The sequence below is a fragment of the Miscanthus floridulus genome, chromosome 2 (genome assembly GCF_019320115.1).
Source record: "Miscanthus floridulus cultivar M001 chromosome 2, ASM1932011v1, whole genome shotgun sequence".
In the NCBI taxonomy this organism is placed as follows: Eukaryota; Viridiplantae; Streptophyta; class Magnoliopsida; order Poales; family Poaceae; genus Miscanthus; species Miscanthus floridulus.
The window spans coordinates 144,267,805-144,339,059 of NC_089581.1; the positions used below are offsets into that span (position 1 = coordinate 144,267,805).

The 71,255-nt window shown below is 44.9% G+C and overlaps 4 protein-coding genes across 4 annotated transcripts; 2 read left to right on the forward strand and 2 right to left on the reverse strand.

The window, feature by feature from the left end:
• Positions 1-25,210: 25,210 nt before the first annotated feature.
• On the forward strand, positions 25,211-35,266 carry LOC136531803 (calcium/calmodulin-dependent serine/threonine-protein kinase 1). Its single transcript, XM_066524444.1, has 11 exons — positions 25,211-26,261; positions 30,470-30,600; positions 31,943-31,984; positions 32,067-32,175; positions 32,518-32,596; positions 32,790-33,086; positions 33,179-33,291; positions 34,333-34,440; positions 34,516-34,569; positions 34,647-34,814; positions 34,885-35,266. The coding sequence occupies exons 1-11, from the start codon at positions 25,740-25,742 to the stop codon at positions 35,020-35,022; spliced, it is 1,761 nt and encodes a 586-aa protein (XP_066380541.1). The 5' UTR covers positions 25,211-25,739; the 3' UTR covers positions 35,023-35,266.
• Positions 35,267-38,300: 3,034 nt separating this feature from the next.
• LOC136537205 (agamous-like MADS-box protein AGL29) lies at positions 38,301-39,014 on the reverse strand. The gene has a single exon (XM_066529253.1). It carries the CDS (start codon positions 39,012-39,014, stop codon positions 38,301-38,303), a length of 714 nt encoding a protein of 237 aa, XP_066385350.1.
• Positions 39,015-46,120: 7,106 nt separating this feature from the next.
• On the forward strand, positions 46,121-49,220 carry LOC136539963 (uncharacterized). Its single transcript, XM_066531947.1, has 6 exons — positions 46,121-46,524; positions 46,736-46,822; positions 46,914-47,147; positions 47,280-47,382; positions 48,015-48,244; positions 48,621-49,220. The coding sequence occupies exons 1-6, from the start codon at positions 46,205-46,207 to the stop codon at positions 48,829-48,831; spliced, it is 1,185 nt and encodes a 394-aa protein (XP_066388044.1). The 5' UTR covers positions 46,121-46,204; the 3' UTR covers positions 48,832-49,220.
• Positions 49,221-63,820: 14,600 nt separating this feature from the next.
• On the reverse strand, positions 63,821-66,392 carry LOC136539964 (heat stress transcription factor B-4d-like). Its single transcript, XM_066531948.1, has 3 exons — positions 66,350-66,392; positions 65,926-66,231; positions 63,821-64,603 (listed from the first exon to the last, which is right to left on the reverse strand). The coding sequence occupies exons 2-3, from the start codon at positions 66,226-66,228 to the stop codon at positions 63,959-63,961; spliced, it is 948 nt and encodes a 315-aa protein (XP_066388045.1). The 5' UTR covers positions 66,229-66,231; positions 66,350-66,392; the 3' UTR covers positions 63,821-63,958.
• Between the last annotated feature and the right edge of the window lie 4,863 nt (positions 66,393-71,255).

Below are 71,255 nucleotides of genomic sequence, written 5' to 3' on the forward strand. Positions count from 1 at the left end.
AAATGCATAAATATATCTACCTATGAGTCCTACTAGTATAGGTCGAGTAGATGCTATGCTCAGGATATTATCGGTAGCGTGAGTAACCTGCCGTTACTCATAAATAAGTGATAAATATGATCACTCATGATAAAATGGTGGAAAGAAAAAGTGGTGACCGGGTAGGGATATGGTTTGGGCACTGGTGGGTGTAAGAGGCTGTGTCCTGCGGCCAACAGGGCATAGCTTGGTTACACTTTTTTTCCTGTCTGTGTCGGTTAAGGACCGGTCGTTGCATATGGCTCTAGGTAAGTCACAGACTTATTATCCTGAGCACATACTTGGGTATGGGCACAGGGAAGACTCGTTGCTCTCTTATCGTGGATCCGGCTCTTTCTAAACTGACTGATTGGAGGCGGAGATGATGGAGGTCCTTGCACCGTACTGAGTCCGGGACTCAGGAGTAGGGGCTTGGAGTCCAAGTTTAGACGGGAACCTGGACACCTAGGACAAGAGGGTGATGGGTTAGTCCTGCTTGTGCCTAGGGTATAAGCGAGACGTGTATTTTTGGGGTACCCAGCTAGGGGCATTGATTCACAAATCGCTGGGCGATCTGGTACGGTTTGTCTACGGTTTAGTATCGTAGTAAGAACTAAAAGATAGAAGGTGATGAAATGGAACTAATTGCTCAACTCTTGCTTAAAAGTAGAATAGGTGCTTACATAGACTGGCTAGCTAATGAATTAATACGGCTATTAATAATAACATACATAAGGACTCACTGTTAGTACTGCTTTCTGCAAAAAGGAAACCAGCAAACCGTAAAGCTTCTCATATCCCTTGGAGTCAGGGAATTATTTCCACTAGTCGGATAAGTCTTGCGAGTACATTATGTACTCAGGGTTTATTTATCCTTGTTGTAGGTAATGCATGAGGAGTTCCACTATGTGAAGGATTCTTCTGGTGGACACAGACAGAATCCTTGCTTACTATCGATAGCTGTTTTTCTCGATGTTTGTCTTCATTCCGCTGTTTATTATTCCGCACTCTTACATTTGGTAATGTAATAATGTAATTTTTAAGAACTTTGGATGTATGAAATGGATAAGTATTGTAACTCATTCTTATTATTGGATCCTTGGGGAAAATATGGATCTTTTGGGCTCTCCCTTGTGGTGTGCCCGACGGATACCACCTGTTGTAGCTTGCTTTTGGGGTGCTTAGTGTCTGGTGGAAGACGAGCGCCTCCGTAAGTACGTTATTTCGGGCGGTTCTGCCACAGTTGGTATCGAAGCCAATAATGGGTTACGAGTTCATCACTCTTTTTCAAAACTTAAAAATTTGACCAACAAAAGTTTTGCAAAAAGTAGGATGCGATTAAATTATGTAAATAAGTATAAGCCCTAACAATATGGTCTATCCAGGATAGTGGCACTAGTTTTGTCTAATCAGTTTTCTGTAGGTACACTGACTAACGTTGCGTAAGAAATCGCTTAGTATACGGAAAGTGCGATGTGCCAAAAAATTTACAAATGATGCTATATTCCGGCTTGAGTGAACGTATAGGCCGAAGCATGCATCATGATAATAGCATCTTGCTTAAACTAAACCCCCCCTACATGTATAATTTAGAATAGTAAATTGATAGGATAACTTAAAAGAATGCTTTAATAAATGTCTTGTCATTCCTCTAATCCCTTGCTTCTGATCTAGAGGGTTGTTCTAAATGGATGGTTCCTATCTCTTACAGATGAATCTAAGGTTCAAACATGGGAGCACCAGTGCTGGTGCGGGCCACGGTCTTGGCGAGGGCCAAGGTGAAAGTGGCTGGGCCAATGAGCACGACGGGGAGAGCCATGAGGCTCCACTTCTGGCTCCTCCTCCTTTGCCACCGCCACCTCCAATGACTCACGCAGAGATGATGGCGGAACTGATGGCTGCTCACCGTGAGTCAACCCGGGCCATGGAGCTAATGGCACAAGCTATCGCTGGCTTCGCCCATGGAGGCCATAGGGGCAATGGTGGGAATGGGGGAGGTGCCCGCCATCTTGAGAGACCCTCCTCTTACTAGGATTTCCTCAAGACCCACCCGCCCACTTTTACACTAACAGTTGAGCCCCTGGATGCAGAGCACTGGCTTCGCATTCTAGAGCAGAAGTTTCTATTACTCAACGTGCCTGATGAGCAGATGGTGTGCTTTGTAGCATAGTAGCTATTGGGGTCCACAAGTGCATGGTGGGATACCTTCCATGCCATGCAATATCTAGATCTTTAGGTGACCTGGTAGGAGTTCACCGTAGCATTCCAGGAGTTCTATATTCCTGCTGGTGTCCTCAATAAGAAGCTGACTGAGTTCCTGGAGCTTCGGCAAGGGGGTATGATAGTGATGGACTATGTCAATAAGTTCAATCACTTGTCCCAGTATGCTGGCATCCATGTTGACACCGATGAGAAGAAGAAGGATCGCTTCTATCGCAGCCTCTCTTACATCCTTCAAGAGAAATTGTACACTAGGAACTATCAGACCTTTGGGGCAATGATGATTGTTGCCATCACCATGAAGGGCTTGCAGCGAGATTCCTAGGCAGAGTGGAAGAGAAAGCGGGTGGCCACGGGGTCTTCTAGCCACCCTCATACTTAGAAGGTATAGGTTGTCTGACGGGTGCCCTATCAATCATCAGGCGGGCATTCATTTCGGCAGCCCTAGCATACTTCTTAGACTTCTTCCATATAGTACCATGCACCCACTCAGTAGGTGCAACCCTAGCAGCCTTAGGGACAGCAGGTCCCACCTCACCAAGGATTGGGGAACAAGCCTGGCGCTTGTTTTAAATGTGGCAAGGATGGCCACTATGCCCAAGAGTGTCCCCAGAGCCAGCCAGCCTAGTGTGCTCAACCATCGATGAACTCTAGGCTGGTCAAGCGGATAGTGATCAAGAGGAAAGTGCCAGCCAATTGATCTGGACAGGTGAATTTCATGGATGCTGAGTAGATATTACAGCAGGAGCCGGTGATGGCTGGTATGTTCACCATCGACTCCCATCCAGCCTATGTGTTATTTGATTCTGGTGCATCATATTCGTTCATGAGCATGGGATTTGTAGACCAGCACAATATACCACTTATGGCTATACCATATGCCTATAGAATCCGTACTCTAGGTGCATAGATGTGCATCAATACTTAGACAAACATAGTAAACTTGGTATTAGACACACACACTTACAGCCTACAGTTCATGGTACTGCCTGGGCAAGGCATTGATGCTATTCTTGGAATGAACTGGTTGCGGGTATATGGGGTAGTCTTGGATATAAAGCGAAGAAGTGTGGAGTTACAACTTCCTTCTTTTAAGGATATGATGTCTCTTCTTGTACCCTCATATCTAGTCTTACCTGTTGCTGCCCATGCTGAAGCCTCTCATGATCTTACCTCTATTCCTGTGGTATGCGAGTTCTTGGATGCATTTCCTAAAGATCTACCTGGGTTACCACCGGACAGAGAGGTAGAGTTTTTCATTGAGCTGGAACCTGGTACCGTTCCTATCTCTCGACGCCCGTACCGCATGGCTCCAAAGGAATTGGCTGAGATGAAGAAGCAGCTGGAAGAATTGATGGAAAAAAGCTTCATCCGTCCTAGCTCTTCACCATGGGGTTGTCCAGCCATTTTGTGAAGAAGAAGGATGACACTCTACGGATGTGTGTGGATTATCGCCCTCTTAATGCGGTGACAATTAAGAACAAGTATCCTTTGCCCCGCATAGATACTTTGTTCGATCAGCTAGTTGGTGCCAAGGTGTTCTCAAAGATTGACCTTCGTTCAGGCTATCATCAGATCAAGATCAGACCACATGATATACCAAAGACAACTTTTTCTACTAGATATGGGTTGTATGAGTACCTAGTGATGTCTTTTGGTCTCACCAACGCTCCTGCATTCTTTATGTACCTAATGAATTCAATCTTTATGCCAGAGCTGGACAAGTTTGTTGTGGTATTCATTGATGATATCCTGATATATTCCAAGAAATATGAAGAGCATGTCCAACACCTTCGGATGGTACTAGCTCGATTGAGGGAGCACAAGTTGTATGCTAAATTCAGCAAGTGTGAGTTCTAGTTAGATCAAGTGCAGTTCTTGAGACATGTGTTAACACCGGATAACATTTCTGTAGATCCCAACTGTCGATGTTTTACCACTGATAGCCTGCCACGGGGGTACCCGAGGCAGTATGTTCGGGCTTCAGCGTATGCTGAACTTGATGGTTAACGCAAGAGACAGTCGATTTATCCTAGTTCAGGCCCTCGATCGCAGATCGAGTAACAACCCTACGTCCAGTCGATGTTAGCCTTTGCGTTGGATTGATTATGAAGTGTTGTGTTGTACAATTACCCTATTGAACTCCCAATCCAAGGTGCCCTGCCCTCCTTTATATAGTCAGGAGGCTAGAATCCTAGTTGGTTTATAATGAGAGTTCCTAGTAGGATTATAGAGTAATACTACTATTAAGATTACAGGAGGAGAATCCTAATTGGACTAGGTCTTCTTCCTTCCTTGCGGGGTATCCTGTGGGTCCCGTACCGACAAGCCCCCAAGCACTTCATGGTTGAGTTCTGGAAGCCTCGTCTTGTTCCTGCAGGTCTTGTCGAGTAGGAACAAGCGTCATCCGAGTGCTTTCTTGAGTGAAACCATGTAGCGCTTCTTGAGATCTTCAAGTGGTGTGTGCTTTTTGAAGAAAAAGTACATCCATCTGGGTGTAGCCCCTGAGCCTCTTGCTATTTGGAACAAGGAGCTAGAGGGTCTTGTCTTGAAGAAGTCTTCTTGGTGATGTGCGCTTTTTCGAAAAAAAATGCACTCACTAAGTGTAGCCCCCGAGCCTCTTGCTATTTAGAACAAGGAGCTGGAGGGTCTTGAATCTGAGTTGTTTGATAGAACCGTATACCTCTCCTTTTGTAGCCCCCAAGCATATATCCAAGTTGTTTTGTTCAGGAAGAACTCGGAAGCAGGGTTTTGGCATATTCTCTAGAAGTCTGCTGTTGTCAGATGTAGTTGTATGGTGGTGATTGAGTTTGAATGCCTTTTGTTCATGGGTTGTACTGTGTTGGTATATTCTTCCAAATATGCTTGTCTTCGAGTATTGTTCCCTCTCGTCTGAGTCTTCTATTATTGAGTCCTGTTTTTTCACTGTGTCCTTTGTTAGTCTTATTTTGTTGGTACTCCTAGTCCATGTGCACCGCTCCTTTGGTCTATAAATACCCTCCCGAAGTGCTTGCTTTCATCCATTGAACATTCTGTTGAAACCTTTGTGATCACTAACATGGTAGTTTGTGAAGTAGAGCAGCCCCCGGGCAGGTTCCGTAGTTCTTGTGTGCCTTGTTGTAGTTGGAGGAGGTCTTGTGATAGGGATTAGAGGTAGGCTAATCCCACGGCAGTAATGTACTAGGATGTATGTGGCGGTAGTTAGAGGAAGTCTTGTGATGTGGACTTTGCTCCTTCATCTGGCACTTCTAGGTTGATCCTCGTCGCATGTCTTGAGACTGTTCGGTGCAGATCAACACCATATCCAGCATCACATCGGTCTTGGGTAGACAGATGCCTGCCGGCCTTGTCTGCTCCATGTTGTCCTACCATGCTGCTGATTTCTGCCTTGGATGCACTGCGTCCGTCCTTTGAAGAAAACAGTGTAGCCAATGGCGGTTTGTCCTTCCGAGTAGCAATTTGGGGCACGTAGTCATTCTAGAGCCCAGCCGTGTCCGTGTTCTTCTTTGCTACTTTGCTTTTCATTGTACCGAGTACGTTGGGTCTTATAAAATTTGTAATCTTCTATTTTTGAAGTCGCTTGTAATGGAAAGAATCTTTGTCTTCTGAGTTGTTATTTACTTTTCCGCTGTAGTTTCAGTTGCTCATGATATTCCCGAGTTCTTTTCATAAGAACCGAGTTCTTATGTTCCTTGTGAAGTTGCCTTTCTTTTCTTCTTTGTTGACGGGTTGTTCTTGCAGTTATCTGATAACTCCGCAGTATCACTGGATGGATAAGTCTAAAATCTGCCAGTTGAATTGTACCGTTGTGTGGATTTGTGCCCTCTGTCATTTTAGCTGTGTCTGTAAATGGACCGTTGCGTTCTCACACGGTGCTTTAACGGGCCTGGTGGGCCATTTTTAACGCTGTAAAATCTATTTAAAGACCCTTCGTCTTCTTTTTCTTTACTGCCTTCAAACCCTAGCTCTCAGTCATCTGTCGTCGCCATTACCGCCGCCGTCTTTAGCGCTGCTGTCAAGGCTTTCTCTTCCCCTAGTCGCTTTTTTCCTTCGTTAGTATATGGGTAAGAAGAAAACTGCAAGCAAGTCCCAATCTTCCTTCGTGGACGAGGAATCTTCACTCCCCGTGATTGAAAATCAAGAGTTTGTTGCCATGAGGGCCGCCTAGAAGTCTTGGCCGACTCCGACGACCACCGAGGAGCAGCTCCGTGAGCTTGTCAACGATGGTTTGATCTAGAGCAAGGCCATTGCTGAATGGAGAGTTTCAGGTGAGCATCGGGTCCCTGCCCCAGGTCCTGGTGAGATTGTCCTTTTTGTCTCTTTCATTCGTGCTGGACTCTGCCTTCCTGCCTTTGCTTTTCTTCATCAGTGTCTCAGCTATTTTGGGATTTGCTTGAACCATCTTGCTCCTAATGCAGTCCTTTACCTTTCTGTCTTTGTTCATCTTTGCGAAGCTTTCCTTAGAATTCCCCCTTCTCTTTCTTTGTTTCGTTACTTCTTTCGTCTGAAACCCCAACCCCGCCGTGAAGAAACCAGCGTTCTTGGTGATTGTGGGATTCAATTTCACCAGGGTCTTAAGAGCAAGTTCTTTGACTATGACCTGGTTGATTTTGTAAGAGATTGGCGTGCCGACTGGTTTTATGCCACCAATCTGATCCCTTCTCTTGCTGTCCACTCTGGATCTGGTCCCGTGGTTAATGACCGCTAGGATAAGAATCTTGTTTCATCTACTGAGGTTTAGGCAATCCAACCATTCCTTGATAGGATTAGTATGCTGAAACAGCAGGGTTTAACCGGCTTCGGTATTGTTTCGAGTTTTCTTCATCGCCGAGTTTAGCCTTTGAAGGAGCGAGAGCACCTTGGCTTCGAGTACTCAGGGGCTGAGGATCCTTCACGCATGGTCCCAGCTCTTGAGTTGACCGATGAGGAGGTACTCGAGCGTCTCCAGAAGATGCTGAAAGGAGCAAGCGTTGTCCCGCCTATCATCCCCGAGTTCTCTACCAACAACCCGCCTCCGGCTATAAGTTGTTTTCTCCTCGTTTGGGTACTTTATGTATTCTTGTTGTATCTTTCTCTATTTAACTTTTCCTTGTCTTGTTGTCTTATTCTTTTTCGTAGGAATTTGGGCGCAACTTTGTTGACCTGATCCCTTCTCTTGCTGCTCCCCTTGTCGTGGCGAAAACTGGGAAAGAACTCGCCGTAGCTTCTGCAACCAGTAAGTCCCCAATCTCCACAGCGTTTCTTGGAGTTTTTTCTGGATTTGTTGATGTATATGAAGAATATGTTCCTCATCTAGTCCCCCGTGGTCCTTGTAGTGTCTCGAAGAGGGGGCAAATGGATGGGTCTTCATCTAGCTTGCCTGTTTCCAAGAAGTCTCGTAAGCCAAGTACTCCTCCAGGTACTCCAGTTGTAGCTAGCATGCTCTTAGGTGAGCATATTTATACTCTTTGTCCCTTTGTTTTCTTGTTTTTGTCTTGAACTGAGTGCTTTTATTCTTTTTTCAGCGGGTGCCTTGGTGGCCTTGGTCGAGACTGAGGGGGAAGAGGATGATGAAGTACCCCTTATCATGCGGCGGTGAGTTGTTTTCATATTCTCCTTCTATTGAATTTGTCCTCTTTGTCTTGACTTTTAGTCTTGATCTTTTTGAAGTAACCGGACGTCGGGTACGAGTTCTTCTGAGGCTCCTGTGCTGGCTTCTTCTGAAGCTTCGGTGTTGAGTTCTTTGGTAGCCTCGGTACCGAGCTCTTCTGCCCCTCTGCTGCCGAGTTCTTTCGTGGCTCCAGCCCCGGCTTCTTCTGGGGCTCCGGTATCGGCTATACCGCTCCTGTCGCCAAGTGGCGGGGACGTTTTTGCCGCCGTGGTCCCCCCTGCGAGGTCTTCTTTTGGCTTCGCGAGGAAGAAGGTGGCTGGGTGAGTAGATTCTGGCTTCATCCTTTTGCTTCTGTTCTCCTTTTTCCTGGTTCTCATCAGCGATTTCTTTTATCAATTTTCAGTCCTTCGTCTTCTCTCGCTTCTTCGTTGACTTCTTCTCAGCCCTCCGCCGTGCCACCAAGTACCGAGCCTCAGGACTCGCAGTGTACTATTGGTGAAGTGGCTGCGGGGGCTACAAAGCTCTCTGGCGATGGCGCCACTGTAGACTTGGCCGCCCCGGAGGTGACTGTGGCCATTACGTCGGGTCCTTCTGAGGGATTGGCCTCAGCTTCCCGAGAGATCGCTCTGGTCGTTCCTTCTTCACCTTGGCCGGGCTCTCCTTCTCCTTCTCTTGCTTCTGGCAGTCCTCCTTTTGCCGATGATGTGGTGCAGCAGTTCGATGCCACTCATCGGCTTTCGAAATTAACTGCTGCCTGAAGAGACTTGTCATCCATTGTGACTTCTTTTGGAGAAAAGCTCTAGGTAAGCTTTTTCATTGTTCCTTCTTTGGATGTTTCCTTTTCTTTGGTCCTCATTCTTTGTTTTTCCTTGTATCTTTTTGCTCAGTCCTTCTCTCATGATCACACCGCCTTCTTTTTCTCATCTAAAAACGAGAAAAAGTTGTCTTCAGAAGTGAGCACCCTAAAAGCTGATCTTGATCTCCTCCGGGCTGAGCTGGAGGCTGAGCGTCAAACGCATCAGGATGAAGAAAAATCTCTTCATGCCTGGGCTGTTGAAATCAAGAAGCAGAGGGATGCTGCTCTTTGGGAGGCTCGAAAGAACTCGGAGGCCATGAAGGACTTGGAGGCCGTGAAGAAAGAGTGCAACAGTATTGAGGGTTATTTTTATTTCTTTTTGTATTCAAACTTTTCCTTTCTGCTGACTTGTTGTCTGCTGCTTTGTCCAGCTCTCTGGGTTGAAAAATAGAAGCTCTCGGAGGGCATTGAAGAAATAAAGACTCTTGTTCGTACAAGTCATAACAAGGCTGAGGAGGTAATTACTCATGCTGAAGAGGAACTTGCAGTTGCTAAGTTGATTAGGCGTGGAGCTAATAGAGATCTTGTGCATGCCCAAAAAACCATTGAAGACTTGTCTGGTTGGTTGGCGATGGCTACTAAAAACTAGAAGGCTTTGTGGAAATCCTTTCGTTCAGTAGCCGACGTTCTTCGAACTCCAGCGGATGATGGGCAATCTTGGGCTCAGTTGATTCCTCGAATCCCAACTTGTTTCCAAGAGTTTGTGAAGAGGTGTGCTCAACTGTGTACCAAGAATGTTCTTGCCCAAGTCCAGGTTCTTGCTCCAGCGGTTCCTTTGTCCAAGATAGCAGAGGAATCTGATAGTCAAGAATACATCGATGTTGTTGAGAGGATGGAGCCTGAAGTTGAAGATTTAGCTAGTAGGATAGTAGATAATCTTAATATCGTCCTCCCTTCTCCTGATGATGAGGCTTGATGTATTTAACTTTTATGCCCGTGCCTTGTAATATGACATTATACTTCTTTTTTGAATGAAAGTCCTTTTTGTTGATGTCTTCTTTGCCTAAATGACCTGCTTATTCCTCGGACGATTTGTCGAGTACTTTTCTGTTTAAGTAAACAACTTGTGTTGATGACCTCTCTTGATCTATCGAGTGCTTGTCTGGCCTTCTCTTGTGCCCTGTAAACAACTCGTTCTATGTAGATCTTTTGTGTTGACGACCTTTCTTGATCCGTTGAGTTGTAAACAACTCGTTATATGTAGATCTTTGCATTCTTGGTTATCTCCAGTGTAGCCCCCGAGCCTCTTAGTATTTGGTACAAGTAGCCAGAGGGTCTTGCTTTTGATATTGCTCTGGTCTATGCCTAGGCTTAGTTTCGGTCGTTTTGATTTTATTTCGGGTTCTAGCTTGTTAGCTACCCTCATCGGCGGGCTCAAGTGTCTTTTCAACTATTTTGCTCTCAGCCGGGATGCTCAGGCGTATTTTCAGCCATTTTCATTTTATTTCGGGTGTTAGCTTGTTAGCTACCCTCATCGGTGGGCTCAAGTGTCTTTTCAACTATTTTGCTCTCGGCCGGGATGCTCAGGCGTCTTTCAGCCATTTTGCATATTATTTTGGGTGTTAGCTTGTTTAGCTACCCTCATCGGCGGGCTCAAGTGTCTTTTCAGCTATTTTGCTCTCGGCCGGGATGCACAGGCGTCTTCTCAGCCATTTTGCATTTTATTTCGGGTGTTAGCTTGTTAGCTACCCTCATCGGCGGGCTCAAGCGCCTTTTCAGCTATTTTGCTCTCGGCCGGGATACTCAGGCGTCTTTTCAGCCATTTTGCATTTTATTTTAGGTGTCAGCTTGTTAGCTACCCTCATCGGTGGGCTCAAGCGTTTTTTAGCTATTTTGCTCTCGGCCAGGATGCTCAGGCGTATTTTCAGCCATTTTGCTTTTAAGAGACAACTCGGATAGAGCCATGAGATATATGTTTGTCGAGAAATAATCATCTTTATTGATCATGAATATTGATGTGTTACAATGGTACACTGCGGTATCTTTATTGATCATGAACGTTGATCTCTTGTGTCTTGTATACATATTCTCCCTTGAGTTGTTTTTATGCGTAGAATCTTCGTAGCTGACTGATGTGCCATGTATTGTTGACTTCTTTTACATCTTCAGTTTTGAGCTTGTATGTGCCTGGTCCGATGACTTTTGCGATGATAAAAGGACCTTCCCATGGACTGAGTAGTTTGTGGCGTCCGTTGGTTTTTTGTATTCTTCTTAGTGCTAAGTCTCCGACTTGTAATGATCGAGACTAAGTACTCTTGTTGTAGTGGCGCCTTAGTCCTTGGAGGTATTTTGCTGATTACAGGGTAGCATTTACTCTGACTTCTTCTGTGCTGTCGAGTTCTAATCTTCGGGTGTGTTCTGCTTCTCCTTCGTCGTATTGTTCTATCCTTGGTGACGTCCAGATCAGGTCTGCGGGTAGTAGGCTTCTGATCTGTATACCAGGAAGAAAGGTGAGTATCCGGTGGCTCTGCTTATTTGAGTCCTTAGCCCCCATACAACTTTGGGTAATTCTTCGATCTATTTTGACCCATAGTCTACTAGTTCTTCATATAATCTTGGTTTTAATCCGGCTAGTATGAGTCCATTGGCCCTTTCTACCTGTCCGTTGGCTTCTGGATGTGCGCCTGATGCGTAATCTATACTGAAGCCACAATCCTGTGCCCAACTTTTGAATTCTGTAGCTATGAAGGGAGAACCCAAATCTATGATGATTCGATTTGGCATGCCGAAGCGGTGCATAATATCTTGGATGAACTCGACCGCTTTGGCTGCGCTGTATTTTGCGAGTGGTTTGTATTCGATCCACTTGGTGAACTTGTCGATTGCTACAAAGATGTACTCAAAACCGCCCTTTGCTTTCTTGAGAGGTCCCACTTGATCTAGCCCCTAGCAGGAGAAAGGCCAAGCAGGTGGAATGCAGATGAGGTTGTGGGCTGGCACATGTGCTTGTCTTGTGAATATCTGACAACTTTTGCATCTTCTAATGAGTTCTTCTGTGTCTTTCAAAGCGGTTGGCTAGTAGAAACCCGTGCGGAATGCTTTGCCGACTAGTGTTCTTGAAGCCACGTGATTTCCACAGCAGCCTGAGTGTATTTCGTCTAGGATTTGTTTGCCTTCTTCAAATGAGACGCATTTTAGGAGTACTCCTGACGATGCGGCTCTTCTGTATAACTTGTCTCCTACTAGGACGTAATTCTTGCTTCTGCGGATGACTTGTGTGGCTTCCTATTTTTCCGCTGGCAACTTATTCTCTTTGATGTAATCAATAAAAACCTGTGTCCATGATGTGTTGATCACCAGAATCTGGTTGCCTTTGGCTGTGAGTTCTGTTGTTGTCTCATCGGGTTGTTTGATAGAAGAAACTGATAACTCCTCTATGAATATGCCGGGTGGGACCTCTGCCCTGTCGGATCCAAGCTTGGCAAGAACATCTGCTGCAATGTTGGAATCCCACAGGACATGTAGAATTTCTAGTCCTTGGAAGTGTTTTTCGAGTTTTTGGATTTTAGCACAGTAGGCACCCATGTTTTCTTTGGTGCAATCCTAATCTTTGTTGACTTGGTTGATGACTACTGCCGAATCGCCGTATACGAGTAGTCGCTTGATTCCAAGTGTAATAGCCACTCTTAGCCCGTGTATGAGAGCTTCATATTCTGCTTCGTTGTTGGTGGCTTGCCATAATATCTGAAGGACATACTTTAGTTATCTTCTGTCTGGTGAAATTAGGAGGACGCCTGCGCCCGCTCCTCCTAGCTTAAGTGATCCATCAAAGTACATCTTCCAATGATCAAGGATAGCACTTGATACGGGTTGTTGGATTTCTGTCCATTCAGCAACAAAATCAGCAAGGGCTTGAGATTTAATTGCTTTCCGTGGGGTGAAACTGATGTGGAGAGCACCGAGTTCAACTGCCCACTTGGATATGCGTCCTATTGCGTCTTTGTTGCATAAGATGTCTCCTAGTGGGAAATCTATCACCACGGTAATCTTGTGGCTCTCAAAGTAGTGACGAAGCTTGCGTGAAGTAATCAGTAGGGCGTAGAGTAGTTTTTGCACATGCGGATACCAAATTTTTGATTCTGATAGCACTTCGCTAATATAGTATACTAGGTGTTGTACTTTATATACGTGCCCTTCTTCTTCTCTTTCCACTACTATTGCCGTGCTGACTATAGTAGTGGTTGCTGCAATGTATAGCATCATGTCTTCGTCTTTCTTTGGAGGCGTGAGGACTGGTGAGGAGGTGAGGTATGCCTTAAGTTTCTTGAAAGCTTCATTGGCTTCTTCTGTCCACTCGAACTTGTCTGTCTTCTTTAGTAGTTTAAAGAAAGGCAACCCTTTTTCGCCGAGTCTTGATATGAAACGGTTGAGTGCCGCCATGCAGCCTGTTAGTTTTTGTACTTCTTTGATGTTTCGAGGATGGCCCATCTCTGTTATTGCTCGAATTTGCTTGGTGCTTGCTTCGATTCCGCGATGACTGACTAAGAAACCGAGTAGTTGTCCTAAGGGAACTCCGAATACACACTTGTTTGGGTTCAATTTCCACCTCCACCTCTTTAGGTTCTCGAAGGTTTGTTTTAAGTCTTCAATCAGTGTATCTGGGTTCTTTGTTTTTACGACCACATCGTCCACGTATGCTTCCACGTTTTCGCCGATCTGATCATCGAGGCATGTTTAGATGGCTCTTTGGTAAGTGGCTCCAGCATTCTTGAGTCCAAACGACATTGTCCTATAGCAGTAGGCGCCGAACAGAGTGATGAAAGATGTCTTGCTTTGGTCTTGTTCTTTTAATGCGATCTGGTGATACCCGGAATAGCAATCAAGAAAAGATAATAGGGCAGATCTTGCTGTTGAATCAACTATCTAATCAATGCGTGGTAGCCCGAACGGATCATTTGGGCAGTGTTTGTTGAGATCTGTGTAGTCAACACACATGCGCCACTCGTCTATGTTCTTTTTCTGTACCAGAACTGGATTTGCTAGCCAATCCGGATGGAGAGTTTCCCTGATGAATTCCAGCTGCCATTAGTTTTATAATTTCCTTTTTAATTGCTGCCTTCTTGTCGGGAGAGAATCATCGTAGTCATTGCTTTATAGGCTTGGAGCCTTCATTGATATCAATTCCATGCTCAGCCAACTCTCTTGGGACCCCTGGCATGTCGTCCGACTTCCAAGCGAAGATATCCTTGTTGTCCCGAAGAAAGTTGGTGAGCGCGAGTTCCTATTTTGCCGATAGGTGGGCACTGATGGTTGCTGTTTTTGTAGGATCACCGGTGCCTAGGTCGATTTGCTTCACGTTGGCTTCTTTTGGTGGTGCTAGGATGCTCGGTCTCTTAGCTGGTATCTCTAGTTCCTCTTGGCTTGTTTCTGCGGCGATAGTGGCTATTTCTTTTCTCCCATCGTTTGCCTGTGCCTTTGCTGCAATTTGGATCGCCTATATGTCACAGTCAAATGCACGCTTTAAATCGCTCCGAAGAGAAAGAACTCCGTTAGGCCCTGGCATTTTAAGCAACAGGTACGGATAATGCGGTATGGCCATGAATTTTGCTAGTGCTGGGCGCCCAAGAATTGCATGATATGAGGAATCGAAATCTACGACTTCAAATTTGATGAACTCTGTGTGGTAATTTGAGGCGGTCCCAAAGGTAACCGGTAGAGTGATTTGTCCAAGTGGCATTGCTGCCTTGCTGGGTACTATGCCATAAAAAGGTGTGCTTGTTGGTGTGATCATCCCGGTGAGTTGTAGTCCCATCTTCCTTAGAGTTTCTAAAAAGATGATGTTGAGTCCTGCTCCTCCGTCAATTAGTACCTTTGTGACAGTCATGCCTGCAATGGTTGGATCTAGAACTAATGGATAATGGCCTGCGTTTCCTATGCTGGTCCACTAGTCTTCTCTTGAGAATTGGATTGGGTACTCTGACCAGTTGAGATATCTTGGTGTAGCGGGTTCTGCGGCCATAATTGTTCGTAGCGCTAACCTTTCTTGATGTTTGCTTCTGGAGTGTGGAATTCCGGCAAAGATTACTGCTACTGTCCCTTTGGATTTTTGGAATCCCTTGTCATCATGGTTATCTCCTTCTTTTTTCTGATTGTCTTCTTTATTATTTCTCTTGCTATCTTTTCTAGTGTACCTTTCGTTGAAGGTGTAGCAATTTCCGATGGTGTGCCTCCCGTTGGGGTGCAAGGGGCAACGCATGTTCTCAATGTCGTCATATCTTCTGGGCTTGGTGAATTTCTTTGATTTGTCAGCCATTGCTACCGTGTTGTCTGGACCTCACTTTCTCTCCTAATGTCTATTGTTTCGAGGATTTTGCCTGTCCGGGTTGTCTCTGTTGTTCCTTTCCAGGAATCTTTCTTTCGTTTTTTCTTCCGCAGTAATCATCTTTTCTACTGTTCTTCTGAATTCTTCGTTATTTCTTGGGTTTTCTTTGCAGAAGTCTTGGAATTACCACCTAGCCACGATTCCGTGAGAGAAAGCTTTGATTACTTCTCGTTGTGTGATGTCATGTACTTGAGCTCGTAGTTCACCAAATCGTCGATAGTAATTTCTGAGACTTTCACCTCCTTTCTGCTTGAGTCCTTTTAATTCTACGTGGGTGATTGGATGTGTAATAATTCCTGCAAAATTTTCACAGAAAGCACTTTGTAAGTCTTCCCAATTTCTGATTGATCCGGGGTTTAATTTGTCAAACCATTGAAGCGGCATGGTTTCTAAGGCCATGGGAAAGAACAAGGTTTTGATGTCATCGTCTCCTCCGGCTAGTTTAATCGATTGTGAGTAAATCCTGAGCCATTGCTTTGGTTCGGTCTTGCCGTCGTATTTGGAGTGGTTGGACGGCTTGAATTTGTGAGGTAGTCGAATCAATGCAAGTTTGTTTGCAAAACAGGGAAATCTATCATGTGTTCTGGCTTCTGTTATTCTGATTCTGCGCCCCCTTCTTGCCAACTGTCGTCTTGGTGAGAGTAGTTTTGTATGGCTATCTGAGTAGGTGCTCTGCTTCTATCCTTTCTTGGTTGCTCTACTCGGTTGTTTTGACTGTGATTTCTTCGGCTCCCTCCGTTGTGACTTCCACTTGGTCCTAGTCTATCAAAAGCAGACTTCCTTTGATTTTGATCTTTCTATTCATGAGATGTTGCCTTTCCATCGTTTGTCTTAAAGACTGTTGATCGGAGGAAATCTCGGAGCTGTTCTTGTTTCTCATTGGGATGTGAGGTCGCCCTGAGTTCTTCTAGTGCTTCTCGGATCTTATCGTAGGGAGTATTCACTGCTCGTCCTTCTTTGATTTCTCGTTCTGATTTTCTTCTATTGTACTCTGCCAGGTCTAATTCATATTTGATCCATGTGTCTTTCCGCTGTTTCGCACAGTGTTGTCGTCCTTGTTTTAATTTGTTCTTTCTTTCTCTTGCTTGCCTTTGGCTCTCAGTCTCATCATCGTATCCCTAGATAAATGGTGATATATTGGACTCTGATTCGTCTGAAGATCTTACGTCGGGTGCTTCTAGGGGGATCAATGGTGATCGAGGATGGCGAATCATGAGGACTTCTCTAGCGTGAGTTTTTCTATCATCGTCGTTGATTTCCATGCTGGCAGAGCTGTTGATGACCTCAGTACAGGTCTCAAAGTCGTAGATGGAATCTCCTTCTTGGTAGGGTAGAATTGCTGTTGTCGTGTCATCGACTAGTTGGTCATCGTCATTCTCAGGAACAGTATCTGGCCAGTGAATGATATAGTCTTGAGATGTTATGGTTAAAATGAGACCCTCCTAGGCTCCCTTCAGTGGCATTCTAAGCATGGGATAGGTGGATCCTTCATGCCATGTCTAATAGGATGTTGCCATGTTGTGGAGTCCGAACGGAAAAAGATCCAACTTCTTTGAAGTATTCTGGGTGTATTCCGAGTAGTATTCCTGACAGGTTGACGTCATGTCCTAGAGCTTTATCAAAAAAGAACTCGGTCTTCCAAAAGAACTCAGAAAAGACTTCGTTTTGGAAGCAGAACTTGAGTTTGAATCGGGTTCGTGATCTTGCGAGAACTGAGTCGGATTGAGCTGTGCGAATCTTCCGGCAAGCTGATCTGTCGTTATCGCCGAAATAGGATGATCCTGGCGATGATCTAATTCTTCAAGGGGATGGCCTTGGAGCTTGCCGTCGTCGCCTGCCTTGCAGATCCATGAACCGAAGATGAAGATCGATTCCTTTGAGAAGATCATGTTGTCGAGGTCCATCAAGCTCTCGGATGCAAAGTCGTCGAAAGCCCCTACCTGGCACGCCAGCTGTCGATGTTTTACCACCGATAGCCTGCCATGAGGGTACCCGGGGCAGTATGTTCGGGCTTCGGCGTATGCTGAACTTGATGGTTAACGCAAGAGATAGTCGATTTATCCTGGTTCAGGCCCTCGATCGCAGATCGAGTAACAACCCTACGTCCAGTCGGCGTTAGCCTTTGCGTTGGATTGATTATGAAGTGCTGTGTCGTACAATTACCCTATTAAACTCCCGATCCAAGGTGCCCTGCCCTCCTTTATATAGTTAGGAGGCCAGAATCCTAGTCGGTTTACAATGAGAGTTCCTAGTAGAATTACAGAGTAATACTACTATTAAGATTATAGGAGGAGAATCCTAATTGGACTAGGTCTTTTTCCTTCCTTGTGGGGTATCCTGTGGGTCTCGTACCGACACCAGCAATGTGCAAGATGTGCTGAATTGGAAGTCTCTCAAGTCTGTGCATTAGATTAATTAGTTCCTTGGTCTAGCTAGGTACTATTAGTGTTTCATTCTAGAATTTTCCAAGATAGCCCAGCCAATGACCAAGCTGCTCCAAAAAGAAGCCAAGTTTGATTGGAGCCCAGCCTATGAAGAAGCCTTTCAAGCCTTGAAGACATTTCTGACCACTTCTCCTGTATTGGCCCAACTAGATATTGACAGACCCTTTGATGTATACTGTGATGTCTCGAAGACAGAGTTGGGATGTGTGCTGATGTAGGATGGGCGTGTGATAGCTTATGCTTCACGCCAACTAAAAAAGCACGAAGTAAATTACCTCACTCATGACTTAGAGCTGGCTGCTATGGTCCACGCTTTAAAGATTTAGAGGCACTATCTGTTGGGCAACAAAGTGCATATCTTTACAGATCACAAGAGCCTCAAGTATATTTTCACCCAGTCTAAGTTGAATATGAGGCAAAGAAGGTGGTTGGAATTGATTAAGGATTATAACTTGGAGATATATTACCACCCAGGAAAGCCCAATGTTGTAGCTGATGCTTTGAGCCAAAAGTCACATCAGGTTGAGGACACACCTTTATCTCTCAACCATGCAGAGGTGTTGGCTCATATTGCATTGACCTCAAAATTGCTAGAGCTGATTATTCTGGAGCAGAGGCAAGACCTTGAAGAAATTCCTCACATCAGAAATTGATTGCTGAAGGGCATGACCCTCACTTTAGTGTTGATGAGCTTGGAGTAGTGAGATACAATGATAGACTAGTGGTTCCATCCAATGAGGAGCTGAGAAGGAAGATTTTGAGTGAAGCCCATCATTCAAAGCTATCTATTCATCCTGGCAGCAATAAGATGTACCATGATCTGCGCCACTTGTATTGGTGGTCTAACATAAAGCAGGACATCACCCAGTACGTCGTGGAGTGCGACGCCTATGGGCGAGTTAAGGTAGATCATATGCGTACTCCGGGATATTTGCAGCCCTTGCCCATTCCTGTTTGGAAGTGGGAAGATATCTCCATAGACTTTGTGGTGGGTTTGCCCCACACATCCAAGGGCTATGATTCTATTTGGGTCATTGTGGACCGTCTAACTAAGTCTACTCATTTTATCCTGGTGGACACTAGATATACAGCTAGAAAGTATGTCGAGATATATTTTGATCGGATTGTGACCCTACACGGAGTTCCCCTTACTATTATCTCTGACAGAGGGTCAATTTTTTTCTCTTGTTTTTGGGAGCAACTCCAGGAATGTCTTGGTACTCGTCTTCTTAGGAGCTCAACATATCATCCATAGACTGATAGTCAAACTGAAAGGGTGAACTAGGTGCTCGAAGACATGTTGAGAGCTTGTGCCATTTCTTTTCCCGAGAAGTGGGATAGATGCCTAAAGTTTGCTGAATTTTCTTACAATAATAGCTACCAAGAGAGCATTCGCATGGCACCATTTGAAGCTCTATATGGAAAGAAATGCCGGACACCACTTAACTAGGTTGAAGTGGGAGACCGTGGGTATTTTGGGCCTGAGTTCATAAAGGAGGATCAAGAGCAAGTAAGCATTATTCGAAGTCACTTGAAGGCAGCTCAGAGCCGATAGAAAGCTTATATGAACAAAAGAAGGCCCTTAGAGTTTGTAGCTAGAGATTATGTGTATCTCAAGGTGTCTCCTATGAGAGGGGTGCATTGGTTTGGTATCCATGGCAAGCTAGCCCCTCGATATGTGGGTCCTTATCACGTGTTGGAGCAGTGTGGCCCAGTTGCTTATCATCTCTAGCTTCCCGATATTTTATCTGTGGTACACAATGTGTTTCATGTATCTCAATTAAAGAAATATTTGCGGGTTCCTGATGAAGCTATGGAAATTGAAGGACTTCCCCTCCAGCCAGATTTGACTTATGTTGAGCACCCGGTCACAATCCTAGATGAAAAAGAAAGAGTGACAAGGAATAGTGTGGTAAAGTTCTACAAGGTGCAGTGGCAAAACCATTCAGAGGATGAAGCCACGCGGGAACAAGAGAGAGAGATATTGAAGCATTATCCTCACCTTATCTCTAGTTCTGATGAGTAGTTGTTACATTGAAATGAACTTCCTATCTCCTTCTCACACTAGGCACATGAAATCTTGGGTCGAGATTTTATTTTAGGGGGGTAGATTTGTAACACCCTCGGTGTTACACTGTATAACTTTTTGCTTAAACACTGCATGAGCATCATACGTATGTGTAAATATATGAGTTATAGAGTGTAAAGCAATATACGGAACCTAAAACGTTCATCGGAAACATGAAACAAATGTTATATTTCATGTCGCATTGTATCACTTAGGGTTCTAAGTGAATTTTTATTGAACAAAAATGCTATTGGATGCCTATACGAAACTTTAATAAAGTTGGTAGTACGAACGTCGTAGGTGGCAATGAAATACGTGTGGTCGAGAATGGGATTCGCTAGCTAGTGTATCGCATAGCCTGGAAATCAAATTCGACGCGAATCCGATCGTGTTTTGGTTGAAATTTCTAAGTCGGGAAACGGTTCGACGAAGCTCAGTTTAGGAATTTTTATAAGAAAATTGGGTTAAGTAGTGGCAAGATGTTTTGGCTTAGTTTGGTAGTCCTATGTACCCTCTTGAGTATAGAAAAACTAGTATGGCATTTGAATCATCGGGATGGATTCTAGGAACGCTTTAAAAGTCATGCGCGTGATGATTCTGGTCTATTTCCGTGTCTGGCTGCGGTCACCACTGTCCTATGCCGTGTCGGTGCGCCGGCCATGCACGTGCATGCCTAGCCGCGTTCGGTTGGCCGCGGTGGCCGGCTGCCCGAGTAGTGCGGCTACGCCTCCCACTGCTGCGGTGTGCACCGTGTCAACATCGCTACAGTGCCCTTAGGCCACTCGCATCGTGTTGTTGCTGGCCCTGCTCCACCGGTCGCCATCGCGTCCGCCTAGCCGCTCTACCGCCTCACGCTCGCCTGACATTACCATGCACGTATGGCCATGCTTGGCTCTGCCCCGCACGTCACCTTGCCGCGCGTGGCATTGCTGCCTGCTCTTGCCATCACTTCGGCTCATCAATGTTGCGTTGTTGCCTCCCCTGGCCTGCGTCGTCCACTGTGGTGCAGTATCGAGCTGCCGTCGGCTTGCGGGTTATGGCATTGCGGCCAAGCGTCTTGTGCACGTCTCGCTGTTCCCTATCGCCCATGCGTGCTTGCGCTTTGAGATGACGGCCACGTCCCGTCGCGACAGCGCCAAGCCTAACTTGCCTACCTTCCCTGTTCCTCTGTCACCGGGCCACGCCTAGGCAAGCTCACAGCGCCGGCCAAATTCATGAAATTACGTGTGCCCGAGGATGGAGTAGAGACCTAGCTACGCGCCGAACACTTCCACTGCTGCTGCCAGCCGGTGTCGAGCCCCAATTTGAAGTTCCTTCGCCATCGATCACTTTAAGACTCCACGACAGCACCTGTCTAATTCCCCTAGCCCCATCCACCTCTGTCTAATTTGTTGGCACTGTACCTTCACCCTGCTCCACTCTATTCCATGTGTACCCGATTTCGCCCTGCTACTGCTTGCTCAGCGCTGCCACCGTAGTCGTGCCATCGCCGCTGTCGCGAGGCTTACCATGCGCGTGTGGCCAGGCTCGCTCGATCAGTCTCCGGTCAAGCCACCATGACCGGTAGGTTCGGGGTGAGTCATTGTTGCCCATCCTTGAGCTTGTTCATGTTGTCTGTGCCTTGGCTCATCAGAACGTGCCCGTCGTCGTAGGGAGGAGTCCACCGCCGTGGAGGGAGCTCGGGACAGCGTCTCCATTCATCGTCTTGCCTCCCATCGCTTTGAGTTGACGTCGAGGTGAGCATAGGCTCCTTAGATAGGGCTATGAGGGTCTGGTGTAGCCGGCGTCGCCGCGCCGATGCGCGCGCGGGTGCTGGGGGACTTGGCTGTGGTAAAGAAGGAAAAGGGGAGGGTTATATTCGTAAGATAACTGTCTGTAGAAATAGTACCATGGACCTTAGCGTGGTTCATCGGTAGGTTAGGGGCGTTCTCACAAAACGGCCATCGCGCGCAGGCCTTCCCATCATGGGCCGTCGTCGCTTGGCTGGGCCGCGCCTCTGTGTGGGCCACACCGGTGGTGCGCGAGCGCTGCGCGGTTGTGGGCCACGTCGCAAGTTTGGGCCACGCAGTAGAATACGTTTTTCTAGTTTCCAGTAAAGTATAAATGTTTATTCAATTAAGTTTTGAGCTGAACTTTGATAAATTGTGGTAAATCTTATAGATGTCCAAAAATAGTGAAACAAAATTTGTTAGGTTCATAAAAATGTTATCTATCTGTTGGTGTAGTTAGTTTACAGTTAGCTGTGAGAATGATAGATTCAAAAATTCAAATTGGAAAGCTTGGTATTATTTAGCTTGATATTTGTAGGAATTCTTGTGGCAAATTGGTGATAGCTTTAGCTATAAATTTTTTATAGTAGGCTCATTAGATTATTATGTACTTGCTGTAAATTTTATAGCCCTATAGTAATTTGATAAATAGAGTAGCTATTACTCTTGTTTTATCATATATAGAGTAAATCGGTATTAGGAGTAAGAATACCTTCAGTTGCTATGATAAAATATGTCATGCTTCATACTTGTTAGTGGTAACAGTAGGTAACTTAGCACCTTAGCTGGTAGAGCTCACTTAGTAGCTTGATAGATGGTTTTCTATTTAAGAGTTGTTGTTACCGTATTACTAAGTGTTGTATTATTATTTCATGCATGTAGATCACGAGTTGGTAGAGTTCATGCCCGTGGACGAACATGATTACGAAGAGGTCATTGAGGAGTACGAGGAGATCCTTGTGCAGGAGGGAGCTTCGGAGCCTTTTGATGCTGACTTTGCTGACCCACCGCCTGCCCAAGGCAAGTCCTAGTGCATAACCCCTATTTTTAATGATCACTGAATATATATATGATTTGCATTTACGTTACAGATATTTTATGGAAACTACATGCATAAATATATCTATCTATGAGTCCTATTAGTATAGGTCAAGTAGCTGCTATGCTCAGGATATTATCGGTAGCGTGAGTAACCTGTCATTACTCATAAATAGGTGATAAATATGATCACTCATGATAAAATGGTGGAAAGGAAAAGTGGTGACCAGACAGGGATATGGTTTGGGTACTGATGGGTGTAAGAGGCTATGTCCTATGACCAACATGGCATAGCTTGGTTATACTTTTTCCATGTCTGTGTCGGTTAAGGACCGGTCGTTGTATATGGCTCTAGGCAAGTCACAGACTTATTATCCCGAGCACATACTTGAGTATGAGCGTAGGGAAGACTCGTTGCTCTCTTGTCGTGGATCCGGCTCTTTCTGAACTGAGTGATTGGAGGCAGAGATGGTGGAGGTCCTTACACCGCACTAAGTCCGGGACTCAGGAGTGAGGGCTTGGAGTCCAAGTTTGGACGGGGACCTGGACACCCAGGACAGGAGGGTGATGGGTTAGTCCTGCTTGTGCTTGAGGTACAAGCGGGGCATGTGTTTTTGGGTACCTAGCTAGGGGCATTGATTCGCGAATCGCCGGGCGATCCGGTATGACTTGTCTACGGTTTAGCATCGTAGTAAGAACTAAAAGATGAAAGGTGATGAAATAGAACTGATTGCTCAACTCTTGCTTGAAAGTATAATATGTGCTTACATAGACTGGCTAACTAATGAATTAATACGGATATTAATAATAACATCATAAGGACTCACTATTAGTACTGCTTTCTGCAAAACGGAAACCAGCAAACCGTAAAGCTTCTCATATCCCTTGGAGTCAGAGAATTATTCCCACTAGTCGGATAAGTCTTGCGAGTATATTATGTACTCAAGGCTTATTTATCCCTGTTGTAGGTAATGCATGAGGAGTACCATTGTGTGAAGGATTCTTCTAGTGGACACAAACAGAATCCTTGCTTACTATCGATAGTAGTTTTTCTCGATGTTTATCTTCATTTCGCTGTTTATTATTTCGCACTCTTACATTTGGTAATGTAATAATGTAATTTTTAAGAATTTCGGATGTATGAAATGGATAAGTATTGTAACTCATTCTCATTATTGGATCCTTGGGAAAAAATATGGATCTTTCGGGCTCTCTTTTGTGGTGTGCTCAACGGATACCGTCCGCTGTAGCTTGCTTTCGGGGTGCTTAGTGTCTGGTGGAAGATGAGCGCCTCCGTAAGTACGTTATTTCGGACGGTTCTGCCACACCTAGATCCTTATTAGAAGTTCTCCATTATTTTTTTTGAAGGAGTTTCCAAAGAAACTTAGTCCAAGAAGTCTTTACAGCAAATTTGGTTGAAGAAAATTTCTAGGAAATTTGTTTGAAGATAAAAGGTTAAATTTTCCAACCCGACTTATTTAAAGAAATTGAAGGAGTTCTACGGAAAACATGTCTTTGAAAAGTTCCCCTAAAAGCTCTCGTGGAAAAGTTTTCTTGTTGAGAAGTTTTGCTAAATTAACCAAATAAGTTATAAGTTATAAAAAGTGTGAAAAGTTAGAGATGAAGGCCCTTTTTGGGGCACATTTTTTTGTTAGACCTTCTTCAATGGTTTAATTAAAAGATTTGTCAAACGAGCACATACTAGAATGACTTATGAAGCAAAATCGTTTGAACTTACTAGCCCGGCTTATCAGCCATGGTACAATATTTTTCTCTCACAACAAAACAGTATCAGTTGGCTTATCAGCCACAAAAACCATCAGCCGAACAACTCAAGTTAAAAAGTGTGAAGATGAAACTATTTTAGGCAGAAGTCAAAACCACAAAATATGGTGTTTTTTTTGCTCCTTTGTTTTTTTATTAAGAAACCCAAGCTTTGTTAAAAAGGTCCGAAGTTTATGTTTTTTGGCTTCCTGGTACTTGTACGCTAACCCTATAATTAAAGATATTTAACAAAGACGATACATTGGTGTCCGTATACATTGAGGAAGTACTCCTAGCTGTGGTTCTCATGGCCACCTACGCGACAGTCTGCCAAGTGCCGGCACAAAATATATAACCCCTACAAAATCTCGACAAATCTAATGAAAACCACGATGAGATATTTTATTCCATTTTTTAATTAACCTTTGGAGAACGCGCTGTGGCAACAGAAACTGTCAAATTCCACGACCTGTCAGAGGCCAGTCTCCCTCCTCAACTCCCTCGCTACTGCTGACTCCGTACAACCGGCCGGCGTCTTTCACACCAAATGCTTTACGCTATAAAAAAAACACATAAAATACAAGACTCATTCTTACTTTAGGTAATGTTATAAGCAAAAAATTCAATACATATTTGGCATCTTATCCAACAATAAAACTCAAAAGAGAATCATTTCTGTAAATGAGTTTCTAGGAGAAAGGATATCCATATTTGGGTTGTGTCTCTCAAGTAACCTAAAATAGGTCTCTCGTGTAAGTACTCTGTTAGAGATTGATTTTAGTCTCTCACTGTCTATTTTGGGTTTAGGTCTACTTAGCCTGTGCTTAGTTTCCAAAAAGTGCTACAGTAGCCATCACATCGAATCTTGCGATACGTGCATGAAGCATTAAATGTAGATGAAAAAAACTAATTATACAGTTTAGTTGAAAATCGCGAGACGAATATTTTAAGCCTAATTAATTCATAATTGAACACTAATTACTAAATAAAAACGAAAGTGCTACCGTAACCAAATCCCCGGATTTCGCGAACTAAACACACCATTACTCATCGGAGACAGTCTTAACGAAGAGGAAAAAAGATACGGAGCGAGAAGGAGAGCGCAACGGAAAGCAACCCAAAGCCTCTCCTTTTCCGCCAGTGCCCCCCATTCCACACAGGACTCACGCGCTCTTCCATCCCTCGCCCCCGTTTCTTCCTCCCCTCGCCTTCCTTCCTTTTCCTTCGATGTTCGATCCAGCGCTGTCTGTCGTCTTCGCCCGCCCCCAAAGCTCACTTTTTCCCCACTTTCCCTTGGCGTCTACGGCCTTGTCCGGTGTAGAAAACAACGGATTTCGTTGTGTTGCTTTGCTGCGGTTTTTGTCCGCTCCTGGGAGCTCAATCTCTTAAGAGCGCCCCTCCCCTCCTACTAGTCGAGTTTTGTTGTTCGCTTTGGATTCCGCGGCTTTGTTGCGGATTCTTGGTTACGAAGGCTCGGCTCCTGGTTTGGGAAGGGCCCCTTTCGAGGCGACGAATTTGGTGCGGGTTGATGGCGTCCTGCCAGGAGTCCGCGATGCAATGATGGGTTCTTGAATACGAGGTGAATCTTTGACCAGCCGAGTTTCCGAATTCCGAGCTCAAGTCCCACCGCTTCTTGATCCGCCGGGCGCCATGGGCCTCTGCTACGGCAAGTCGGCGGCGGTCCAGGAGCCGGCGGTAGCGGAGGAGAACAACTTAGCCGACGGCGCGGCGGCGGGCCGCGGCGATGACCCGCCGGCGTCGCCGGTGAAGGCGCCTCGGACGCCCAAGCAGGCCAAGTTCTCCTTCTACCTGCCGAGCCCGCTCCCGCCCTCCAGCTACAAGGGCTCGCCGGCCAACTCCAGCGTCGCGTCCACGCCGGCGCGCGGCGGGTTAAAGCGCCCGTTCCCGCCGCCGTCGCCCGCCAAGCACATCCGTGCGCTGCTGGCGCGGCGCCACGGCTCGGTCAAGCCCAACGAGGCGTCCATCCCCGAGGGCGGCGAGCCAGACCTGGGGCTGGACAAGAGCTTCGGCTACTCCAGGCACTTCGCGGCCAAGTACGACCTTGGCCGGGAGGTGGGGCGCGGCCACTTTGGCTTCACCTGCGCTGCCAAGTGCAAGAAGGGCGAGCTCAAGGGCGAGGACGTCGCCGTCAAGGTCATTCCCAAGGCCAAGGTGCGGCATATCCTCTTTCTCCCCCGTGGTGATTTCTTCTGTTCGGTTCCTCACTTGTGTTCACTGCTTAGTTTTGTGCTCGATTGGATCCTCCCGTTTCCATGGCTTCTTGCATTCTTTAATAGATCAGCTCGAGTAGTCCACCTTGTGCTCATTTGGTTATAGACTTTCAGATGATATGCTTGTGACTTCTTCAAACCTTTTAGGTTCATATTGCACTACTAGGAGAAAGATAGGAATCATATAATAGGTGTACACTGCTCTTCCAGGGGACTTCATTTGGGCACCCCATACTAAAATTATCAGATTGTTAGGCGTTAATCTGTTGCTTGACTGGGATTAAAATGGCACCCCATACTAAGAGTATGAATTTGATTTCTTGAGTTATTGGGACGGTTCCTGCCTTCCTGTTTGTTAGTTGGTTTGTTAGTTGGGACAGGGACAATGATGTGGCTAGCAAAGCTTGCTTGCTTATTCAAAACCTTTATTCAAAAGCTCTGTAAGTGCCCCCCCTCTGGTTGGATGTAGAGAACTTGCTCATTAAATTGGTGTCATGTGATCATAATAGTACCATTGGCTATCTGATTCTCCATTCCCACTTGGTGATATGATCTTCTTATTTTAAAAACAATCATCGTTTAGATTTCTGGAGTCAAAGGTAGAAATGTGTATGGTGATATGCCAAGTCCAGTCTGGTCACACGCTAATTTTCATTTCTGTTGAAATATTCACATTTGGCCCATTGTAGGACCTTTCAGTTCTGTTGCTGGAAGTCTTTTTTTTTTAATAAATACTTCTGTAGAGATTTGAGGCTCTTATCCTCTATACATGCATTATCAATTTCAATTCATCATCATAGTAACCCTGCTCATGCAATTGCCACCTCCAATCAGGTAAGTCGATGGCGATTAGGGGCCATTTTAGTGGTATTAGTTTTACTAATTAGGTGCAGTAATGCTGATATGGTGATTATATGGTCATGTTTAAGGTGTTACTTGTATTAATTGCTGGATGAAGACAACGCAAAACAAACAGGAGCATTAGATGCAGTTTATTGGATGGCCAGAATCAAATTGGTTGATATTAGTTAGTTTATTGAAGGCTGGATTGGTCAACAGTTGACGGATACTATTACTTTTCGATACACTTGGTGTTATTCGTCAAGATCTCAGTAATATTGGTTTCCTGAATTTAATATAGGGAAGTAAAATCTCCAAATTTTAGGGTGTTGTTGGGTTCACCCTGCCTCCTTTTACTTTCTCCCCTAAATAGTAAAGGATTAAGTCCACTTTTGACCCCTCAACTATCATGTTGGTCTAATTTTGACCCTCAACTACAAAACCGTCTGGTTCAGGAGCCTCAAGTTTGAAAACCATTCACTCTTGGCATCTAGACACGGTTGTGGCTGTTTCATGCCGACGTGTACCTGGTTTTGACCCGCAACGCTGGCTTTGACCGCCACGTAGGACGCACGCACGGAGGGATAGTCGCTCTCACAGCCGATTTACGCCGCAGAGCGCCGCCTCCGCCGGACTCTTCGCGTGCAGGCCGCACCTCCTCCGCCGGCCACTACGGCCCGCTCCACGAGCGCAGGCTCTCCATCGGCGCGCCACCCGTCGTCATCTTCGTGGGCGCCGCCTCTCGCCATCGCGGACACCCGCGCCCTCCACCCCTCGCCCAGCCTCCCCGACCCCCTCCACCTTTTCGAAGCGCCGCCGGCCGGAGGTGCTCGACGAGGAAGAAACAGAGAGGAGCGATAGAGAGAGAGGGAGAGAGGGAAAGGGAGAGGGAGTGAGTGAGCAGGGCGAGGCGGAGAGAGAGTGCCTGCCGATGGTGCTGGTGGCGGCAGCAGGGCGCGTCCTCGGCTCCTCGCCTGCGCGAACGCAAGCAAAAGGGAGAGAACGGGAGAGAAGGGAAGACAGAGAGAGATGGAGAGCGGAGGGAAGGAGATGACCGGCGGCTACTCGTTGGCGAGGGGGAGGCGCAGGGCGGTGGTGCTGATGGCTTCGGCTCCGGCGGTGCTTGGCGTCGGTGCAAGCTGAACAGGCGAAAAGCGGCTCCGGCGAGTCGAGCGTGTGTCTGGCGGCGGCAATCCTCGGCGGGCAGAGGCGAGCACTGCGGTGCTCCTCGACCCCGGTGCGGAGGGGACTCCGGCAGCGACTCCACTCTAGGTTGTGCGGTCCCGCGACCCGCTCATCCTCCACGATGCGCAGCTCAAGATCCTGGACTACCGCCGCCGCCGCGTCCAGCGCAGTGGGACGGGGCCCGTCCCCACACCGACACCGGCCACCTCCACTGCGCTCCGCTCCCTGTCCTTCCTCACCACCCCCGCTGGATCCGTTGCCGGCGGCGTAGGAGCACCCGAGGAGGAGGAGGACGACGTCGCGGACGCGCTCTCACTCGACGGCTTCTTCAGCCGCTTCACCTCTCCCTCACCCTCCGGGAAGAGCATCCAGCGACGCGGGTGGAAGTGCGGGTCCAGCAGGGGGAGGCGGCGGCGGCGCGCCAGTGGGAGATTGGGCCTCTCCGTCGTCTCCACCTTCTCCTTCGGCTTCCTCCTCGGGATGGGCAGCGCGCTGGAGACGCTGTGCGGACAGGCATACGGCGCGGGGTAGCTGGACCTGCTAGGCGTCTACGCGCAGCGGTCCGCCGTCAAGCACGCGGTGGCGGCGGTGGTGGCGCAGTCGCTGGCCATGGGGCTGGTGCTGGCGTACCGCAACAGCTTCATGGTGCTCTTCACGGGTGACCGGGACTTGCAGGCGGCCGTGGGGAAGGTGGCGCACCTGCTGGCGGCGACCATGGTGCTCAACAGTGTGCAGCCGGTGATCTCCGGGGTGGCCATCGGTGGCGGCTGGCAGGCGCTGGTCGCCTACATCAACCTCGGCTGCTACTACGCCGCTGCAGTTCGGTTGAGTCGTTGACGCGTGGGCCCCACATTGGACAAAACCACTCCACGTTGGACAAAACAGCCTCACCCGCGCCCAGGTGCTAAAAGTGAATGGTTTTGACCGTTGGGGTACTAGCATTAGACGGTTTTGTAGTTGAGGGTCAAAATTAGACCAACATGATAGTTGAGGGGCCAAAAGTGGACTTAATCCAATAGTAAATAATAATAATTGATATATATGTAAAAAAGGTGAACTGAAGAAGACAAAGTATAACTACAGTAGTGCTATATTGTAGATTACTGATATTTTTGGTGCATTTTTCTCGATCGCTAGTTTCTAATTGGTATTGCTAACATGGAGCATCTTATATTCTTATTTTTTGTATACTTGTTTTGTGATTTTCCTTTATTGTGCTCTGACTGCATAGTTTTAACTAGGAAAATTGTTGGTTGTTTAATAAGAATCGTTACTTGTGCTTGGAGGTCACTTGAATTTTCTGTTACTAGCAGTGTTTCAAAAAACATTAGGTGCTAGGCAGGCGGTCGGACTCCGCCTAGCGCCTAGACGTGCGTAGGCGGTGCCTCGGCGGTGCTAGGTGTTTGTACTTTCTATGGACAGTGTATCCCATGCTAAATGAAGGAAATTTTGCATACCATACCAAAAAGAATATGTTATCAACTTATCATGCATCCATGAGTAATATATCGTACTTCATCTTTCTCCATCTCTAATTTGCCCATTTTCATGCATACAACATACATCAAGCCCAAAACACTTCTACCTAGAAAAAAGTCTAGACAAAACACCCAGGTGCTAGGCATGGTGGTACAGCACCGCCCAGCGCCTAGGCAAAGCCAGGAGTCAACTTTTTAAAACAAAGGCTACTAGTGTTCATACTTCTTGGGCAATATGATAAATATAACAATATAAAACATACTCGCATAGTTTTTGTTTGGACCTAATTAATTTGATATATTTTATGCATTGGTCTTGTAACTTTCAGGCACAATTAAGATTTGATCTAAGGAGAGCTTAGAAAGTGTCTGATATTTTCAATAGCTTCCAACATGAACATAGACGCTCCTATATTTTTAATATTCACCATAGTAACTTTTTCTATGTTTGACGCCCTTCTATGTGAAATATTCGTGATCATATGATTATATTGATCTCGCTATAGTAGCTGTATAGTATATATTGCTAGTAAAAAGTTGGATTTCAGTTCGCAGTTCCTTTGATACCTTCTATAAAAATCCACTTAAAATCCTAAGTAAATGCTGTCATGATGTAGTCTCACCCAAGCACACTACTTCTGGACAGATGACTACTGCTATTGCCATTGAAGATGTCAGAAGAGAAGTCAGAATATTGAGTTCTTTGACAGGCCACAGCAACCTAGTGCAGTTTTATGATGCTTTTGAGGATGAAGAAAATGTATATGTTGTTATGGAGTAAGTTCGCAGTTGTTCCATTTGCGAATTCCATTTATTAGTAACCCTATTGATTTACTGAAACTCCTAGAGTTTAATGCAGCATTATGTCAGCAAAATAGAATGGGCCATTCAACCTTTTGTCGTTATGCATTTTCAGAAAAGGCAATACATGATGTACTAATTTTGGTAGAGATTAGAAAGGTTAAACTCTAGTCTCTTGTTGCTGATGAAATTTGGTCCTGGGCAAACCTGACTCACAAGACACTTATTTTGGTTGGCCATGTCTTATCATTCTCTTCCTATTCTTCCTTTTTTTTAAAGAACATTATAATTGTCTAGATATGATTCGGGTATCTAGAAGTCAGCAAGTAAATCAAATGAAGCATGGAAACATGTGGCACTCAGAATTTGAACATTGCTAAATTCAGTCACCTTTCAAAATGCTCTATGTACTTTTGTCAAATCTAGAAAGGAAATAAGCATGGTGGATTTGGCTAACTCAAGTGTTGGAAAAGGCTAGTAATATACACATGATTAACCCAATTAGATTGCTATCAATATTTCTAACCCCATGCACGTTTCTGCAAGTGAAATTAGTATTTTTAAAGAAAAGTTGGCTCTACAAGCAGTTAAATTCATGACCACATATCCTGAGAGCCAACTTTTCTTTCAACAACAACAAGGCTTTGTTGTTGTTGTTGAAAGAAAAGTTGGCTCTCAGGATATGTGGTCATGAATTTAACTGTTTGTAGAGATCCTTTATTACCCTGGTCATGCAAAGCTTACATTCCAAGCATACCAACTGTGGAGGAGAACAGAACTTCCTTTTTGGGAAATGGCTTCTTAATATTGATGGAACCTATATGATCCATATTTGATTAGTTCCACACCCTGAATTGGGACCGGCTCTGATAATATGAGTGTGTCAACGTATACGAATGCGTAGGGAGTGCCATTGAGTAGCACCTACTTATAAGGTCGCTTTATTTGCTTGCATTAGATGCTGATGTCGATTTGCTTTATATTCAGCCTTTTATCGGCTGGTCACATATTTTCATGGGGGTGAGACTAGATAAGAGTTGCCCAATAAGGTAGGATTGTTTTGTTGGAACAGAGACTGGGATCGGTGATGTTTTTCCTTGTATTTGTCATAACTCATAACAATGTTATTGCAAGTGCAGATTTGGCCTTGACTTTTGTTTCTGTAATATTTGTAAACTTTTCTTCCAAAGTAGGTTACCAAGGCTAGCACATTTTGATATACAAATATGATGCACACCTCTAGAAAAGGTCTGCGATACCTGAATATCTGTCATTTGTTTGATCACATTTAACTCACTAGTATATTTTATTGATCCAGGTTATGCAAAGGAGGTGAGCTGCTGGACAGGATTTTGGCTAGGTACTTACATGACATTTCATTTCTAAGACTGAAGTCATTGACTCCACAGGAATACTGATTATATCTGCATACTGTTTTGCAGAGGTGGAAAATATCCTGAGGAAGATGCTAAGGTTGTTATTCACCAAATTCTGAGTGTTGCTTCATTTTGCCATCTTCAGGGTGTTGTTCATCGAGATCTGAAACCAGAGGTAAGTTTTGTCGAACAATTCACAACTACTGTTTAGTACCATGATTCCATGAAGCTTGCGGTTGTTTTAACATGCCCTTGTGTCTGTTGTTTCTGTGGATTCTTAGCCTATGTTTAAGGTTGAGGTCGCGTTTTTGTCTCCCAAAGGCGTGAATGTAACCTGATATCTTGTGGGTGTGTGGGTTCTTATACCCTTATTTCTTCTCTAATATAATGATACACAGCTCTCTTTCGTATTCAAGTTTTTTTTTTGGCTACTTCTATTGTTTGAAGAGATGCTATGACAACCTTGATATTTTATGCTGATGCTAATGCTGGTCTGCCTTTTACTCCCATTTCTCAGAATTTTCTTTTCATGTCAAAGGATGAGAATTCAGCCTTGAAAGTCATAGACTTTGGTTTGTCTGACTTTGTTAAACCAGGTTAGTCTTACAGAATTTTCTTTGGATCATTGCTTATTATTAAAAAGGGCGTACCCAGTGCAGAGAGCTCCCGCTCTCTGCGGGGTCTGGGGAAGGGTGTTAGTGGCAAGCCTTACCCTCGCCTGTGCAATGCGAGGAGATCATTGCTTATTATTGTTTTCCATTAAAATACATGTGCTACTCTATTATGCAGATGAAAGACTTAACGACATTGTTGGAAGTGCATATTATGTTGCTCCTGAAGTTCTCCATCGATCTTACGGTACTGAGGCAGATATGTGGAGCATTGGAGTAATTGTATATATTTTGCTTTGTGGAAGTCGCCCTTTCTGGGCACGAACCGAGTCAGGAATTTTTCGAGCTGTCTTAAAAGCTGAGCCTAGCTTTGATGAAATCCCATGGCCTACCATTTCTGCTGAAGCGAAAGACTTTGTAAGAAGGCTACTCAATAAGGATTACCGTAAGCGGATGACTGCTGCACAAGCCCTCTGTAAGTAACATTCTTGTCTTGAACTTGGTTTACCCAGTTACTCAGCTTGCAGATAAGGTGACCCCTTCTTTCTTATACATTGAAAATTACAGGCCATCCATGGATCCGTGGCACACAGGAAGTTAACACTAATCTAGACATGATAATCTACAGGCTTATGAGGGCTTACATAAGTTCATCTTCTCTAAGGAAGTCTGCTTTGAGGGTAATACTTTTGTGGGTTGCTTGTACTGTTTTGCAAGGAATCACCATCTTCCGTGTTGTTTAATAACTGTTTTGTGGGTTGGATGATTAATAACTGAAGCCTCCATTTTCCAGCGTAATTGATTCTAAAAATATAAAATAGTCTCCATTTTTCGAAGTGTATTTTATTGGTAATGTTTCATCTGCATCGCCTAGCAAATGGTTGCTTTGTTTTTGATTCATGTGATTCTGTCATGCATTTTCCTCGTATAAATATATGCAGTATATGAAGGGCGGGCCTGGTGCAAGCGGTAGAGTCTTACCGCCTGTGACCGGAAGGTCCCGGGTTCGAGTCGCGGTCTCCTCGCATTGCACAGGCGAGGGTAAGGCTTGCCACTAACACCCTTCCCCAGACCCCGCACAGAGCAGGAGCTCTCTGCACTGGGTACGCCCTTTTTTTAAAAATATATGCAGTATATACTACTCTGTAAATAAAAACACTGAATACCTGTGGAGTGTGGACATAATTGTACTCCATGCTTTCTATTTTGCTTAATGCATCATCATGAATTCAAATTGAAGGGTACATCTGGTATACTCCTTTGTTAATAGCCTGCTGACCATTATGCCCTCAGCCTGGGGTACTTGTAGCTGTTGCAACTCTGTTCTAATAAAACTAGACCAACCTAGGAGGAACTAGGTGTCATTTTATTAAGAAGAAAATAGGCACCCGAATTCACCTCAGTCTGGGTATACATCCACACCCTTGACCAACTGAGCTAGCTCAGCTTTCTCAACTCTGTTCTTCTAGACCCTGTGCATATCTGATATCACAAGTGTAACTATTCAGTATGTTCCTTGCTTGCCTTTCACCTTAAAAATTATAATCACAATGATCATAGATACATCTTGTGGGTGTTGTACTTTTTCCATTCTACTGACCCTTATTTCCTGGGACTGCATTTTTGCTGGGATGCCATTGTTTTCTTGATGTTATTGTGAACAAAGGACACTTCAAGAAACTGTTACACGGGACTTGCTAATTAGCTCTTAAGTTTTTCAGGCTCTTGCAAAGACACTGACGACAGATCAACTCTTCTACCTAAGAGAGCAGTTCACATTGTTAGGCCCAAACAAGAGTGGCCATATATCCTTGCAAAATATGAAGGCAGTTAGTATTTTGCTTTATTCAGTTATTAAAATTAATTCGTAACATGCACTTGCTGAATTTTCATGGAACTTCTAGGCCTTGATGAAAAATTCCTCGGGTGATTCTAGGATTCTTGACTTCGTTAACTCAGTAAGCCTTCTTTGTCCTCTTATGTTCTTTTCATATTTCGGTGCATGACATCGTACTAATTCTACCCATTGCGCTAGATATGCAATATCCAATATGGAAAGTTTGATTTTGAAGAGTTCTCTGCTGCGGCCGTTAGTGTATATCAAATGGAAGGCCTGGAGACATGGGAACAACATGCTAAACAAGCATATGAATTGTTTGACAAGGAGGGCAACCGACCAATTGTGATTGAAGAACTTGCATCGGTATAGTTTGATCTCAAAACAAAGTTTCTGCATAGGAAACGGACTGTGACTTATGATGTTCATCTTTCAGGAACTTGGACTTGGCCCTTCGGTTCCACTTCATGTTGTTCTCAAAGACTGGATCAGACATTCAGATGGAAACCTTAGTTTCCTCGGGTTCATAAAACTATTGCATGGAGTTTCTTCACGCACAATCCCTAAAGTCTAAGATAACCATTTGCATCGACCCATCCCTGATCTCTGGCCAGTGCATGCCTTGGCTGGTTGTAGAAGTTGCATGAAACCGGTACAAAGATTAACAGATCATCTTAGCGTAAGAGTTAAAATACTGTCAGTAGGTGTATATTTGCCCTGCCTTTCGCAACATGGATCAACATTGTCCTCGATGTTCAGAGGAATGTACAGATTTGGTTTGGGAAGAATGGAAAGGCTAAAGGATTTGAGGCTGGTTTTGTTTGCTTGTTTGTTCCTGTAATGCAGGTATTGCCTTCATTTGTTCTGTGCTACCTGTGCCGCTTGATGCCCCAGTTACATATGCTATTGTTGTTTTTATTTATAATTCTATAATGAGAGTTAATGTACAGCTTTGTGACTTTGGAATCCTTACCACAAGAAGGATTAGGCAGCCTCTAATGTATAATGATGGGGCTCTGGGAAAAGGCGAAAAGCTAATGTCTGTTGGTGTTGATCTCTAGTGATCCTTGAAATTATCTCCCACTCGAAGCTGGAACATCTGAGGAAGGAGCGCGTCGTTTTTTTCCTGGGCGAACGGGCCAGCAGCCGTGCAGGCTGAAAATTGGGTCGGTGGTTTGGATGGGCTGCCAAAATAGAATGGGCCGGGCAAAAACAGGGTGTTGAGAAATTTTCCCTTTTTAATATTATGTATATAGAGAAAACATGTTTTTTCTTGGTGGTTTAGATATTAAATTTATCTTTATTTCAAAAAATCGTAAATTTTCCATGTGATATATGACGGAGATAAAATTTATATTAAAATCCTAAAGCTCAACGGAATTTATAACTTTGTAGTTCTGTCAACTTTTAGTTTAAAACCATTGTTGTTCCGAAATTGCCTGATATAGTCCTCATAAGAGACTAAGTTTGAGGTCCATTGACTATGTTGGAAAATTGTGGTCATCAAGAGAAAAGGGGTCTGAACTCTTTCTATTCATGGTGCCTATATTTGTAGAGATTTTATAAATTCAAAATTATTATGGTTGTGTTGTCAAAATGACTTAAAAGTGTTCATCACATCCCTAATGAACTTTCTCTATTTGTCAAAATGACTTAAAAGTGTTCATCACATCCCTAATGAACTTTCTCTATTATTTATTGAAGTATAGGAGCCAACCTCGGATAAATTTTGGAGCCTTGCGCAATCTGCACCTAGCTCGCCCGACAATGCTAAAAAGTAACATGTGGGATCTCTCATTCCATTAGGACAGAACATCAAACACCTACCGTGCAACAACTACTCAAGAGCACGTCACAGAAAAGAGGCATGGATAGTTCGTTTTGATGGAGGAGGGCTCTGATAAGTGCCATGTCTATGGTGCCTTAACAATGTACCGATGCCACCTTGCTCGATCGGGCTCTAGTATACAGATGCACACTATAATGCCAATGATGCCCATTCCTCCCCATCTCTGAACCAACCATGGTGGCGGCGTGAAATATAGAGCTCTCACATGGAGCAACTTAGCAGAGGTGGCGAGGAAGGGGTCCTGAGCTTCGTAGGTAGCAAATGGATAAGTCATGATAGGATCCAATTCATCACTAATAGGACAAAGATAGTACTGACGTGTAGGTTCCATATGCATAACAATAAGGGCAATATAACCATTTTAGGCCTCGTTAGGTGTAGTCGGATTCGCATTAATCCACGTGTGTTGGGGTGGATTGGAGTAGAATTTAAACTAAATTTCACTAAACACATGTGGATTGATGTGAATCCGACAAGGCTTCATAGCGTTTCTCTCTCCTCTCTCTATGTGAGAAACCAAAATGAATATTTTTTTAGTCACAAACATGATTTTTTTATCATGTTCTCTAGTTAAGACCACAAAGTAGGTGTCTTGTAGAAAATTTTGCCAATGAAAATGAACCTTTCATCCCTATGATCCTTGTGTTCCTATGGCATGCAAAATTGTTCATGAATTTTAACCATATGTAAGGTGGATTAGATCAAATGGTCAAGGATTCTTTTTTGCAATCCAGAACAGAAGATGGGTTGGTGACATAAAAGGAACTCTCACAATAGAGGTCCTCATTGAGTACCTCCATATTTGGGATACGGTGGACAACTTACTCTTGCGGTCGGATGTGCAGGACTGTTACACTTGGAAATTATCCTAGGATGGGACATATAACAACAAATCTGCGTATGGAGCCTTCTTCGTGGGAACCATCAAGTTTGGACCATGGCGAAGGATTTGGAAAACTTAGACACCCCCGCGCTGTAAATTCTTCATTTGGCTAGTATTTCACAATAGAGTCTGGGCGACTGACAGGTTGGCTAAAAGAGGTCTCCCCCATCCAGATGCTTGTCCCTTTTGTGATTAGGCTAAGGAAACCATACATCACTTGCTGGTTGAATGTGTATTCACTCGCCAAGTGTGGGCCTTGATATTCTAGAAGCTTGGCTTGCTGTTTCTGGCGTCTTATCCAACCGTGAGTCACTTCTTGGGACGGTGGAGGAAAACTAATGCAGCAGCTCCAAAAGAAATCAGAAAGGGTTTGAACACTTTGATAATCTTGGTAGCTTGGGAGGTCTGGAAGCATCAGAATGATTGTGTCTTCCAGAACTTAAGGCCGAATGTTCATGAGGTTATCAGTGTTGTGTGCACGGAGGGGGTCTTTGGTGTATGGCCGGGGCCTCCAAGCTCACAGCTTTTATCTAGGTCGCTCCCCTCTAGGGCTTCAGTCCTAGGAGTTGCTGGTCATCTTTTAGTCAGTTTGTGGCGCGTTGATGTGCTGGTCTCCTTGGAGTGTGTGTGTGTGTCCTGGTGCTCGAGTTGAGTCTCCTAGACCCATGTACTTTTATTCTACCTTAATGAAATGACGCGTAGTCCTCCTGCATGGTTCGAGAAAAAAAATATTCTTTTTCTTATATTAAATGTAGCAAGATACATGGGAGCCATATGATTTCCATATATGGTTTTGAGATCTATCCAAACCATGCATTGCAACACACATGAGCATTTTATATATATCCCAAATTGAAAATGGAGCAATATCATATCATAAGTACATGGCTTGTTGCATGAAAACAACAATATTAATTAACATATAAGATAATCCATGTTTTAGAGACTAGGACCAATGGTAAAATATCTTGGATGTATCTTGACAATATGTCTCGAAAATATGTTGGTGACACACATCCAACATAAATAATAGAAATTATATGGGCTACATATTACCAATGACCAATGCATCGCATATGATTGATCATTATTATTCTTAGTACATATTTAGTTGCATCCATCACCCATCAAGTTGATCAATGGCACAACTCACCGAGGTACCAATGGCATGGATGCCATTAGCTGAGGAGTCATTGACATTGACCCCACCAGTAAGCCCATGGATGGAATTTAGAGACATGGAAGAAATGGGTGTAGTAATCTTCTCATCAAGTTGGTACCTTGAAGCCAAATCCATGAATGTAAGTGGATATGGCCTTGTTGGCAGTTGTTCTTGCAACACCTTCTTGATCTTTTCCTTGATAACATCTTGTATTGTTTGAAGCTTCTTGTGAAATTCCTGTAGCTCATCAAGCACTGACGGATAGGCATTGGTAGTCAGCAAAGGCATCGTACGTGAATCCATATGACACTCAATCATCTCCTTCAACCTCTCCTTTCTCTCCTTCTCAACCTCAATCATTTGTCCTAACTCTGAGCACTCTAAACTCATTTGATGCTTAATGTTTGCCTCCCTACTACTAGCATCACAACTCTCATCACTTGTAGCAGGGCTGATCAAAGTGAGAAAGCTATCTATCACAACCCTAAAGGAGGGACTACCAAAGGAGAAGGGCCTACCAGTAGGGGAGAAGGCAACAATAGCGACCATAGCACCACATAGAATGGAGAGATCGCTAGCCTTCTTGAACAGGCCCTGGTGGCGCTTCGAGAAGCATACCTGACGTGCTTCCTTAGACTCGATTCGCTTCATCTCGATCTTTTGCCTACCCATGGATGGCTTACCCTTCACCATGCCTTGGTTTGGCAGTATGTAGATGGAGTATACAATCGATGGAAGAATACAAGCGATTATATAGAGGCACACACAATGAGATAAAAGAAGAAACTTAGTTTTTATAGATGTGAACGCACACATGTAATTCTATTGTTGCGTTTTCACTAGATGTTGTGTTAACATATTTGAAATGCAATAGTGAATATTTCCCATTTCATACATGAACAAGGATTTAGTCAAATATTAGCATTGTCATTATTTTGATCTTCGTCGATGCCTAGCTGGCTCTATACGCCATTCCATGCATGGTGACAACTCGCAACAGTCACCTATCATGCCTACCCAAAATCAACACGGATTTACCTTGGTAATCTCTTGACACCTAAGGGGGTGTTTGGTTCCACCTCCTTGAAAGGTCCTAATGGCTAGAGGGGGGGTGAATAGCCTAATAAAAATTTCTACAACAACACTTAACCAAATGGTTAGACAATTATGAGGCGAAGCGAGTGTTGCACTAGCCTACTTAAAATGCAAGCCACCTACCACAATTCTAGTTTAGATAGTGTCTATTCACACGATAGCAAAGACACTATCCTATGTTAGTGTGCTCTCAAAGACTAACTAAAGAGCCACACCAACCAAGCAAGCAAGCTCTCACAACTGGCTACACTAAAGAGCTTGTCAACTAGTTTGCGGTAAAGTAAAGAGAGTGGTTAGGATAGTTATACCGCCGTGTAGATGAAGAACCAATCAATCACGAAGATGAATAACAATGATGACCAATCACCTCGGAATCAAATGATGAACACAATGATTTTTACCGAGGTTCACTTGCTTGCCGGCAAGCTAGTCCTCGTTGTGGCGATTCACTCACTTGGAGGTTCACGCGCTGATTGGCATCACTCGCCAAACCCTCAATAGGGTGCCGCACAACCAACACAAGATGAGGATCACACAAGCCACAAGCAATTTACTAGAGTACCTTTTGGCGCTCCGCCGGGGAAAGGTCAAGAACCCCTCACAATCACCACGATCGGAGTCGGAGACAATCACCTCCTCCACTCAACGATCCTTGCTGCTCCAAGCCGTCTAGGTGGCGGCAACCACCAAGAGTAACAAGAGAAATCCACAGCGAAACACAATCACCAAGTGCCTCTAGATGCAATCACTCAAGCAATGCACTTGGATTCACTCCCAATCTCACTATGATGATGAATCAATGATCTAGATGAGTGGGAGGGCTTTGGCTAAGCTCACAAGTATGCTATGTCAATAGAAATGGCCAAGAGTCATAGCTTGAGCCGGCCATGGGGCTATATATAGAGCCCCAATCAAATAGAGCCGTTATACCCCTTCACTGGGCAAAACGCGTTCTGACCGGACGCTCCGGTCAGACTGACCGGACGCTGGCCCTCAGCGTCCGGTCGCTCGATGTCAGCCACGTGTCCAGACTCAACGGTCATCAGCCTCGACCGGACGCTGCTCCTTCGAACTGACCGGACGCTGAAGCCCCTGCGTCCGGTCGTTTACAGTAAGCTCCCGAGCATGACCGGACACGTCCGATAAAACTGACCGGACGCTGAAGCCTCAGCGTCCGGTCATTTCCAGTAAGCTCCCCGAGGCATGTTTTTTCGACCGGACGCGTCCGGTCCACCTTGACCGGACGCAGACCAGCGTCCGGTGCTCAACCCTATCCACTGTGCCATCTGACAGCTCGACCGGACACAGCCTTTCAGCGTCCGGTCGCTGAGTGACCCAGCGTCCGGTCAGTAGACCGACGCCAGCATCATTTCGATCAACTCCATTTCAACTCTTACTTCTTCACCCTTGCTCAAGTGTGCCAATCACCAAGAATTTTGCATCCGGCGCAATAGAAAATAGACATTTCATTTTCCCGAAAGCGCCGAATCCCGCCTCGCAAGCTCGGCGGGAGGGAGAGAGGGACCCAAACCCATCTCAACCCTGCAAACACCTTGTGCACATGTGTTAGCATATCTTCACAAATATTATCAAGGGTGTTAGCACTCCACTAGATCCTAAATGCATATGCAATGAGTTAGAGCATCTAGTGGCACTTTGATAACCGCATTCCGATACGAGTTTCACCCCTCTTAATAGTACGGCTATCAAACCTAAATGTGATCACACTCTCTAAGTGTCTTGATCACCAAAACAAAATAGCTCCTACAAGTTATACCTTTGCCTTGAGCTTTTTGTTTTTCTCTTTCTTCTCTTCAAGTGTAAGCCCTTGATCATCTCCATGCTATTACCATTGTCATGTTATGATCTTCATTTGCTTCTCTACTTGAAGTGTGCTACCTATCTCATGATCACTTGATGAACTAGGTTAGCACTTAGGGTTTCATCAATTCACCAAAACCAAACTAGAGCTTTCACTCCTAAACTTTAGTTGCTGTCCCATTGGATGTTTGACATATGAATGAAGTATTAAATATAAACTATTTACGAAACTAAATGTACAGATTGAGACTATTTTACGAGAAGAATTTTTTAAGCCTAATTAGTCCATGATTTGACAATGTGGTGCTACAGTAAACATGTGCTAATGACGGATTAATTAGGCTTAATAAATTCGTCTCACGGATTACTGACGTATTCTGTAATTTGTTTTTTTATTAGTATCCGAACACCCCATGCGACACCCCCGTGTGACACCTCCTAAACTTTAGTCACTGGATCCAAACACCCCCTAAGATGTATGTATTGAGAAAATGTTGTTCCAAAGTGACCATGATTTGAATTCAGAAATATGAATCTACAATGGTAGAACGCTTAAAGTGGGAATAAAACCACATTTTGGCCCACACAAAAGCCATTTAGAATATTTCTAGAAGATTAAGAAAATTTTATTAATCATATTGAAAGGATCGAGACGTAGGGGGACGAATAAGCATTCCTAAAAATTCAAGAACAAACTTGCAATAGATTAGTTAAAAGCGAATTGTTCGCAAATTTATAGATTATCTGTAAATTTACAGATTACTAAAACAATGTGGATTTTATATAAAATGCCAAAAAACACAAGAAATTTGAATGTACACTACTCCCTCTCTCCCTGAATAATCAATTATCAGAGTTGTCTTAAGTAAAAAAAATTTACATTTGTCCGACTTTATAAAAAAGAGTGTCAAATTTATGACACCAAATTAGTAGAGTCCCAATTATTTATACTTTTTTTATAAATTCAGTCAAACATAAAAAAATTATCTTAAGACAACTCTAGAAATTTATTCATTCAGGGACTGTAGGAGTACACCTAATGATCTCTATATCAAACTAAACTAGGAGATATGCTTCTTGATATTCTAACTAGGACATTCACAGAGCAACTCTCACAAGCACATACAACAAAGTAGATCAAGCAAATATACATAGTTGGACGTAGGAACTCAAATCACAATAAAACAAAGTGAATACCGATGATTTGTTTCCTGAAGTTACTCTCTTCCAAGAAGGATCTATGTCTCTATTAAGGAAGCTCGAAGAGACCCAAGGGGTAAAGACATGTTTCTTTCAGCCACTTTCCTAGATCCACTATCTTTTTTCTTAAAGAGATGAGATCAAGGCCTTCATAGTCTTTCGCGTGGCTCACCACATGCACGGTCGCTCGCTAGCTGACACCTAACCATCAAGGAGGCTTCACCTCGAAGAGTAACAAATGCTTCGTAAATAATTGACAAGGCCAACAAGTAGGGGCGAAGCTAGGCCAAAATGGCGCCAGGGTCAAGTGTAATGCACATCGGGGTCTTTACTTTTAGATAACAGTGCAAAGCTGTAATTCTCACTAAGTTTGCACAATTTCACTAGGGTCAGCTGACCCAACAGCAAAGCGTAGCTTCACCCCTTCGAACAAGTGCTCAAGGATTTGGATCATTCTCTTGCTAACAACCTTCATTCTTTCAACCCAAGTCTTAGGTTTCTCACAAATCACAAACGATCATCACAAGAGGGAGTATGGAGAGCTAGAGAGGTTTTTTGTTGGTGTTTTTATCCAGTGATAATGATTATGGACACAACATGCATAGAAGATCTAGATGGTAGCACATGTGTTTAGGCAGAGGGTGCCCTACGTCCATCCTTGTGACCTAGATGGTAGCACATGAGGCTTATGCACATCCTTGTGCACTAGATGGTAGCACATGAGGCGTCGAGGTTGAAGGTCGTTGATTCAACATCGGCCACACATCCTTGTGGCCTAGCTCTGATGGTCCAACCTAGGTCAAGACACCGATAGTCAAGCTCTAAGGATGACAAAGCGCAGGAGGAGATGGACTTGCGTGAAAGTGGTGGTGAGACCCGGGAAGTAAAGCATGAACCTAGAGGAGATGCTCGTGCACGGTGTTGCACAATGCAAGGTATAAGGTCAAAGTGGTGTTCATATGTGTGTCAGGCTTGGGCTGGCACGGGCTAGCATAATGGCGCGAGCATGGCTAAGATTGTGTGGTGCGTTGCCTGACCTGACTGCATGGCACAACACAATTAGCTAATCGTGCCTCACTATACTGTATAGGGTTGTATTGCCCGTTTGTCCATAGGGACCGGTGTGATACGGTTTTGATGTTTTGTAGTTTTGGTTCTTTTTTTGATGTTTGGATTGGGCGAACGAGAGAGTGTGCAGAGGGCTAACTCCTACACTGTACCCATGCTTGTTCTTTTAAGTATAATTGTAGTAGAGATACATACACGTAGAGAAGATAGAGATTACGACATGTTATAAATATATAAATTCACTCATTTTAGTTGCGTTAACCATTCAAACAAAATATTTAAATACTATTGGTGCTACATGTGGCCCTATAATTTGTTTTTGCTCTTAAAAGCACATTTTGTTGTAACAATCTGATAATTTGGCGTGTAAAATAGAATAATCTCTTCTGCATACAAACTAATGAATTCTTGTCTGGCCCGCACTGTATTATCTAGTGTACGTACAATGGTGGAGAGTCTTTTGCAAGACCAGATGGACCCTCAAGCTTCGTCTCCCACTCTTACCTTACATCCAAAAAAGTAAGGGAGCAATCTTATAATTTTCTAACCTTTTTTTTTTGCGAGTTGAGCAACTTCAGCCGAGATCAAGCAATCACAATATCCTTGAGCATAACAATAGCAGCCTCTAGGAGGAGGATCTAAACAAATGAATGGCGAAGACATAAACATGATGTTTGCCCAAGGCATTTCTATGGACTTTTTTTTTAAAAAAAATTGGCCAACAAGGTTTTTTTTGCACGTCGTAGCAAAGGACCGCCATTTAGCGTGATGCTTATGTATCTCAATGTAGCTCAAAACAATAGTCGTCATGTTCGCTTGAACTTATTTAGAACTACTTTTTAGCTATGGAATAGTGTTTTTCTCTCACGGTGTTTTAAAATAAGCAGCCTGTTCGGCTGGGGCTGAAACGATCGTATACGATCGTGGATTATTACTGCTGGCTGGTTTAGTGTGAGAGAAAAATATTGTTCTGACTGAAAATTTACGATCGTTTATGACCAAGCGAACATGCTGAAGCATTAGCATAAGCTAAATTCCAGCATAAGCGAACAGGGTGAGTGTCTGGTAATCTGAAAACACGATTATTTCTCATATGCTTCTCTTAATGCGTCAAAAGTTTTTTAGCTCCCCGCAACAATGCATGGCCACGACCCTAGCGAGAATCAACGATGAACGAGGTCAAGAATACCGAGGACGCTCTCATTGGCGGCGAGCAAAGCGCCAAAGCCATGGCTTGGTTTGGCCAGTTTTCGGTGGCAACACGTCAGCCAGCGTTTCGGGCAAGCACGGTGCACGCGCGCGTCTATCGCCCCATCGGCACGACAACATCGTTTTCAATTGAAAAGATTAATTTGTGATGCCACTGCTATTTAGGTGATGTGATATCAATTCCTCGCGTGCGGTGCAAGTGATGTGTCGTTTCGTTTGGAGGAAACACCCTTATTAGCATCGAATCAACTCTGTTTGCCATTTCTCGGCTTAGTGATTCTTGCATGCTGCAGACTGCAGTCCTAACATATTACCGGCCCCGGCCTATTACTCTCTCGTGTAGTGTCATCTTTATTTTTTCAAAGACATTGGCTTCTTGATGCATTGTAATTTTTCCTATAGAATTGTTTAATTATGATAATACTAGTGAACTCGTTATATCTTTTTTTCAGAAAAAAACATAACACGCACCAAAGAAAAGCTATTGCTGCTTAACTTCTAACCAAATTCATCTTAACACATGTGGATTAGATTGGATACGAGTACAGACAAATAAGTTCTATTAGAGCATCTTTAAGAGTTTTCAAAACCCACTCTCAAAATTAATTTTTTTTGCAAGATTAAAAAAACTCTCCAACAACTTCTTATCTCAACTCCTAATCTTTTGGCACTTAAGAAAGTCAATTAGTAAGAGCAACTCCAACGGCTTAGCTAAAATTAGTAGTCAAATTCCATTGTTTAGCCATTTTATAAAATAGAAAACTCCACAAAAAGAGGAGGTCCACGACAGTCTTACTATTTTACAAAATCAGATAGCGAGCGCCCGTGGTTGGCTATATATGGCCATCGAAAATTAAGAAATAGCCAGCTTTCTATTTTGTAAAGCCAAATAACAGATCTGTTGGAGCATATTTTTTGCTATATAAATTCTAAAATAGCCTTCACAACAAGAATTGCTAAGTTGTTGGAGTTGCTCTAAGTTTGATTAATTTTGGCACTTGAAAATGGATAGAAAAATCCCTATAGTGGAAGTACAATAATACCCACGGGCCGACTGGTTACAGATGTTCGGTGGTGTTTAAATCCAGAAAGTTTAGGATATCACATCGAGTATCACATTGGATATTGTACGCGAGTGTTTGGAGAGTAATAATAAAATAAATTACAGAAGTCCTATGTAATCTGCGAGACAAAATTATTAAGCATAATTAATCCATCATTAAGGCATGTTTACTGTAGCATCATATTGTTAAATTATAGACTAATTAGGTTTAAAGATCATCTCCTAAATTAGTCGTAGCACGTAGAATTAGTTTTTTTAGTTTATATTTAATATTTCATGTACCTGTCAAACATACGACGTGACGGGAAGCAGGAGGAAAAGTGGCATCCATATTCCACACCAGTGAGTCAGTGACAGACTGACGGCCCTGGACCCTGGTCCCAGCCTTCCCTCGCACTCCTCTCCTATGGCGATCCCTCCCCGGATCACGGCGGCCGGTGGCGGCGGCCGCAAGCCGAGGGTGCCGCCGCTAGCGCTCCCACCGGCGAGAACTCTCCTGACCGCTTTTGCCGCGGCGGCGGCGCTGGCTGTCCTTTGCCTCGTCTCCTCGTCCCCCGCCGCCTCGCTGTCAGGTTCTTGGAGATCCGGGGCTAGGAGCGGCGACAAGTACCTTTACTGGGGCAGCCGCGTGGATTGCCCCGGCAAACACTGCGGCTCCTGCGCGGGGCTCGGGCACCAGGAGTCCAGCCTCCGCTGTGCTCTCGAGGAGGCCCTTTTCCTTGGCAGGTAATAAGAACTACCTTACCGTGCTTATGCTCACTAGATAGGTTTTTATTGGATTAGCTAAATTTTCATCTCGTTGAAATTCGGAATGTGGAGACTAGAAGACTGATGCTAGAAGGAAGATGGGCCATGCTAATGCCTTGAACCGGCTAATGTGCTGCTGGTTTGTGACTACACAAAAAAGCATCACTACTTATTTTTGTTTTCTTTGCAGAACATTTGTGATGCCCTCAAGAATGTGCCTAAGTTCACTGCATAACACAAAGGGAGTTATCCAAAGTGGTGCAACTACAAAACAGAGGTTTTTGCTTCTTAGCCGCATCCATCTCTCTGTTGTTTTACCACAATGAAGTTTGCATATTTTACTATCTAATAAAGCAAGTATTTTGTAGATGGGAAGAAAGTTCTTGTGCAATGGAATCTCTATACGATATAGATCAGATCTCAAGAACAGTACCGGTTATTCTGGACAACTCAAAAAAATGGCATGATATAGTATCAAGAAGCATGAAACTAGAAGTGGGAGGTGTGGCACATGTGCAAGGAATTAGCAGAGGTGAACTCAAACAAAATCCCCTATACTCAACAGCTCTCGTAATAAACCGCACTGCAAGTCCCCTTGCTTGGTAAGCACACAGGTTCTTGTAGTGCCTTTGTTTTTACTTCCTTCATCCGGACTTAATATTTTGTTCAGCAACGCCTATGCTAATTTTAACCAATTATTATATCCAAACATTAAGCTCATATCTGAAATTCAGGTTTATGGAGTGCAAGGATCGCAAGAACCGCAGCTCAGTGATGTTATCCTACAACTTTTTGCCAAGTATGCCAGCACAAAAATTGAGGGATGCAGCAAATAAGGTATCTTTTCCTCGCCTGTCTTGTTTATGCAGTCTCAAGAAATGGACTGGTAGTATGTATCTGTTTCTTTTCCTCAATCTCTTGGTTATGTTCATATTCTTGTTTCTTGTTAGAATGATTTGACCCAGTTGTTTCATACAATCCTTAAGCTGCACTGACCTTAAATTACGATTTGATGATGTACCTAAAGTGTGGAATTACTGCTGCTAACTGAACCCTAACATTGGATAAATGTTTGATGACTTTCATTTATCCATTCAAAACACAGTGTAAGTTCTGCAATTGCTGTTGTTTTGGTGGTGTATCCATAAAGCAAAGTATATTACCAGCACCCTTCAAGTATAGATACCAGTTTGTCTACTTCTATTGCACTTTCTTATGCCAAGTCATTAATATGATATGCCAAGGCTGCAGACTTCTGACTGGACGAAAACAGAATTAGCTCAAGCCTCATGCCCTGAAACATCTTTAGATTTGTAGCTTGTCAAGCATACATCAGATTTGGAAGTATGGTTTTGGGTAATTGTTACCTGTACACGAGTTCTTAAATCAAGATATTCCCTCTATTGTCATGTTCAGTAATATTCATTGCAGGCTATGATGCAACCCCTAAATCAGTTTCTCGGTTTCAGATGAAAGAAACACTTGGTGATTATGATGCTATTCATGTGAGACGCGGCGATCTATTGAAAAATAGGAAAGATAGATTTGGTGTTGAACGGAGCCTTCATCCTCATCTAGACAGAGATACCCGCCCTGAGTACATCAGAAACAAAATTGCAAAATGGATTCCACCAGGTCGAACTCTGTACATTGCATCAAATGAAAGAACTCTAGGCTTCTTTTCCGCTCTGTCAGACAGGTACTGTCTGTGCTGTTTTTCCATTTCTCTTGTCCAACTAGGATCTCTGGCATTGTTTAAATTACCATGTATCTTCCTCCTGCATCCTAATGCATTACAGATCACTTCTTGGTAAGTGCAGTTGGAAAGCTGCCCTCATTCTTGCTATTTAGGATTACTTAAGGCAGTTAAATTTATTTTTCTGTTCACTTTCCATTTTGCCATGGTTAAGCATTTTTTAGCTATAAGATGTTTTCATGTGACTGGTCATGTCAGTTCTTCAATCTGTATACTGGTTAAATCCTATTCAGGTTTCTACATCCATGTGTGCTACTATATCAAGAAAATCACCTTGCGCTTACTGAAAGTGTTTGCTCGTTTTTTGTAAACAATTCAGGTACAAGTTAGCATACTCGTCCAACTTCAGTAGCATATTGGACCCAATAATTGAGAATAACTATCAGCTATTCATGGTAGAGAGGCTAATGATGCAAGGAGCAAAGACATTTGTCAAGACAATGAGAGAATTTGACAGTGATTTGACCCTTTGTGATGATCCCAAAAAGAACACCAAAGTCTGGCAAAAGCCAGTATATACAGATGATTGACGTTAGCTGGCCATCAAATATGATGCAGACCTGCATAGCTCCCTCTTTCAGCAACTTGACGGCCTGACATGGACAGCTGATTAAACCTGAAGGTGGCATGGTAGTGTTTGCTGTTATTGCAAAAGCCAACTAAAATCAACCTGCAACGGTGGAAACTCCACCTATGATTCACTTCAGCACATTTGTTCATATTACCATGTGTACTTATAATCTGGAAAAAGCCAAGAGTGTTGACCTTTTTTCATTATTTACAATTAGGAAGTAGGTTACAATTTACAAGAGAAGATTCGTTTGCAGATTTAGAATGCATATACATGTCACATCCTTCTGTACAGCATGTGTAAGAATGAACCGGCACCGTGAGGGTTATGTGTGGAGAATATCATTAATTGGTTGTTATCTCCTTTTAATTTTTATAGGTGTTACTTATGCGGTCCTTCCGATCAACCCAAAAAGGGAACCCAAAAAAAATGGACTGTGACATGGTTTCTAATGTGTACCTCTGACCAACGTTTTCTAGTACTACATATTTATAAACTTTAATAATGGATTTCAGCAAACCCCCAGGGTTGTTTGAGGCTGCCATGGCTGGAGATAAGAGGATCAAGTCTATAGACAGTGAGAACGCCAACACAGAATTTCGCCTCAGTAGATGTAATAGCTTTTTCAAGTAGTGAACAACTTGGACCTAGACAATTATGGCAGACGCACCTAGAATACGTTGTAATGAACTGATGTTTTTTTGGGGAAAGTTTTTCTCTAAAAAAACCCAGGTCGAGTTTTATAAATAAATTTCAGCAAGCTGATGGTATTTCTTAAGGAAAATACACACAAAATGATATTCATGTTAAACTAAATATTTGAAGTTATTGCTAAGTCTGGGTCTTGTCTAAAACATCGAGTATTTATGATGGGAAGAGTATTATTTATTCATTGTTTTTGTGTATGTGCCGCACTTACTTTATTTACCTACCCCCTTGTTTGAGATGAACTTTTTTTCTTTCAATAGAAAGACACTAAGCATAGAGCAGAAGGAGGGTGCGGAGGGATAGCAAAGGAGAGAGGAGGGGCCTATGTGCGTGTGGCGGCCCATGTGGGAGGGTGCGGTGTCGGCTGACGATAACCTTCTGGGCTATATGGACAGCTCATCGCAAGGCTATTCACGAGAAAATCTTTCAAAGTCCTTTATCCACCCATGGTTTTATTGACTCATATTTGGAGGACCTGAAATCTATTGCTAAGCCACCTAGTGGGACACCAGTTCATGCGGTTCTAGTACCAAGGCAAGCTCGTTGGATCCCTCCCCCAAGAGCTATATCTAAAATTAATGTTGATGCAGCTGTGTCAAAAAACTGAGAATCGAGGGGCAGCAGCAGCCTTCTGCCGAGACAATGATGGTACTTATCTTGGAGCTTCTGTAGCGGTCTTTGTTGGTATCACAGAATCTGCAACTTTGGAAGCCTTGGCCCGCCGTGAAGCTCTTGCTCTTGCTGAAGATCTTGCTTTGGAGAGATTATTTGTTGTTTCAGACTGTAAGACAGTTGTCTCGGAGATTGGTGAAGGAACTCTGGGTAGCTATGGCTCGATCATTGCTGAGATAAATTCCCGAACTTTACTCTTCAATGAGTGTAGTTTTGCCCATGAAAGAAGAGCTTCACATTTTGAAGCACACAATCTAGCTAGGCATACAATTTTATATGGGACTGGCCGCCATCTGTGGCTTGTGTGCCCTATTATGATATTATTCCTATAAACATTGTTATTGAGGAATAAAGCCTAGCTGATTGTCAAAAAAAAAATGTGTCATGCGGTGGAGAAGATAGGCTGCTCGTCTGCTGGGTGAGAGAGATAAATAGGCTGGTATGTGGACTTGGCTTATTAACTAAAGAGAGGCCTCTTTAAAGGTCCGTTTCTGAAAATATACTCTATTTTAGACCCATCTCTATTATTAATTGATTTTCTAAGGACGTAAGGATTTTAGGTGTTTTCGTAAATCAGCTGCCCATCTATGAAAATAGCAAAGTATTTTTGGAGATATGGATTTTTTGTCCTCCTCTATTAATAAAATGAATTGTCTCCTAAAATTGTTTTTAGTAGTGGTGATTTAGAATTCGCATAGGCTAATGTTGTTGATTTAATTTCTAGAGCTCAATTCAATCCTCTCTTGGGCCTTTCGGTTCTTACGAGGGGCATACTAAATGACAAGTTCGTAGGGACAACTAGTGTTGGCTTAAACACGTCTAAATGACCGTCTACATGTGTTTAAATGCTAAACAGTGGGTTCATGTATAGTTTAGATCTAAAAGTCACTGAATTAAAGCTAGATGTGTATAAACTATCAAACTAGTCAAAGAATCAGTTTAAATGGTTGCATTAGTCGATGGCTAAATGGGTGTAAACACCAAATCATGCGTTTAAACAACAGTTCAGGCGATAAAACAATGAAAGTTATTTGGGTGCTAGAGAGGAAGTTTTTGGGTTAGTGTTGTCTATGACGATTAAAGTCCACTAAATAAGTTAATAGATGGGATGTTTCTAATTATCACGAGGATTTCTAAGATTCACTACCGGAGACGGCTTCTTTGTCGAGTGTCCCATACTTTGCCGAGTGCTTTTTATCGGGCGCTCGGCAAAGAGGCTATTTGTCGAGTGCCAGAGATAAAGCACTCGGTAAACAACTGACACTCGGCAAAGAGGTAGTTTGCCGAGTGCCGAGCACTCGGCAAACAATAACACTCGACAAAGACCAGGTTTACCGAGTGCCCGACACTCGGCAAACCATAACACTCGGCAAAGGGCCGCCGCCGTTAACCCTTTGCCGAGTGTCTTCTCCTGACACTCGGCAAAGCTCTGATTTGTCGAGTGTCATTTTTTTTGACACTCGGCAAACCAATTTTTTTTTCACTTTTGACCTCTAAACTTTTTCTACAGTCCTCATACAGTACCTGGTACTCCATGTTCCAATGTGGCACATTTCTCAGACTTTTTCTATATTTCTTTCATTTATTTCATTTAATTGAATTTTCTTGGATAATTCAAATTATAACTGCTAGTCATTCGAATAATGAAAAAAATGAATGGAAAAATGATATTCATGTTATTTAGTATAATGTGAGGCCGTATCTAAGAACGTACCACCAATTTCAAACATCTTATTCACGAAACATGACCACGAACTTGTGGTCGAGTTGTTTTTAAATTCTATAAAAAGCAAACGAAGACCGAAAATCTTGAAACTTGTCGAGATGTCATGATATCATATGTGGAGGCTGTGATAAAAAATTGAGAAGGTTTCGCGTAAGTTATCACGTACGATGCTTGCAAACCAAAGAATCTCTTCGGAGAACTCTTCGGAGATTCTTCGGTTTGCAAGCATCGTACGTGATAACTTGCGCGAAACCTTCTCAATTTTTATCACAGCCTCCACATATGATATCATGACATCTCGACAAGTTTGCAAGCATCGTACGTGATAACTTGCGTGAAACCTTCTCAATTTTTATCACAGCCTCCACATATGATATCATGACACACTACTACACAAACGAATATGCGCAGCGCTGCACTTTTGCACTCCGTGGCGGGCAACTATTTTTGCCCGCTGCGGTAAATCCCACGATTTACCGCGGCGGGCATTTTTTATTTACCGCAGCGGGCACTTTTGCCCGCCACGGTAAATCGATTTACCGTGGCGGGCATCTTAATATGTCCACCACGGTAAATACCCTATTTACCGTGGCGGATATCGTAAGGTGTCCGCCACGGTAAATCGATTTACCGTGGCGGACATATTAAGATGTCCGCCACGGTAAATACCCTATTTACCGTGGCGGACATCGTAAGGTGTCCGCCACGGTAAATCAATTTACCATGGCGGACAACATTAAAAGCCCGCCACGGAAAAGGATGGCCCGATATTCGTCTACACGTATATATAGGTATACTTAGGCGCAGTCGGTCTCTCTTCCTCCCCACACTCTTCCTCCCCACGCGCTCCAGGTCAGGCCGCCCCGACGGCCTCTCTTCCTCCCCACTCTCTGCCTCTGACGCAAAGGCCAGCACCAGCGTGGCGGCCGGCCCTGCCCCCGGCGCGACGGCCCCCACCGGCGTGCCGTCCCCTGCTCCCTCGGACACCGCCGCCTGCCCTGCTCCCTCCGACGCGGCCGCACCGGTGAGCTCTCCACGAAGGCTGACGGCGAGCTGCACCTCCACGCGCGGCTGCGGGATGCCCCCTCCCCTCAAGCCGGCGAGCTGCTTCTAGAGGAGGCGTGACCTGCATCTCCCGGCGGCAAGGACCGCCACAGCAAGGTGGCGGCGGCGTCTACCACGATGTCCTCGACGGATCTGACCTCACCACGGCGGCGGCCTTCCTCCCTCCCTCTCCATGGCGCGGATCGACATGGCGCGGATCCACGACGGCGGCCTTCCCCCTCCCTCCTCGCGGCGGCGGCTGGGGCATCCACGACGACGTCGGTGACTGGGGCCAGATCCACGACGGCTGGGGCCAGATCCATGGCGGCGGCACCTGCTCCGGCGGGGATCCACGGCGGCGCGACGCGTGGAGGTAGGTACAACACTTCTCTCCCTCTCCCTCTTCCTTCATCTCCCTGGCCGCGGTGGTGGGCGGATCCGGTGCGGAGGAGCTCCCTGGTCGCGGTGGTGGGCGGATCCAGCCGGTGCGTCGGTGGGTTGGGTTGGGAACGTATGGGCTCACTGGCGGGCTTGAGAATGGGCTCGCCGGCGGGCTCCTGGGTTTTTTTTTGTTTTTTTTTAATGATTTACCGCAGCGGGCGTCCTAATGTGCCCGCCACGGTAAATCGATTAACCGCAGCGGGCAAAGCGGCCCGCCGCAGGAAGGCCACGATTTACCGTGACCTTTACGCGGTGGCGGACGCGTTTGCCCGCTGCGGGAAAACAAATTCGTCCGCCACGAAAAATGTTTCTGGTAGTAGTGACATCTCGACAAGTTTCAAGATTTTCGGTCTTCGTTTGCTTTTTATAGAATTTAAAAGCAACTCGACCGCAAGTTCGTGGTCATGTTTTGTGAACAAGATGTTTGAAATTGGTGGTATGTTCCTAGATACGGCCTCACATTATACTAAATAACATGAATATCATTTTTCCATTCATTTTTTTCATTATTCGAATGACTAGCAGTTATAATTTGATTTATCCAAGAAAATTCAATTAAATAAAATAAATGAAAGAAATATAGAAAAAGTCAGAGAAATGTGCCACATTGGAACATGGAGTACCAGGTACAGTATGAGGACTGTAGAAAAAGTTTGGAGGTCAAAAGTGAAAAAAATTTGGTTTGCCGAGTGTCAAAAAATGACACTCGATGAATCAGAGCTTTGCCGAGTGTCAAGAGAAGACACTCGGCAAAGATAATTTTTTTTTAAAAAAACCCTCTTTGCCGAGTGCCAGTCCGGGTAGCACTCGGCAAAGAATTATAAAAAAAAAACTTTGCCGAGTGCCAGACCGGGGGCACTCGGCAAAAGGGGGATTTAACTCGCCGGCCTAGCCAGCCCACACACACCGCACACACGCACACACGCACATAGGCACGCCGCGCCAGCGCCCCCCCCCCCCCCCGCGCTCGCGGCCACGCCGCCCACGCCAGCGCCACCGCCGTCCCCGCCCACGCCCGCGCCGCGCCGCCAGAGGAGGAGGAGAAAGAGAGGAGGAGGAGGAGAGGAGGAAGAAGGAGGAAGAGAAGTAGGAGGAGGAAGGAGGAAGGAGGAGGAGGAGGGGCCGCCCCGACCGCCGTTGCCACGTCCTCGGTGCTCCCCCATCCGTCTCCTTCTCCACCGGTGTGGCAGAACTGCCTAATCTAATGCCTCTTAGGAGTGCTTGTCTTCCATTAGACACTAAGCACTCGAAGGAGAACACTAAATTACTCGGTTCCGTCGGGCACACCCAGGGGAGAACCCGAAAATCCACATTTTTGCCATCAGGATCACAAATGAGAGAATAAAGCTTACAACAATTAACCATTTCTTACATCACTTTACATGTACATCAGAGTATAACATTTATTATTATAACAACGGAATGAAATCATATTATCAGAGTTATGAACAATTTAATTTAGCAGCGGAATATAAACATGTGATCAGAATTACAGCAGAAATAAGCATCTAATCATGACATGATAAAGTATGGGTAATAAACTACAACAACAGGTTATGAACTTTCATTTATAAAAATATTTGGTGAGAGTTATAAATAACAACTACGATCGCAGCGTAAAGGAATCCTCGCTGAGCCCACTAGGAGGAATCCACACACAAAGGTCAGCTCAAGCCTCCACCTGTTACCTGCAACAGGGGGGAATAAAACCCTGAGTACTCAATTGTACTCAGCAAGACTTACCTGACAGGAGAAAAGAAAAGACTCCAAGGATATGCAAGGCTATCTGGCTTGTGGGTTTATTGCATTTGCAGGAAGCATTACTAAGCGCGCGTCCTTATGTTCGATTTTCATTAATAGCCGCATTGGTTCATTAACTAACCATTCTATGTAAGCACATGTGCTACTTTCAAGCAGGTGGTAAGCAATCAGATTTCTTTTGTCCATCTTCCATCTTTCATCTTTTAGTTATTACTACGATGCTAAACCGTAGACAAGCCGTACCGGATTTCCCGGCGATTCGCGAATCAATGCCCCCAGCTGGGTACCCCAAAAACACACGCTCCGCTTATACCCCAGGCACAAGCAGGACCAACCCATCACTCTCCTATCCCGGGTGTCCAGGTCCCCATCCAAACTGGGACTCCAAGCCCCCGCCCCTGAGTCCTGGACTCAGTGCGGTGCAAGGACCTCATCCACCAAAATAAAACCCTAACAGTCGGTCCGAAAAGAGCCGGATCCGCGACAAGAGAGCAACAAGTCTTCCAAGCGCCCATACACAAGTATGTGCTCGGGATAATAAGTCTGTGACCTGCCTAGAGCCTTATGCAACGATCGGTCCTTAACCGACCAAACAGGGAAAAATGGTGTAACCAAGCTATGACCCGCATCCGCGGCGACACAACTTCTTACACCCACCAATATCCAAACCATATCCCTGCCCGGTCACCATTTTCCTTTCCACCATTTACATTTTCCAAGTGATAATAGTCAAATAATATATTTTCTATCTCTCGCGAGTGACAGGCAATCACTCGACTTCTACCGAAATCCTGTAGCATAGCATTCTACACGATCCTGTCATACTAGTAAGACTCATATGATATATATATATATATATATATATATATATATATATATATGCAAGTGGGTTTCATTCAACTCCTTAAACTTAATGCACAAATATAATTTAAACTGCAGAAAAGTAGGGGTTATGCACCGGGGCTTGCCTGGGTAAAATATAACCAAAAGTTAGCATTTCATCTTCGTGATATGATTCCTGGCACCATCTTTTCAGCTACTCCAGTTGATACCATCGATCCACCATCGTTCCTATTATGATATGTATTGATGCAAATGCATAGATGTAAATAATCAACGACAGCCGAAATTCTTAGAAATCCAATCACGCTTCCAAAAGTACCATTTCTCCAGCAACTCCCGATGACTCTGCAATCCATCGATGTCCCTCCGTCGGCGTCGAACTCGCGGTACTTGGCAAACAGACACAAATAAATATTCACATAAATTCAACTATGTTCCAAAATTTATGAAACTTTATGGATAGGTAGGGTTCGATTTTAGATGAATTTAAGAAGAAGAATCGATGGAATCGGATTTGGCATTTGGTTGTGCGAGGTGGCCGCAATTTAATCACGCGGAAAAAGACTAATGCGTGATTAGGGAGTATTCTTTGGTCTTCACGTGGGTGTTAGCATGGTTCTTTTGCATGTGCTGTTGCTTAGGGCCCACGCGTCATATACACATGCATGGGATGGGAGAGAGAGAAAGCTACGAGCGTTCTTCTTGCTTCATGCGTGAACACCATGACCGAGCTCGTGGAGCTCGTGGGCAACTCGGGTTGGAAGGAGAGGAGCAAGGAGAAGGTCACGGGGAAAGAGAGGAGAGCGAGGGGATGCTCATGAGCTGCTCACCTCGCCCGACGAGTAAAGGTCAACTCCGACCCGCTTGCAGCTTGTAGACAGAGCAAGGAAGTTGAGAGAGTGAGAAGAGAGCTGGAGCTATGGAGAGTAGAGACTCGGCTACTCGGCGTATCCTTTTTAAAAGCAGGAGATGCGAAGGCGTGACAGCGACACGTTGTAAGGTTAGCGGCTAACTAGCTTGCTTAAAGGTAATAAAACGCTGCTGCGCACGACCGTGATGCTTCGGATGAACAGTGTTTCCATGGCACTACAGTGTTTTCCACTGTGCTACAGTTTCCGTGACCATTAATGTTTTCACTGCCATTATTAAAAGCGCTCCTTGTGCACGATTTAACTCTATCATTATTAAAGCAATGATCATGATCAGTAATGTTTTCACTTCCTCACATGATCATCAACAATAAGCTCTAGCTTCTTGACAGGATTATCCAACTCGATCATGGTTACAGCAAAGGGTTAGCAAGTAATCAGGCGTGTAAATATTTCATGCAACAGAGATGATTGCCATTTTTACCACGACGCAGCTGACATCTTCAAACCACTATAGATAGAATTTTTGGCCAGTCCATGTATAGGCGCGTCTGTAGCTCCAGTTGGAGAATCGTAGCATCTATGTTCTTCTTCTGCGTTCATATCTAAGAATAGCACTTCGGTTCAAGTCTCAGCACAGAAAGCTTGACGAGTACAAATTCTAAACACAGCCTGACTTTATATAGTGTTTTCTTCGTGCTACAGTGATTCTGTGATGAACAGTACCCACCATGCAAGACGTGCAAGGCGCAGTGAACCGTGTTTGGATTTCAGTGATGGACTTGAGTGGTCTTTGGTCATGATGGACTTGGACTCGAGTGCGTCTTTGTCGTGTCAACGGGGCTGGTCAGCAATAAAGGGTGTATGTGTGCTAATTAAATTGAGAAGGGAGAAGGAGAAGATCATTCATAGACTAGCTCAAGACGAACAAGCAAGGAGACGCGTGCGGGCTCGGTTACTTCTTAAACACAACGACAGGACGGTCAGGCCCAACGTGGCCGGCAGGGCGTGCCGGTTGGTACAGACAAGACCGCGGCCGCAGAGACAAGCAAGGCAGCCAATCAGAGAAACAGAGACAAGTAGTGAGGGAGGAAAAACAAGGAGCGGCTCGACAAATATAGACAAAAGTAATCAAGTCAGAGAAAGAAACAAAGCAAAAGCTAGAGAGCATGGATGCGGATGGATGAGGAGACTTTGCAATGCAGCAAATTGCAGGGCCACGATGAGAACGAGACAGTAATCAAAAGTAATGCCAGGCGAGTATGTTGCACGCCGGAAAAATGAACGAAGCTGCTGCGCTCTCTTTCTCGTCCGTTCGTGCTTAACAAAATAAACCCGTGGATTTTATTTTATTTATAAAAGTTGATTTTCATGCTTAATCTAACAGAACAAACCGTTTGCTAGAATCATCGTCGGACATTCCTAAATATTTCTACGCACTGAGTAATTTAACTTGGGCGTTTATTTGAGTCCACGAAACTAAGTCACACAGGATTCACTTATCGCATCAAGTACATTTTAAATCCAAAAATTCCAAGAACTCATTTTGAAAATTTTACTTAGGCCTAAATCGCGGTGCTAAACGAGATCGTAACACTAGGGGTGTTACAACCGGCACCCTAGCCCCTTCACCACCGCTGCCCTACGACGCCCACTAGGTATGCCCTACCATCATCGTCATCGTAGTATTACTAGTAGTTGCGGTAGTAGTAGTGGTAGAGTAGCATTGGTGGTAGTCGTAGGAGTCGTAGTAATGGTTGTGACATTGTTATATATATGTGGTTGGATATAATCTTGTGCATGTCGGCCATCGTGTCATTCATATATATGTGCATGTCGGCCATCGTGCCGTTGGTTTTCTTGCAGGTTTTGGAAACCTCATCGTGCAGGGGAGGTGCTGCCGAAATTTTGTATTGACAGTTTTATGTTTCTTTTTTTGCAGAGAAGAGCCCGTCGGAGCGGAGACGGAGTACCTCGGCGACCCCGATCGCCTACCTGGCCGCTGCGGGTCTGCCTGCACCGCGTCGCCTCGCCACTGCACCGACCTGCCACGGCCCTGCTAGCCTGACTCCACCACCACCCTAGGTATAACCCCTCTTTCCGTATCATGGTCGTAGATCACGTAACCCAGTTAGGCATCTCCCGTTCGAAAGAGATACGGTTTGAAATATGTAAATATTTTCATATCTAAAACTGTATCTATTTTGAATTATCCATGTTTTTTGGACAGCCCGCGGATGCGTAGGTGAGGTTAGTTTCCATGGTCTGCTCCGATCCAAGATAGAGTTTTGGCATCATATCCCTGTTGTTCTCCTGATGCACACTCCCTGGCAGGACGTGTATTTAGAGAACAACGGGGAGGTGCTGCCAAAATTCTGTCTCGGATAGGAGTGGAGCATGGAAACAAACCTCATCTATGGATCCACGGGTAGGATTAGGACCTATCCTCACCTATTAGATAGTAGGAACGTCGTGTAGATGCAATTGATGTTTATATTACTCGCCGCTATATATGTTAGAGGATGGAGGACCGTGAGTGGATGTACACGGGCCATGCAAGTCAGTGTCAGGTCACCAATGAATGGATCGACAAGACCAATGCTTTCTTAGAACGGGCATTTGGCATGGCTACTAAAGGAGCGAGTAAAATTTGCTGTCCCTGCAGCAAATGTGCAAACAGGAAAAGACAAACGAAGAAGGTCATGGGGAACATCTTTGGAAGAATGGATTTACGGCAGACTATACCCGGTGGGTCTACCATGGTGAAGCCGATCGTATGAGAGAGGAGGTGGTGAGACCACGCGTCAAGGATTATGATGCTGATGCCGGGGTAGTAGACATGTTAAATGACTATCACGAGGCACAATTCGCTGAAGGACGTACGGAGGAGCCAGAGGCAACCGCAAAGGTGTTCTACGACATGTTTGCTATGGCATAGAAACCCCTTCACGTCTAGACAAAGGTTTCTCAACTGGATGCCATTGGACGCATAATGGCGTTAAAGTCCCGGTATAGCCTGAGTCACAACGCCTTCGATGGTATGTTGACAGTTATTGGCAGCCTGCTTCTGGAGGGTCACCTTCTGCCAAAGAGCATGCACGAGTCACAGAAACTCCTTCGTGCACTTAAGATGCCGTATGAGAAGATACATGCTTGCCCAAAGGGGTGTGTCCTATTTAGGAAAGAATATGTGGAAGCAAAGTACTGTCCAAAGTGTAAATCCTCTAGGTTCCTAGAGGTAGATTCTAGTGATGGCCAGAAGAGGCAGCTTGACATTCCCGTGACAATCCTACGGCACCTTCCGTTCATACTGAGGATCCAACGGCTATACATGTCCGAGGAATTCGTGAAACAGATGACCTGGCACAAAAATGGCAAACGATACAATCCTGACAGGATGGTACATGCATCCGATGGTGAAGCATGGAACCACTTTGATGGCATTCATCATGAGAAAGCTAAAGAGGCTCGTAATGTACGTGTTGCACTGGCAACAGATGGGTTCAATCCTTATGGAATGATGGCTGTCCCATACACATGTTGACCCATGTTCATTACCCCCCTCAATCTCTCCCAGCGTATGCTTTCAATGACAGAATGTATTCTTATCGTTGATAATTCCTGAACACCCGGGGAATAATATGGGTGTGTTCATGGAGCCTGTGATTGATGAATTGATCCATGCTTGGGAGGAAGGGGTATGGACATATGACCGAGCTACAAAGAAAAACTTCAAAATACATGTTTGGTACCACTACTCCCTGCATGACTTCCTGGCGTATGGGATATTCTGCGCCTGGTGTGTTCACGGGAAGTTCCCATGCCCAGTATGCAAGGAAGGTCTGAGGTTCATTTGGTTACAGAAGGGTGGCAAGTATTCATCGTTCGACAAACATCGGCAATTCCTCCCTCTTGACCATGTATTCAGACGAGACATCAAGAACTTTACGAAAGGTGTCATAGTGATAGACCCTGCACCACCGATAATGACTGGTGCCGCGGTTCATGAACAGATAGATGGTCTCGTGGTCAATCTAGAAGGTGGTTTTGTGGGATATGGTGAGCAACATATGTGGACTCATAAGTTGGGCTTGACTCAGCTCCCCTATTTTGATGACCTTCTCCTTCCACACAAAATTGATGTAATGCAGGAGGAGGCGTAGGAGGACGACGATACAACAAGGGGTTCCGCTTCCTCTAGTTCGTTGAGCGTCTACTTGCAAGGTCCCGTGAGCCTCCCTCAGCGACCGATACCTCGTGAGAGACACCCGCTGATTCGACCCGAGGGGGAAAAGTAAGTAACTTTAGATGTTATCACTACTTTATATGATATGTTGAAAATCAAAATAGAAACTAATAATTTTTCTTAATCACTTGGGTAGGAACTGGACGATTGTGGCGAGTGGAGGTGCTCACACACGCCAAGTCAATGGCATCCTCGGTCTTCTGTGCAAGGATCACTTCCCTAGTCTGGTTGAGTACGCCGGAGTGATGGGGCCGGCCTACTCGTTTGACCACTACGTCGCCGCCGCCGATGCTGTAGATCGAGACCGCAGGGTATTCAACAACAAGGCGGAGCAGGTGAAGCAAGAGCTGTGGGTAAGTCTTCCTCGCACTACATTGCTCAATACATCGTATTTATTGGACATTCTTGAAATAATGAATGGATACATCGTGTTTGTATGTAGGATTTCCTTAGATGCCAGGACGGACATGAGGCCAGGGCGGATGCGGTGGCTTCCAAATGCTTCAAAAAACTGGTCGTGGACATGCATTACGAGGCGCGCATCTAGGCTGTCATAACTTACCATGGGACCGTCCTTGCAACAAAGGTCACCAAAAGGGACGCAAGAACCATGACGCTGACCCAGGACCAGTACCTGTAGGTAAATACAGAACATTAATACTGATTCATTTTGAGATTAAGTAGGCTTAATTTCATCTTCTGATATGTCATGTACTTGATGGCCTGTAGATGATTCCTTATTGGTGCGCCGCGCATCCCCAGTGCTGGGTACAGATGGTGGACAAGTGGTGCTCATATGAGTGGGAGGAGACGCACAACTTGTGCCGGGAGCGGCGTTTGATGATGCCAGGTATAGCACACCATCAAGGCAGCCGCAGCCGCAGCCTCAGCGGATACGCAGAAACATGGGTACGCGAATTTATTTATTTATTCTAACGCTCAATTCTGCAAGATTTCTAATCATCTTGCTATTTTTCTCGCAGTCGGCGTCACATGGTGGCCAGCCTTGCTCCATATTCAAGGCATTTTCTATGGCCCACAAGGCCAAGGCGACGTCCGACGTCGACTACAACCCGAAGGACGGGCCCGAGGCGTACAACAATGCGACCGTCCACAACCGCCTCAGTGAGTACACATCGATGGCAAGGGAGGTACATGGGCTAGAGTATGATCTGAGCACTGAGGACCTTGATGGAGAAGTGGTCATGAGGGTGGGAGGAGGCAAGAAGCATGGACGGTACTGGATTGGCGATGATGCAATCGACTCGGCCGCTACTCCCAGTCTCTCCTAGATTCGAGCAAGAAGCACGAGCATGAGCCCGGCCATACGACCTCGGCAGGACACTTCACACCACCGGGTGGAGGCACTCGAGGTTATTCCTGGTTTATTCGTCGTTCATTGGTTTTTTCATACCTTTCCTTTGTATTATTGTAACATTGGGGTAAATATATTGTAGGCCCAACTGGAACAAGAGAGGAGGATACGGGAGCAGATGCAGGCGAAGATGGAGAGGGTGGAAGCCGAGCGGGAGGCCAAGCAGTGGAGGATGGCGGACATTCTTCAGTATATGCAAAGTCTTGGCGCCGCTACGGGTGTAGTTCCGCCACCTTTGCTATTTGCTCCACCTCCACCTCCTCACTATTCTACTCCTGTGAGTATAAATGTTTAGTTTGTATGTTTATGCTTACGGTCAAATCTAGTGGAGTATGAAAGTTTTATTCATGTATGGTATATATTTATCTTGTCTCACACATGCAATCTCTTCTCCTTTGTGCAGAATCAATCGGCGGCATCGAACGATCCTCATGCTTCAGCGAATCCTTCACCAAATCAGTCTCATTGGCCATCTTGATGATGATACTTGTGGTTGTTAATGGTACTTCTATTTGTAATTGTGGTTGTAGATGATGGAGCACTTGGATTACTTGTGAACTTATTTGTGTTATATTATGAGACATGTGACGTTTGTGATATATATGTGACGTTTGTGATATATATGTGGCGTTGGTGATATATATGAGTTGTTGATGATATATATGTGATGTTGGTGATGTTTATTATATATATATTCTGTTTGTTTGGATGGGATGTAAAAAACAAATAAAAAAGACTGTTTTCAGTCACTTTGTCGAGTGCAATGGCCATGACACTCGGCAAAGTGACTACCTGGGAACATGCTTTGCCGAGTGCAAAGGCCATTGCACTCGGCAAAAATCACAGATTTGTCGAGTGCCACATGCAAGGCACTCGGCAAAGGTCGCTTGTTTGCCGAGTGTCTTGCCGGTGGCACTCGGTACAGCGGCCACCTTTGCCGAGTGTTTGAGTCAACGGCGCTCGGCAAAGCGGCGACCTTTGCTGAGTGCTTGACCTGGACACTCGGCAAAGCCGCCGTCACGGTGGCGCTCGCCGTCACGGTGACTTTTCTTTGCCGAGTGTCAGATTAGCACTCGGCAAAGAGGTCTTTACCAATAAACTGTTTACCGAGCGCCCTTTGCCGAGTGTATATCAGCCTGAGGCACTCGGCAAAGAAGCTGAATCCGGTAGTGATTTGTCTGAATTTGTTATAGCAACACCCAAGCCATTCCGATCCTTTGAGAAAAGATTAGTGATGGCATGAAGATGGAGACCATACAAGGGTAAACAGGACAAAAAAAAAATCAAAAGCATAGGTTCTAATCAACTTACATAAAATCGTAGCCTACCGAGCTAGCTTCCTGCAGCGACGTACGTACCTCTCCTCTATCTACCAAATTACGCGACACGCAACACAGTCACCTACGTCTCACTTCGCCGATCATCGTCACTAACTCCATGGCCATTGTGGTCACCATCGCCAAGGCTTTCACCTTGCTCACCATCGCCTTTTTCTTCCAGCGGCACGACCTGCTGTGCCCTCCTCTTTTTGCCGTCGTTCAGGCGCACGCCAAACAGCTTCACCGGCGCCTCATCGTCGCCGCGTGGCCTCCACGTCGGTGCCGAGGTGTCACTGTCGGTAGAGCCGAGCTCCACCAGCCTGCAGCTGGCGGTCGTCGTCACCACCGGTGGCGACACCGGCTCCACGTGGTTCTGAAGGAAGTAGATGATCTCGTTGTAGAGCCTCCTCATGTGCGCCAGCTCCGACAACAGCAGCGAGTTGCGCCGCCGGAGCTCCCGGTTGTCCTCCGCCAGGGTCGCCAGGAAGTCCTTGCCGCCGTGGTCCTCCTCCTGGACGTTGTAGCCCCACGGATGCCGAGGCGGCTGCGGCGACAAGAAGAGGCTGAGGTAAGGCTGGTGCTGAGGGAGCGGCGGCTGCAGCTTCTGCGGCGGTTGCAAGCACGACGAAGACTTCCTCCGGTGGATCTCCGAGAGGAGGTGCTTAGCGCCCTTCCTGAAGAACTCGTTGGCGAACTCCCACCTGTCTGCCACGATCTTCCTGAAACCCTGCAAAAAGCCAAAAACCATGCTAATTAGCTACAAGCGAGGACGGTGCAGGCTCGAATGCTTAGTTGTCGCAATTCACAGCTCAGAAACTAGTATGGAAAAATGTTTTAAATATTTGGCTAAGACATTTTAGCGCGGATGCCCTCTCAAACAGAGCTAAATGAGGCTATATAGCGGGTTGTAGCACGCTAAATTGTATATTATGGACATAAATAGCTAGATTGATCTGCCTCAAACAACTATAGCAGGCTATAGCGACAATTTAGCCAGAGATTTAAAACCGTGGTCAAAACCGGTGCTACATGAAGTCATGAACACGATATATATACATGATGCCACAGGATGGAGTTTGTCTACTGTACTTGCACTGCAAGTGCTCATGTCAATCTCTTGTCTGACAATGACTGGGAGACAAATATCACTGCAGAAATGTACTGTCTATTTACCGGTGCATGAGAAGCATGAATGCATGGTGTGCTTGTTGTGGATGAGAGAGGAGGGTAAAGAGAAGATTGATGTTGTAAATGTAATATAATGCAACTACTTTTATTGTTGTAACTTGTGAAAAGTTTTGGTCTGCAAACCATGAACTCTGCAGGTGGTAGGACAAAGCTATATCGCTAGAACCGAGGTTTCAAATTGAAAAGAACGTAACCAAAGGTCAGTCCTCAACAAAGAACCAATGAAAGTGGCAAAAGACAGAAGATACTTATGTTCTTTTTTGGAGTCCACCAGGAAATAATAAAAAAAATGGGCAGGTAGGAAGCACACTAGCAGTGGCTTTCTAATCTCTAGCAACAGGATGGTGTACATGTCCTCTGTATCTATCCCATACGGAGTACGTATTCTTCAGTCCACAGCCACTGCCCAGAAACAAACAATTGTCACGTTCTAGGAAACACGAAATGGAAATGATGAAGAAACGTCACCAGTCACCACCAACCAACAGGTAGTCTTAAAATCTTGAGACATGCACATGCATATGACACTCATCTTTTCGCCCCCACGCCCCCACTGACGACCAGACCCTCGCATCTAACTTAACACCAGAGCCACACACTAGGATCTCGGCAATATGCTGTGGATTCAAATTAAAAGCCTATCTACCAAAGCCCAAATTTAAACTATATCTTCAGAACGTCAGAGCGCCATTTGGGTTGCAAGGTCGGAAACAAGAGCTTCCAGATCAAACCAAGCAAAATTAAATCCAAATGAGGCTAATATATGCATGATGGAGAGGCACACTGACACGCAGATAAACACTACACACACTCACAATCTCAGCATGCATGCGGCTAATATATGTATGTATCATCACTCACATAGGTGTTGAGCTGCCTGACGAAGCTGGAGAAGTTGTTGTGCTTAAAGTAGTTGGGGAGGAGGTCCCTGGCGAACTCCGGAGGCCGCCACACCACGAAGGTGGCGCCGTCCTCGCCCCACGACACGATGTGGTCGGTGCGGTGATCGTCCACGAGCTGGAAGGTCTTGGTAAGGAAGGGGGCCGGCCCGGCCGGCTTAACAGCGTGCGAGCTCATATCCATGTCGTCCATGGACGACACCACCGTCGTCATCGCCTCACCGCCACCACCACTGCACCGCCTCTCCACGAGGAATGCCGCCATCGACTGGTGCAAGAGAAGGCAACAAATTAATGAGCAAGGCAACACTGCCGCTCTACACTCTATGCTAGATTGCTAGTGCGAGAGTGAGGAGACGACTGGAGAAAGCTATGAAGGCCTCTACCTCTCCCTAAAGTTAACTCTCACACGCACTGTCTCAGAGTCAGACTGGAGCGCACACATGCACACACACAGGGCACCACCACCTTCAAATATTCTTGCTGGGTACCGGCGGTGGGTCACTGTCGGGCCCTCTAGCTCGAGCAGTCGAGCTAGTCTCCTCCAATCTCTGTCCCCATCTCTCTCTCTCTCTCTCTCTCTCTCATCATTATACATGCATATGCATGGATATCTGTGCGTGCGTGCCTTCCTGCACGCACTTCCGCTTGGCACGTACTAGCTCCACTCGCGCGCGCGCGCGCGCACACAAATATATATATATATATATATATATATATATATATATATATATATATATATATATATATATATATACACACACAATGTACATAAAACTATGTACGTACGTGAATTATATACGCGAGAGGTATATATATATATATGCATAGTGACATGCAAACGTACACGGGTTGATTAATTGATCGATACTTTCTCGTCATGGGTCATGCATGAACATAATTGAACTTTTAATTATAGAATAACCGTACATATGGATCAATGCCTTAACTACAAACACTAGTACAATTGATGCAGCAGCCGGCCAGCAGAACCCTAACGTTTCAAACCAAGTTGTTCTTCTCCTCAAACACTAGCCATGAACACTGAATAAAGGTGATTGATAACTGACGCTTATGATCATCTGACGCCGCTATACATATATGCATGACGTACTAGCAATCACCACTATGTCACACAGGGTTTGTAGGGGCGGCACAAGACCATTTGTAGGAGCGATCTAGCCAGCCGTCACTACCAAACTGTCTCTACAAATCATGCATTTGTAGGGACGGTTCCCAGACCGCTCATACAAATCGATTTGTAGAGGCGGCTGATGACTACAGCCGCTCCTACAAATCGATTTGTAGGAGTGGCTGTAGTACCAGCCGCCCTTATAATACCTGTTTGTAGGGACGGTTCAGTCTAGATCCGCCTCTACAGTACATTTTCCCGTAAAAAAATTCAAATTCGACCAGAACATACATATGGCCCTATTTGTTTCCGCGTATTCCCGCGTTCGCGTTGCGAGTGAGCGAGAAAAGCGAGATAATCCCGCCGAACGCCCCGCGACCAACGCGCGACCGGGAATCGCCTGTGGCATGGAACGTGCGAAACTTAACTACGACCCACGATTCGCAAAATGCAGCCTCCGAACCGCGTTCGCTCAAGAGTATTATATAAACTACAAGCACGAGAGTATTATATAAGCTACAATTACAAGTCCAATTCACAAGAATATATACAATCCATCATTAAATATACATAATTCACAAGGTAAAACTAATGTCCAATTTCATACTCATTGTTATCAATGGCCTAGAGCTAGCCTTTTAGTCTCACGAAGATGTTGGTACTGAGGATTTCTACCTAAGTCAGACTCGGTCATGGTAGGTGCCTTTGACGTGTACAATCTAGTCCAATATGAAGTTGCAAAGGTCGCCGACGAGCTCTAAGAGTTGGTCATCCTTGTATGGGTCTCTTTTCATTTCTTTCTCTTTTTTCCACTATAAGAGAACAAGTTTCGGTTTAGTATTTCATACCATGTGCGAAGTTTTTATACTACAGGTGAAGAGGTTCAAACTTACCCTTAAGGGGTGTCTCCTGTAGGCACCGGTGTTACTCATCATAGAACATACATAGTATCCACAATGTACACTCCCAGACTTCTGCTTGGGGCACTGTGTGTTTTGCATATGGAAATGTTAAGTAATGCTTTTGACAGCCATGTAATGGAGTACTGAAGAAGTAAGTTACACTTACTGCACATAGTGTTTTTATAGCCAGCCTTTCCTTCCTTACTGGATCATGCCTTCCGTGATGTTTAGTGACATAGAACTTAAATGCCATGTTCGAATTATTTTAGCAAATATAACTTGTTAGTATCCAAAAGTGAACGTTACAAGTATGTATACAAACATATAAGCTAATGAGGATTATCGATATGTATACGTCTTGAGAATTGATATGAAGTCTTTGTATGTCACCGGGTCCCTATCTATTGAATCGAAGACCCATGCCATGCTCCTCCCGACATCGACGCCTATACAAATCCAGTGGTTGCTGCATAGATTTAATCATAGAACTAGATAAGCTCTTTTTGCATCGAATAAAATATATCGAACAAAGCATTAAGTATAGAATTGAACTTACTCAAAGTTGTATGGTAGCCATATAGTAGAGTGTTGTTGGATATTATTAAAAGCCAGGGCAATGTATGCCGAAACCTTAAGGGACTCTTGCCTTAGTTTCTTCGTACATATGTCCTCTTTCTCCCGAAGGGTCTTTCCTGCAGCGAGCTCTTTGTCATCCAGTTTTCACTGTTTAGGGTAATTAAAATTTGTTTGTGCTATAGCTTGAGGGTCTATATACCCGACTTTCACACTTGGCATTTGTTTTACAATGTGCACTTGCATTCTATAAATCACGGCGTGGGTTAGTTACAACAAAATTCAAAGATTACATTCATATCATTTTGGGAGGACAAGGACTTACATGCAACATGTGCGAATTAGATTCATCTCCATTGCTCCAAGGTGAAAGCATGTCTGCATGTCATTGAAGTCAAAGACAATTTTTCCGGCTAGGCTTTCAAATGTGCCGGTGGGGAAGCATGCTTGTACGAGGTCTATGCTCGTTGGGAGAACATGCAAGTACCAATCATGGAACCTTCCCATTCCAAGTGGTAGGCGCTGGATGTCCCGGTTTGGTAGGAAGGGCTTGCCTCCTTCATATGTTTTAGGCAATCCTTTGACCATTTGATGGCATCAACATTTGGATACTGCTTTGCTGTTTGGTGGAGTTTGCTAGTGACGGCTTCCTCAGAAGCCCATGATTGGATGCTCAGGCTTGAACTAGTCATGGGAATACCACTTGTGCACCGATGAGACGTCTTTCATCGGAACATAAATTGGTCTTATGGTGATTGGATGCTTCTTTCAAAGTTCCCATTCAGGCACGTCCTCATCTTCTTGTGCATCACCTTCTTCAGGAGGCACTCGTTGTTCATGTATCGGCTGTGCTTGTTGAGAAGACTGTGGCATCTCATTATGCACTTGCTCGGTACGAGCTGGAGAAGGTTATGGCTTATCAGGCACATGCTCGCTAGGAGGCGGGGAAGAATGTGGCATCTCAGGAATGTGGTGGTCACGAGACGGTAAAAATATCTCCCCATCCTCAACAACTCGCTCCAAATTTAGGAGAGGGGGAGGCGGCGAAGAAGCAGTCAATATAATGTCCCATTTGTGCCAGAGGATGAACTGCCCCATTACGTCTCCGAGTAACACCAACCTCTCAGGAGTTACGTAGTCTATCCTCCACTGCATGAACTTGGGCTTCACGGTATGCACCTCGACCCTAGTGTAGTCCGACAGTATCTTATTATTGTGGTGTAAGCCACCGAGAGGATGTGCCACACCCATTGCCACATCCATCACAATGTTCTGTCATCCGCTGAGAAACACCAAGGTGCAACTAGTTGGTTTCCGTATGCGATTGACGGGGATTGTGGCTGCAGTGGAACCTTGTCTGCTAGGAACTTTCGGAGGGCTACCAACTAATGCCAGTTCTCCTGGTGGCATCATTAATGTCCTTGCTCCGTAGATGGTCCTTTCTCCTCCGGCGCCTTCGCAACTAGAGCCTTCACTTGGAGCTCAAGATTACTCTCTCGGTCTCTACCATATTTCTTGTACATGTGCCTATCCTCTTCGAATCCGTGCTTCCAGGTCATCCTTTTCCCTAGCCCCCTGGTGCGGCATGTGTGGTCCTTGTTTCCCAAGCCAAGGCTAAGCTCGTCCCTCTCTCTAGAAGGATTGAATGAGCCATTGTCCTTGTCTTTAGCATATTTTAGTATCCTTGATACTGCCTCTTGGGTCTCCATCTTATCAAACTTAAGATTACCGCCGAATGATTCTGTACTCCTCGCATATATCCAATTCCTTGAGCGTACCTTCAAATTCTTCACATCGATATTCCCAGCAGTTGTGGCCTCTTCGTCCATCTTCCTAAACTGCTCTTCCTTGGCATAGTAGCCACCAAGGCCTAGATGATGGTGGTGTTTGTTCCTCTTTGTCAGCTCAGTGTTACGGGCACTGAGCTCCAATGCCTCCGGTGAAGTCTTCTGAGCCATGAGCTCCTCCCATTGACTAGGAGTTATGTTGCCAAACTCGTTGAAGGAAGTTAACCCCTTTTGGATATACTTCTTGTTGAGCTCAGACCTCCAACGTCGGAATGACTCTCCCATGATCCTGAAAGCATTTTTTTACCAGTTCGTGCTTACCCTCCAAAAATCTAAAATTGAGCTTCAGCTGCCTATCCCATAGTTCATCCTTTTTCTTCTCTAGTACCTCTTTCTAGTTAGGGATTGTTGGGTTCAATTTATCTCTTACTAGGGCCCCGATCGCATTACGGAATCGTCCTCTAAATTCCTTCGGCTCAAGGATCTCCCCTGCTGGCCCGACCTCTGTTATCACATATCATGCCTTATCTGGATATTGATTTGCTTTTCTATCCCCTCGTTTCCTCTTAGGTTTGGTAGTCGTGGTTGTGTCTTGAGGTTGTGGAGCAGAGGCCTTAATGTCTGTCTCTGTGGCTGTTGCCTCTGCTCTCCTTTCCTCTACTTTGTCTTGTTCGATGAGATGTCGTGGACATTGATGTCGTCTTTTCCAAGTTTCAGGAGGGACCTGTATATACGACAGGTCAAAGTGTTAGCAGAGGTAACACAGCCAAAGCTTTAGCAAAATTTACAAGCTAAGGCTTTTTTCCTACCTCCTCGTTCGGGTCAAAATCCTTATCCAAATCTTCCTCCGTTGGCCTCCTTCTGGCTTCACGTGGGAAAGGATCCTCGGGACTTACAT

Bases quoted from the DNA above. Each gene is read 5' to 3' on its own strand.
- LOC136531803 (XM_066524444.1), top strand. From the start codon at position 25,740: ATGGGCCTCTGCTACGGCAAGTCGGCGGCGGTCCAGGAGCCGGCGGTA. The intron at 32,176-32,517 runs GTAAGTTTTGTC...CCCATTTCTCAG, and splicing joins ATCGAGATCTGAAACCAGAG to AATTTTCTTTTCATGTCAAA. The intron at 34,441-34,515 runs GTTAGTATTTTG...TGGAACTTCTAG, and splicing joins CCTTGCAAAATATGAAGGCA to GCCTTGATGAAAAATTCCTC.
- LOC136537205 (XM_066529253.1), bottom strand. From the start codon at position 39,014: ATGGGTAGGCAAAAGATCGAGATGAAGCGAATCGAGTCTAAGGAAGCA.
- LOC136539963 (XM_066531947.1), top strand. From the start codon at position 46,205: ATGGCGATCCCTCCCCGGATCACGGCGGCCGGTGGCGGCGGCCGCAAG. The intron at 47,383-48,014 runs GTATCTTTTCCT...TCTCGGTTTCAG, and splicing joins TGAGGGATGCAGCAAATAAG to ATGAAAGAAACACTTGGTGA. The intron at 48,245-48,620 runs GTACTGTCTGTG...TAAACAATTCAG, and splicing joins TTTTCCGCTCTGTCAGACAG to GTACAAGTTAGCATACTCGT.
- LOC136539964 (XM_066531948.1), bottom strand. From the start codon at position 66,228: ATGGCGGCATTCCTCGTGGAGAGGCGGTGCAGTGGTGGTGGCGGTGAG. The intron at 64,604-65,925 runs GTGAGTGATGAT...GGCTTTTTGCAG, and splicing joins TCAGGCAGCTCAACACCTAT to GGTTTCAGGAAGATCGTGGC.